At 36.1% G+C, this 72,089-nt stretch overlaps 1 long non-coding RNA gene across 1 annotated transcript; it reads right to left on the reverse strand.

The window, feature by feature from the left end:
* Positions 1–20,055: 20,055 nt before the first annotated feature.
* Positions 20,056–26,610, reverse strand: LOC128296359 (uncharacterized). Its single transcript, XR_008286943.1, has 2 exons — positions 26,538–26,610; positions 20,056–20,224 (listed from the first exon to the last, which is right to left on the reverse strand). It is a non-coding gene; the product is annotated as an uncharacterized LOC128296359 (long non-coding RNA).
* Between the last annotated feature and the right edge of the window lie 45,479 nt (positions 26,611–72,089).

A 72,089-nucleotide genomic window follows, 5' to 3' on the forward strand; every position in this document is an offset into this window, starting at 1 on the left:
GTGTTGGAGAAGTCCTGGGTTCAACTTGGGCTTTAGCTGAATTTTTTATTTAAGATAATAAAACCCTTGGTACTTGGAATTAACCCTTTTAAATAATTCAGATTAAAATGTGACACAAGATGAGCTTGTAGTCCAATGGTTGTGGCGTCATTAAGGTGGCAAGGGAGCTTGAGTTCGAGTCACTCTATGCATAAAGGAATATTTATTTTACTCCTTTGCTGTGTGAGTGGTGGAGTTTGAATAAAACACTGCAAGGGTGGTTGGAATTTGAACTGGTCAAGGAATAGATTATGGAGAAAATCAAGGAGAAGATTGGGGAGGAAATCATGGAGGGATTTTAGGAGGAAAAAGGGGAGTTTGAAGTGAGGTAAGACTGTGACGAATTTGCTTGGGAAGTACTCAAAAATTCGACTGGGGAGGGTGCCTTTCATTTTCGACTTTTGGTGATCATTTTTTTTTGGTTTTTTTTTCCTCTGAGACATCTTAGCCGTATACTTTCCTTGAGTGGCTGAATACATTTTGACTTGTTTTCATAACTCATTCATCTATTCTTTTGAGTATGACGATCAATTCTATTCTGCTTCTTTTTCTATTTTTGACTTCGGCATTTGTTCATCCATACTTCCCCTTTCGGTTAGCCCTCTAGTTGTAATATCTTTTCTTTTAAGTTCTTGTTAGATACCATTTTCTTCTTCCTTTTTGTCATTTCCTTCGATTTTTCTTTTTGTCATTTCCTTCGATTTTTGTCAAACGACTATTCTTTTTTCTCTTTCTTACTTTCGGCTTCTGCAATTGATTCTAAACAATCGGCTGAACATCTACCATCTTATCTCTCTGCACTTCTCTGATTCACATCCAATTGTTTCATTTATTGAATACTCATAGGTGAGTATCCGAATTGCACTTTCTTTCCTCTTTTAGGTTTCTCCCTTCTCTGGTTATTATCTTTTGTTTCTCCTTTTCACGCCAACTATATTATTTTTATATACTTTTCAGATTAAACTGATTCTCGACTCGTGTACGCTACTCCTTTTATTAGTATTTGGTTCTATGGTCTGGTAAGTGGTAGAGAATGGGGTATAAGGTTCTTGTTGTAATGATATCGTATGTCTGGTGTGAATCTAAAGAAGAAGGGGGTTTTTGTGTAGGTTGTGGCCATGGGTGATTGGTGCATTGTTTGTGAACTAAAGAGGTGATCACTTTTGTTGTTGGTAAGGGCATCACATTTTGGAATTCTGTTAGATTTTGTTAGTGTTATGAGTTAAGTTTCTAACCGGATATTATTAGTTTAATTTAGGTACAAGGTTACTTTGAGCACAGTTCACTTTTATAATTAGGTGTGTAACCGTATGCTATGTTTGATGATCGGCGGAAAAGCAAAAGTTTGTGTATGTGTATGTAGTTTTCAATAATCATTAAAAAGTCGAAAGTATGTGTTGTTTACACTGCTATGACTGTAGATCGGCAAAATGCCGAATAGTCGAAATTATAGCGTATGATGCCACACGAGTAAGAGATCACACGTGTGGTGAACCGAGCCCATGGACATGGACGTTAGACTGTAGAGGCCACCTCAAGCGCTCTCGTGGTCTTGGGCTGTTCTGGGCCTTGTTGGGCTAAATGGGTCGTGTAGGCCTAATAGGCTCGTGGACCCCACACAGATAAATGTATGTGATGTGGTAAGTGTTGTTTGGACTGTGATGTTCGCATAGCTGTGGCTGTTTCTGGGCTAAATGGGCCACACGAGTGTGTGGGCCCACTTGGGTCGAGTAATGGGCCTTAGGCCCACTTACACCGTTATGTTTGTTTAGGTTACTTAAGTCACTCGAGGCGATGGTGGACCATCTGTTGGGTTGTTAAGACCCCGATTTGTAAAATTACCAAAATGCCCTTGTAGTGTAAAATTATCGAAATCCCTTGTAGGGTAAAATGACTGTTTTGCCCTTATGGGTAAATGACCGACTTAGACTATGAATTTGACCGATTTGAATGTGATCGTATGACTATGTTTTAACTGACTTGATGGTGGTTGTACGACTGATATGCTTTTAATATATGCTCAAATGATTGTTACTGAGCATGACCCTTTTACATACATGTGTGATGACTGAGCATGACATACACGACATATTGCATGGGGTTGAGATATTGATACAGAGGAAGTTTTGATAGGATCGCACGGGTTGCACGAGACGACTGTGGTTCCAGAATTGATCTGTTAAGGTCGCATGGGTCGCACGAGAGAACTGTGGACCGATGGACGGCTTAGTACTGCTTAATCTGGTTATGGCTCTGTGCTTTGTTGATTATGGCTTTGTGAAAATCGTATTTACCAGTGGCTATGTGCCTGTCATATTTATTGATGACTCTGTGTCGATCATACTATAGCTACTAATAGCTTTGTGCCATCCTGCTGTATATCGGCAAAATGCTAAAAAGCCGAAATTATGGCATATGATGCCACACGAGCGAGCGATCGCACATATGGTGAACCGAGCCCATAGATATCGGCGTTAGACTATAGAGGCCACCACGAGCGCTCTCGTGGTCTAAGGCTGTTCTGGGCCTCATTGGGCTAAATGGGTCGTGTGGGCCCAATGGGCTCGTGGGCCCCATATGGATTAATGTATGTGATGTGGTAAGTGTTGTTTGGACTGTGATGTTCGCATAGCTGTGGCTGTTTCTAGGCTAAATGGGCCACACGAATGTGTGGGCCCACTTGGGCCGAGTAATGGGCTTTAGGCCCACTTACACCGTTATGTTTGTTTAGGTTACTTAAGTTGCTTGAGGCGACGGTGGACCATCTATTGGGTCGTTAAGACCCTAATTTGTAAAATTACCAAAATACCCTTGTAGTGTAAAATTAATGAAATACCTCTATAGGGTAAAATGACTGTTTTGCCCTTGTGGGTAAATGACTGACTTAGACTATGAATTTGACCGATTTGACTGTGATTGTATGAATGTGTTTTAACTAACTTGAAGGTGGTTGTACCACTGATATGCTTTTAATATGTGTTTAAATGATTGTTACTGAGCATGGCCGTTTTACATACACGTGTGATGACTGTGCATGACATACACGACATATTGCATGGGGTTGGGACATTGATCCGGAAGAAGTTCTGATAGGATCGCATGGGTCAGACGAGACGACTGTGGATCCAGAATTGATCTGTTAAGGTCGCATGGGTCGCACGAGACGACTGTGGACCGAGGGAGGGCTTAGTGCTGTTTAATCTGGTTATGGCTCTATGATATGTTGTTTATGGCTTTGCGCAAATCATATTTACTAGTGGCTATGTGCCTGTGATATTTATTGATGACTCTGTGTTGATCATACTACAGCTACTAATGGCTTTGTGCTGATTATATTACAGCTACTAGTGGCTTTATGCCATCCTGTTTAAAGCTTATAGCTATCATATTTATGGCTCTTAGCCATTACTGACAGCTTTGTTGCGATACTATTACTTTCAGCCCTACTGCGTTACTATTTCTAGCAGCTTTACTACGATATTGGTGTGCTGGTTGCGTGGGTCGATGTTATCCCTACATGGTGTGTTGGTTGGTAAGGGTGGTGCGTTGGCTGGATTGGGATGGGTTGCATAATTGCACTGTACCATTTCTGTTACTGACTCTGTTACTTTATTTGGTTTAGGCTCACATATATTGGGCCTCTGATTCTGTAGTGGGCTAAGGCCAATTGATGTTGATACTATTATGGGCTAAGGCCCAACTGTTATTGATATGGGCTAGGCCCATCTGACACTGTTTTGGGCTAGGCGCAACTATTACTGTAATGGACTCAAGCCCAGATTGCTTTTGAATACTGTTCATATGACTGACTGTTTTATATTAGGAAGGGATTACACAATGAGTTTTCGTAAACCTACCCCGTTTTTAACTGTACAAGTAGTCCCCAAAGTTACGCGGATCGGTGCTGCGAGGGACTCGGAGATGGCCACACGACTGCACCTACTGCTACGTTAAATTACTTACTCGTATTTTTTATTTTGGATTTCTGGTTTGTAATAAGACCATTTGTGGGATTTTCTTTTAATTGGGCTTTGATTACTCACTTTAAACTGCTAGTCTAGGAAAATATGAGTTTTTATTACAAATAATGTTTTCTAAAACACGCGTTTTGAACTTCATCGGTTTAAAAAGCTTCCGTGTTTTTAAATTAATTTAATATAACACTGATGGTTAATAAGTTAAACGCTTTGACGAGAACTTTTTTTAAATAATAATAAAAGTTTTTAAATTCAGTAACAGTTTTTTACTTTTAAGATCAATTTTCGAAAAAACAATTCAATGTGACACTGCCAGATTCGGCCATAACTTCTAGGCCGGGTTTGGGGTGTTACACAGGCCATGTGCCTCACACGGCCACCAGACACGCCTGTGTCACAGGCCGTGTGAAAATATGGCATACATACTGACTTGCTCTACATGGCTGAGGGCACGCCCGTGTTCCATGGCAGTAGGAAAATTGAGGAGGTTACTGACTTGGGTCACACGGCCAACCACACGCCCATGTGCTAGCCTGTGTGCCATACAAGGCCAATAGACACGCCTGTGTGTCGTAGGGTATACTACTTAATTTGAAAGGGTATCTCAGAGGACATACGACCGTGTAACATGACCGTGTGTCACACACGGCTGAGACACACGCCCATGTCTCTGCCTGTGTGGAAAAAAATAGGCCATTTGCAAAGCCAATTTGCCACCCTTTTTCTCATGCACACTAAGCCATCAAAATGGTATCATTTCAACACATATTTAGGAAAACAAAACATGCCAATTCTATACACATGTCATGCCATCTATTAACAGCCATTTCAGCTACTCAATTAAACAACCAAGACATATCTAAACAATAGATCAAAACCAACAAACCTTCATAACTTCTAAGTACGTTATCTCATCATCTATTTCATGCTTTAAGACATACCATTTCATCATATCAAAACCAAGTCACAATATACGATCATTCCAACCATAATACTCCAATTTACAGCACACCAAAGAACAACCATATAACCATATCAAACAAGTCATCATATAAGGCATTATATGCATCACATAAATTATATATCAAACACGTAACTTAAACCAACTTAAATGGCCAAATCCATACCAACATTTACAAGCTAGATCTCATGGCTAATATCATAACTCAAATATGCAAAAATGACACTAGCCTATTGTAACGCCCCGTACCCGAGACTGTTGCCGGAGTCGAACACGAGGTGTTAACGAACTTAATTCATTACTTAAACAGCTCATACAATTTATTTTAAAATTTCCAGACAAGCTGTCCAACTGCATCACAGTCGCTTTAAAAATCATATCTCGAGTTCCAAAACTTAAAATCCAATTACGTAAATTTTTCCTAAAACTAGACTCATATATCTATCTATTAATTTTTTTATAGAATTTTTGGTCAGGCCAATTAGTACATTTTATTAGTTAAAGTCTCCCCTGTTTCAGGGTTATACTACTCTGCCCTCTATGTATTACGAATCAGATATCTCCCTGTACAGAGCTTCAATGACTATGCCGTTTGTCTCTAATAAAACTAGACTCAATAAGGAATCTGTAAATATGAATCATGACTTCTAATTATCTATGTAATATTTATGGTGAATTTCCAAAGTCAGAACAGGGGATCCAGAAATCGCTCTGGCCCTGTTTCACAAAAATTTAAACATCTCATAAAATATAACTCATATACCTGTTTTGTTCCATCCATATGAAAATAGACTCATAATTATTCAATTCCATATTTTATTCATCATCTAATTATATCTCTACTATTTTTAATGATTTTTCAAACTCATGTCACTGCTGCTGTCTTAATCTATTTTATGGTAAATTTTACCTATTTCATGGTTTCCATGGATTAGCTAGTAATTTGACATACATAACACCAAATATGATCATGATTAGCCATTCCAATGGCTAATCATTACCAAGCATTTCCATACCACTCAATAACCATATCATAAGACCATATATATACAAAATGATTATAATGCTATACATGCCATACTCAAAATATACAAGCCATTATGCCAAGATGGTATACGGATAGTGTGAGCGTGCCTCCGACCGTTTCCGATTTCCGAGCTGACTTGTCAACACTACAAGGAATGAAAAGGAAGGAGTAAGCATAAATGCTTAGTAAGTTCACATGCAAATAGAAAGTAACATAACTATATAAGCAAACATAAAACATCATTTGCATAATCATCACCGAGACATTCATATCACATTTTCATTTATCATCTTACCATATTGTTGTTATATCGAGTTTTCAACCCGAGGGTTAAGTACATACCTGTTCAAAGTATCCATTTGACAACACTTACCAATACGTCCCTTTCATCTTGAGTATTCCTCCATTTGAGTAGAACTTTACCCGTTGAACACATCGGAATATAATTCGGATACATGGAAAGTTTGCACATAAGTGCCACATATGTAGCCAAGCTACCATGTAACCCGCCCATAAGCGAACTCGGACTCAACTCAACGAGCTCGGGCGTTCGCATCCATAAGTGAACTCAGACTCAACTCAACGAGCTCGGATGCCTAGTTACATCTCACGAACTCGGACTCAACTCAACGAGTTCGGACGCTCGCATCCATAAATGAACTCGGACTCAACTCAACGAGTTCGGATGCCCAAATATCCCAGTGACATGTCACTTGTATCCTAATCTATTCCTAAGGTTCAAACGGGCTTTTTCCCTCGATCTCACTTCTTTGCCGTCTTCCACGGAATATCGAAATCGATACTTCGGTGATAGTTCATACTTATCAAGTAATTCACATAATTACATATTATTCAACAATAACCACAAAGAATAATATTTCATGATAATAATCGGCATCATATCATATAGACAACATTAAATTGCTTAAAATGACAATTATGTTACTACATTTACATATGAACTTACCTCGTATGCGAAAATGGCTACTTTTACCATTTCGTCCACAACTTAGTATTTTCCACATTTTAGCCCGAATTTTAGTTTTCCTTGGTCTATCATTTAAAATATAGTCTAATTAGGACTCACATTATTCAAATTGACCCAAAATCATATTTTGAAAAAATTACAATTTTGCCCCTAAACTTTTGCATATTTACACTTTTGCCCCAAAGCTCGTAAATTAAACTTCAGCCTATTTTCTTATGTTTTATGACATGCTGATCATTTTTCCCTTCTATGCAAACATCAAATTCTCACTCTAACATGTACTTATGACTATTAGGTATTTTTACCGATTAAGCCCTTTTGCTAGTTTTCGCTTAAAACCGAGTAGCACAAGTTGTCTAACATAATTTAAAACCTCATATTCTATCATAAAACACCAAAATACACAAATTTCACCTATGGGTATTTTTCCAAATATAAACCCTAGGTTAAATTATTGCTAGCATAAGCTAAATCGAGCTACCTAACTCCAAAACGTAAAATCATTAAAAACGAGGCTAGAACGGACTTACAATCAAGCTTGGAAGCTTGAAAAACCCTAGCCACGGTTTCTCCTTTCTATATTCGGCCATGGGGTTGAAGATGAGCAAAATTGGCTTTTAATTTTGTATTTTAATTCATTTTACCCCTAAATGACCAAAATGCCCTTACTACTAAACTTTCCAAAAATTCCATCCATGTCCAATTTTTGTCCAAGACTTAGAAATTGGTAAAATTGCTATTTAAGACCTCCTAATTAATATTTCAAAACAATTTCATACTAGAAACTTCTAGAATGCAAGTTTTACAAATTATTCGATTTAGTCCCTAATTTCAATTTAAGCACTTTATGCATAAAATTTCTTCACGAAATTTTCACACAATCATGCAATCATATCATAGACCTCAAAATAATCATAAAATAATTATTTCTATCTCAGATTTTGTGGTCACGAAACCACTATTCTGACTAGGCCCAAAATCAGGATATTACAACTCTCCCCCCCTTTAGGGATTTTCGTCCTCGAAAATCTTACCAGAAAAGTGGTCTTCACTTTTAATCTCATATTCGGTGTCGAAGAACTTTCACTTAGGCTGTACCTCCAATACATCTCTTTAATTTCTCATATGATCTAAAAGCTTACAGTCTCAACTCTCAACTGTTCTTAAATTTTCAACCCTTCTCAGTTTCCCATGATATCATGACATAAAACTCGGATCTTAACTTGATTAATGGAGACCGGAATTCCAAGAAATCCAACAATCAAAGAGACCTAAAATTCCATGAATCTGATGAGTAGGACTTCATTCAATACAGATATGATTTATAGATCTCGCTAAACATTTAACAATAGGATACATCACATTTTTCCTCTTTCCGCCATAGAAATAATTCTAATATGGCCTCAAGAATAATCCTTCTCATTTCCATCCCAATATCAACACTGACAAGGATAATTTTGATAGATCCCAATGTTCGGCTTTAACCCCTTTAACAACTTCGATTTTATGTAACATCGAATGCTCTAAACTATCACATTACCTCACCGTCTTGAAACACATCACAATTCATACAACAAGACATTCTTGAAAGTCGAAGTCTTTACTCAATGTAGACTAGTCTAGTTCGACGCCTTGCTACCAATATTCTCATCTATCCAAACTTTGTCAACATGTAATAAACTTTTCAGCTTTCACAAGACGAAAACCTTATCATTCGTAGTGATTTTAACTAATATCCAACTCTTTCTAATAAATATACACTTCTCGTTCAGACTATTTACTCTTTTATTCGTACAAAAATGAAATTATATTATCAGACTTGAGAAAAATAATCCTGACATAATTGTCACATGAAATCTTTCAAATAAATAATTCACCATACCAACTGAAACTCGCGCTTTTATCACCTATTCCTTTACTGATGTCAAATCCTTACACAGAAATTAGAAATATCCCGATACTAAAATCACCACATTACCAAGATCAAATTAGAAGTATAGTCATATTTGACATGATTATCACGAATGAAGAACGATTTGAACATGAGTCATAATTGACAAATTATAGAACAAAGATAGCAAGAAAACCGAATAAAGAAATCCAAGATAGAGAAACCGGAATAAAGAAATCCGAATAAAGAGATCCGGGATAAAGAAACCCAAGATACGATACTATGCCGAGAATCGAAAACCAAACTCATAGAGAAAATACGGAATACCCGATAATTCTTCAAAGAAAGAAAGTCCAAAAGAAAACATCATTTAATCCCACTAGAATCAAATATAACAAGAAAATATATCTTCCCATACATATATATCGATGAAGCATCAAGTAGAAGAAACAGAATCATAATATCATATGTATTCTCTCATCAATTCTTATCGATTTAAATGAAATAGAATACACGATGAAATAGACCAATATAAATTATAAACCATCAGACTACCAATGCTTTCATCCAACACCGAATTAGAAGACATTCCCATATAACAAGAATTTCTTCGAAGATCAATAGCCATAGAAATATTTACGAGAACGAGTAAACACATAGAACATCTCAAAAGAGATCGCTAAATCATCCAATCATAATCATCACACTCGGATAGTTCACATTTCAAATATCATTTCCCCAACTAGTTCTGCCACAAATTTCATATTAAACCATTCACTAAAGAATGCCGATTCAATAAATTTCGATTTACACTTGTCTCGACCTTGCACCGAGTAATTCGATTTACCAAAGAGAATTCCTTCTCTAATTGGGATAGTGCATAACTCCAATAATCTTTACGTCAATCCGATACTTTACTGGCTCTGACTTTACTTATCAGCTCATTTTCAATCTCTGATCATACTTTTAATTATTATATCACTAAACTCTTTGGGTTCTCAACTGGAAACTTATTCAATACAAATCTCATGAAATTCCATTATAAGTACCACTTCGGTAAGGGGAGGGGTTGTAGGACCTCTGACTCAACTTTCTTATACATACACATATGACACAACTTCCATCATCATAGTAACATCATCAAAATCATGTCATTCATTCATGTTGGCTTACACCAATTTTCCTATTGTCCCATTTAGACAATATACTTATGCATACATTCTATGTTTTCTAGACAGCTTTACTTATCCATTCATTTAATTAAATTAATTCATGCTCATGACATCATATAAGACCAAACAAACATAGATATTTGCATCACAATCACAGCTTTCATTTTGTGCATCATCATGTACATATCATTACAATCATATAATTCAGTCCAACAATTTAACATAGATAAGTTCATTTCATTATAATCCTTTATCTCATAAAAAGTATATACCATTAACATTCATCAACATTCGACATCCAATCAAGACAAGGACATTTTCATTCGTATCATAATATTATGACCTTTATTCATACCTCTACTACTTTCTATTTATTCCGTTCATCTTATCAAGTAAGCCACATACACTACATCATATGAGCATGAAGCAAATATGGATATTTATCACATATGTATCATAAACTTTTATTCATACTTTTCTAAACCGAGACTTATCATAATCATAATTTCACTCAAATACCTTCACATAACATTGAACATGGTCAACAAGAGTTTGGGTTGGAGAGTACCTGTCTAAATAAGACGGTACTCATACGCGTCGGAAGACATCACACTATCACGCATCGCTGGCATGTATCGCTAAACTTTTACACATGCTAGGTTAGTCCGAGAACCGACTAAACTCGCTCTTATACCACTAAATGTAACACCCGTGCACGAGACCATTTCGAGTCGAACACGAGGTGTTAACGGACTTAATTCATTACTTAAACAGCTCATACAATTTATTTTAAAATTTCCGGACAAGCTGTCTAACGCATCACATCGCTTTAAAAATCATATCTCGAGTTCAAACTCAAAATCCAATTCCGTAAATTTTTCCGAAACTAGACTCATATATCTATCTAGTAATTTATTACGAATCAGATATCTCCTGTCATGAGCTTCAATGACTATGCCGTTTGTCTCTAATAAAACTACACTCAATAAGGAATCTTTAAATATAAATCATGACTTCTAATTATCTTTGTAATATTTATGGTGAATTTCCAAAGTCGAGCAGGGATCCAGAAATCGCTCGCCCTGTTTCACAAAAATTTAAACATCTCATAAAATATAACTCATATACTGTTTTGTTCCATCCATATGAAAATAGACTCATAATTATTCAATTCCATATTTTATTCATCATCTAATTATATCTCTACTATTTTAATGATTTTTCAAACTCATGTCACTCTTCTTTGTCTTAATCTATTTTATGGTAAATTTTACCTATTTCATGGTTTCCATGGATTAGCTAGTAATTTGACATACATAACACCAAATATGATCATGATTAGCCATTCCAATGGCTAATCATTACAAGCATTTCCATACCACTCAATAACCATATCATAAGACCATATATATACAAAATGATTATAATGCTATACATGCCATACTCAAAATATACAAGCCATTATGCCAAGATGGTATACGGATAGTGTGAGCGTGCCTCTGACCGTTTTCGATTTCCGAGTTAGCTTGTCAACACTACAAGGAATGAAAAGGAGGGAGTAAGCATAAATGCTTAGTAAGTTCACATGCAAATAGCAAGTAACATAACTATATAAGCAAACATAAAACATCATTTGCATAATCATCACCGAGACATTCATATCACAGTTTCATTTATCATCTTACCATATTGTTGTTATATCGAGTTTTCAACCCGAGGGTTAAGTACATACCTGTTCAAAGTATCCATTTGACAACACTTACCAATACGTCCCTTTCATCTTGAGTATTCCTCCATTTGAGTAGAACTTTACCCGTTGAACACATCGAATATAATTCGGATACATGGAAAGTTTGCACATAAGTGCCACATATGTAGCCAAGCTACCATGTAACCCGCCCATAAGCGAACTCGGACTCAACTCAACGAGCTCGGGCGTTCGATCCATAAGTGAACTCGAGACTCAACTCAACGAGCTCGGATGCCTAGTTACATCTCACGAACTCGGACTCAACTCAACGAGTTGGACGGCAGCATCCATAAATGAACTCGGACTCAACTCAACGAGTTCGGATGCCCAAATATCCCAAAGACATGTCACTTGTATCCTAATCTATTCCTAAGGTTCAAATGGGCTTTTTTCCTCGATCTCACATCTTTGCCGTCTTCCACGGAATATCGAAATCGATACTTCTGTGATAGTTCATACTCATCAAGTAATTCACATAATTACATATTATTCAACAATAACCACAAAGCATAATATTTCATGATAATAATCGGCATCATATCATATAGACAACATTAAATTGCTTAAAATGACAATTATGTTACTACATTTACATATGAACTTACCTCGTATGCGAAAATGGCTACTTTTACCATTTCGTCCACAACTTGGTATTTTCCACATTTTAGCCCGAATTTCAGTTTTCCTTGGTCTATCATTTAAAATATAGTCTAATTAGGACTCACATTATTCAAATTGACCCAAAATCTTATTTTGGAAAAATTACAATTTTTCCCCTAAACTTTTGCATATTTACACTTTTGCCCCAAAGCTCGTAAATTAAAATTCAGCCTATTTTCTTATGTTTTGTGACATGCTGATCATTTTTCCCTTCTATGGAAACATCAAATTCTCACTGTAACATGTACTTATGACTATTAGGTATTTTTACCAATTAAGCCCTTTTGCTAGTTTTCGCTTAAAACCGAGTAGCACAAGTTGTCTAACATAATTTAAAACCTCATATTCTATCATAAAACACCAAAATACACAAATTTCACCTATGGGTATTTTTCCAAATATAAACCCTAGGTTAAATTATTGCTAGCATAAGCTAAATCGAGCTACCGGACTCCAAAATGTAAAAATCATTAAAACGAGGCTAGAACGGACTTACAATCGAGCTTGGAAGCTTGAAAACCCTAGCCATGGTTTCTCCTTGCTATATTCTGCCATGGGGTTGAAGATGAGCAAAATTGGCTTTAATTTTGTATTTTAATTCATTTTACCCTAAATGACCAAAATGCCCTTACTACTAAACTTTCCAAAATTCCATCCATGTCCAATTTTTTCCAAGACTTAGAAATTGGTAAAATTGCTATTTAAGACCTCCTAATTAATATTTCAAAACAATTTCATACTAAAACTTCTAGAATGCAAGTTTTACAAATTATTCGATTTAGTCCCTAATTTCAATTTAAGCACTTTATGCATAAAATTTCTTCACGAAATTTTCACACAATCATGCAATCATATCATAGACCTTAAAATAATCATAAAATAATTATTTCTATCTCAGATTTTGTGGTCACGAAACCACTATTCTGACTAGGCCCAAAATCAGGATATTACACCTATACAAGCCATATACCATATATACAAAGCTTCAAAAGTACCAACGTGTGATCGATAGTGTGATGACGTTTTCCAACAATCCTCGAGTCTGAGCTAGCTTTGATACTCTATAAAAGATAGACAAATAACACAGCAGAGTCTTTAACTTGCAACTAGTAATTACCCGATCTCAAATCTATCTTTGAAAACATTTTAGCTCCTTTCAATTGGTCAAACAAATCGTCAATTCGCAGTAGAGGGTATTTGTTCTTGATAGTCACTTTATTTAGCTATCGGTAGTCAATCTGATCGTGCCATCTTTCTTTTTCACAAATAACATAGGAGCACCCCAAGGTGAAAAACTCGGTCTTGTAAATCCTCTATCGGTTAATTCTTGCAACTGAGCTTTAAATTCTTTTCACTCTATAAGGGCCATTCTGTAAGGAGCTATCGATATCAGCGTTGTTCCCAGCACTAACTCAATGCCAAACTCAACCTCTCAGATCAGTAGTAATCCCGGTAACTCTTCTGGAAACACATCCGGATATTCACACACAACCGTCACTAATTCAATCTTCTGTTCAGTCACTTTTGTATCAAGCACATAAGAAAAATAAGCTTCACAACCCTTTCTCACATATTTCTAAGCTAACATTAATGAAATCACTGCTGACAAACCATTCAAATCATCTGACTCAATTCGGATAATCTCATTACCTGACATCTCAGATTAATCATTTTTTGTTTGCAATTCACAATAACATCATGAAATATTAGCCAATCCATGCCCAAAATTATATCAAACTCGTCAAATGGTAACAACATCAAATCGACTAGAAAGCAATTATCTCGAATCATCAATGGATAATTCTTGCACACTTTATAAACCAAAACACACTTTATATCCTGACTCTACAGGCAATGTCTTACGGGATACTAAATTCACACATATATACGAATGACTTGATCCTGGATCTATCAATGCAATAACTTTAGTATCATAGAGAGTAAAAGTACCAGTAATAACTTCTTCGCGGGCACGAATAGCGTAGGCTCGTGTAGGTGCTCTAGCATCAAATCTCATAGTAGTTTCTCGTGTTGTACCTCTACCACCAGTCACATTTCCAACATTACGGGATGGTCTCCCTCTAACTATAGTGTTACTCGGCTTCGTGTTCTGAATGTTATCTTTTTTAGCTAACCCTAGGCAATCTTTAATAAAGTGATCTTGTGAGCCACAACTGTAACAAGTTATATTATTATTTTTCCCTCAACATTCTCCAAAATGCCATCTTCCACATTGTTGACACTCGAGCTTAACATCTTTTATGTTACCAACACTCGATACCGATGTGGCTTGAGCTTTAGGGTTGGTGTTTTGCTTTCTGTGATCTCTGTTCTGATATCTCACTGAAGTTGTTGATCAATTAAAATAGTCTCTAGATTTATTTGATGAGGAATGATAAGATTTACTCATTAATCACATTAATCTCTTTCTCGAATCTCTTCCCTTTGAATAAGCCTTTCTTTTTTCTTTGCTGAGATCCTCGGCTTTACAAGCCCTCTTAACCAGTACTACAAATTCTTTCAATTCAAGTATCCCGACTAACAGCTTTATATCTTCATTCAACCCATTAACAAATCATTTGCACATGATCTCCCCAGTAGACACATATTTCCAGGCATACTTGCTTAATCGTACAAATTCTCTTTCATACTCAGTGACAGTCATTCGACCCTGTTTCAATTCCAGAAACTCTTTATGTTTCTGATCGAGAAATTTTTGACTTATGTACTTTTTTAAAAACTTTGTCTGAAAGAATTCCCAGGTTACCCGTTCTCTAGGAACCACCGATGTCAACGTTTTCCACCGATGATATGCATTATCTCTAAGCAAATATCCTACACATTTGATACATTCTTCTAGAGTACAAGAAAATTCCTCGAATACTCTGATCGTATTCTCGAGCCAAAACTCAGCTCTCTCAGCATCATCATCAACTACAGCCCAAAACTATTCAGCCCCATGTTTACGAATATTATCAATAGGTGGCTTACTCAATCGAATCGACTCTATCACTTGTGGCACAATTGGGACTTGTTGAGGAACAAGTGGGGGTGGAGGTTGTTAAGTAGCCGGATTCGTTCGAATGAACTCCGTGAACCACTCACTCATCATTTGGAAGAAGGCTTGCTTAGCCTCTCCCCCTTAGCTACTAGAAATAGGCCTAGAATCGGCCGGCGATGCCCCTTAAGCGGGAGCGGGCGCATTACTTTCAACATCATCAGCTATTGCTCGATCGGAATCCATTTGCTATACGAAAAACACATTCTAACTGTCAGGAATCATCACACTATCGTAGTTTATATATATGGCATCTATAGCCAGATTCTCACTCGCTATGTTAGTCCTAGAATCGACTAAACTATAGCTCTGATACCAATAAAATGTAACACCCCTGACCCGTATCCGACACCGGAATAGGATTACGAAGCATTACCGGATAATACACATCATTAATATACATTTATACAATCATAATAAAAATCCATTCATCTTAATCATATTATCCCTTATAAGATCTTACAAGACCTTAAAACATGCTTAGAAGTGGTTTGGGACTAAACCGATAACATTTGTAAACTTTAAGAAACTTAGAAAATTTTTCAACATTTAAGGGTTGTGTGAAACGTCCATGTCATAGGCCGTGTGAAAACTGTAGGGTATACTGACTTAATTCGAAAGGGTACACCAAGGGACACACGGTCGTGTCTCTGCCCGTGTAGAAAAAAATAGGCCATTTGCAAATCCAATTTGCCACCCTTTTTCCCATGCACACTTAGCCATCAAAATGGTATAATTTCAACACATATATAGGCAACCAAAACATGCCAATTCCATACGCTTATCATGCCATCTATCCACAACTATTTCAACTACTCAATTCCACAACCAGGACATATCCAAACAATATATCAAAACTAACAAACCTTCATAACTTCTAAGTGCATTATCTCATAATCTATTTCATGCTTTAAGACATACCATTTCATCATCTCAAAACCAAGTCACAAGATACCATCATTCCAACCATAATATTCCAATTTACAACCATATAACCATACCAAACAAGTCATCATATAAGGCATTATATGCATCACATAAATTATATATCAAACATATAACTTAAGCCAACTTAAATGGTCGAATCCACACCAACATTTACAAGCCAGATCTCATGGCTAATATCATAACTCAAATATCCCAAAATGACACTAGCCTATACATGTCATATACCATATATACAAAGCTTCAAAAGTACCAATGCGTGATCGATAATGTGGTGACGTTTTCCGACAATCCCTGAGTGTGAGTTAGCTTTGATACTCTATAAAATATAAACAAATAACACAAAGTAAGCTTCATAGCTTAGTAAGTTTTTACTAAATATATACTTAACAGTTTATAATATACAAAATCATCAATTGATAAACACTTAGAAAGTCTCAAATCAACATTCGATTCTAATCCATGACCATTTATCATATATATATATAAATCCATCAAGCTTCATACACATAGTATCATCCTACTCTACTTATCTTTCTTTCATGCTACGGCTGCTTCTTTCATCCTAATGAGCTATCACATAGGTATCATACATATATGTACTTTCCCATATTTATTTATTTTATTTTCACCTCATTGTTCAATGCGTTAAACCATCTAGGAATCTTTCAATACTCAAAGAACTCGCACATTTAGTGCATAAATGATTAGCCAAAGCTATAACGATATCACACACTTACTGCTATCACATTAAACCAAAACTATCTCGGTGTCACACACTTAGTGCCACATATAGCCGAAGCTATTCCAATTCGCACACTAAGTGCTATCTATATAGTCGAAGCTATCTCAAAATGCACACTAAGTGCCAAACATAGTCGATTTGTTGTCGTACATAATCGTAGTCGCATATATACAATTTATACAATATTAAAGCATTAAAAACATAATTTGTAACAATGTTTACCACGTACAAACTTACCTCGGATACTAAAACGGCGAACTGAATTGTTTAGTCGATAACTTAGGTTTCCCCCGATTTAGATCCGGATTCCTCCTTTCTTGATCTAGATGTATTCAAAATTAACTTATTCAATCACATATTTACTCAGTTTAATCCACAAACACATATTTGGGCATTTTTATACTTTAGCCCCTAAAGTTTCACATTTATTCAATTTAGTCTCTATTTCATAAATACACAAAATTCAACAATTTCCATACACCCAAGCTAGTCGAATTTCTATAGGCTCCATAACAGCCCATATTTATTAATATTTCACACATTTAACCTCACATTTTCATCTTTTCATAAATTAGTCCTTTTTATGAAATTTCACTAAAAATCACTATACAAAAATATATATATTAAACACCAAGCGTTCATATTTCATCATCAAACATTCAAAAACACATGAATTCATCAATGGCAACTTTCAAAATCATCAACACTTTCAAAAATTGAGGCATGTGCCAGCTAGTACTCAAAGCAACCATCATAAAAACATAGAAATCATAAAAAAAAAAACGGATCAAAATTGTACCTTAATTGCTTGAATATACAAGGCTGAATGAAGAACCCTAGAATGACTTATTTTTCCTTCTTATTTTTGGTTATGGGTGATGAAAATAAAGATGATAATGCCTTTGATTTTGTTTATTATTTACATAATACATAGTTTACCATTTTACCCTTGTTTATTAAACCATTTAAACATCAAATATAAGACCATTTATGTCCATTCACACTACCAATGGTCTATTTAGAACATGAGGAATTCACATTTAATAAGCCATAACAAATAGACACCTTTATCATATAGAATGCAACTTTTGCATTTTACACGATTTAGTCATTTTTCTCAAATTGAGCTATTAAATGATAAAATTAGCTCACGAAATTTTCACACATATATATTCACATGTTATAAACACCAAAAATAATACTAAAATAATTTTACAACCTCAGATTTGTGGTTCTGAAACCACTATTTTGATTTAGCTAAAATCGAGCTGTTACATTTTATACAATTTTTAATGATTTTCCAAATTCAGGACAGGGGAACCTAAAATCATTTTGACCTTGTCTCAAAAAAATTCAAATATCTCATAAAATGAAATTCTTTTGCGTACACCATTTCTTCTATGTAAAACTAGACTCAATAGGCTTTAATTTCATATTTTATTCAACCTCTATTTTGATTTCCATAATTTTTGGTGATTTTTTAAAGTTATACTACTGCTCCTGTCCAAAACTGCTTTAATACTAATTTTACTCTTTCATGATTTTTTTGTATTAGCTTTCATTTAGACATACAAAACACCAAAGCATAACCATAACTAGTCATTCCAATAGCTAGTCATTATTGAATATTTACATCCCATTTATTAGCCAATTTAACCTATATATCAACAATAAAGACTTAAACATATCATTTCCTTACCTTCATATACATGCTCATAACATCATACTTTATCAAGTCCACACATACCCAATCGCCTTCAACATAACAACTTCCCACATGTATCATCTAGTCTAATTTAATTAACATACCATTATAAACCACATCACACAATGACATTGGCATAGGCATAGGCATATGAGTAATTAATATGCTTGCAACTCATTAGTTAATATAAGCCAATTTATGTGGCTACATACCAAATCAAATCCTTAATCATTACAAGCCAATACATTGAGCCATATCATAATGACACATTCACAAAATGACTAAGTTCCTATACATGCCATAGACTCAAGGGTTTACGTTCATTTACACTACATGATAGCTTGATAGTGTGATAGAATCTTCGGTGATGTAACACCCCGTACCCGAGACCGTTTCCGGAGTCGAACACGAGGTGTTAACGGACTTAATTCATTAATTAAACAGCTCATACAATTCATTTTAAAATTTCCAGACAAGCTGGCTAACTGCATCACAGTCGCTTTAAAAATCATATCTCGAGTTACGAAACTCAAATCCAATTCCGTAAATTTTTCCTGAAACTAGACTCATATATATATCTACTAATTTTTTCTAGAATTTTGGTTGGGCCAATTAGTACAGTTTATTAGTTAAAGTCTCCCTGTTTCAGGGTTCAACTACTCTGACCTCAGTGTATTACGAATCAGATATCTCCCTGTACAGAGCTTCAATGACTATGCCGTTTATCTCTAATAAAACTAGACTCAATAAGGAATCTGTACATATAAAGCATGACTTCTAATTATCTTTGTAAAATTTATGGTGAATTTCCAAATTCAGAACAAGGGATCCAGAAATCTCTCTGGCCCTGTTTCACAAAAATTTAAACATCTCATAAAATATAGCTCATATACCTGTTTTGCTTATTCCATATGAAAATAGACTCATCAAGCTTCGATTCCATAACTTATTCATTATTTAATTCCATTTCTACTATTTTTAGTGATTTTTTAAACTCACGTCACTGCTGCTGTCTGAATCTATTTTATGGTAAATTTTACCTATTTCATGGTTTCCATGGATTAGCTAGCAATTTGACATACATAATACCAAATATGATCATGATTAGCCATTCCAATGGGTAATCATTACCAAGCATTTCTATTTCCATACCACTCAATAACCATATCATAAGACCATACATATAAAATGATTATAATGCTATACATGCCATACTCAAAATATACAAGCCATTATGCCAAGATGGTATACGGATAGTGTGAGCGTGCCTCCGACCGTTTCCGATTTCCGAGCTGGCTTGTCAACACTACAAGGAATGAAAAGGAGGGAGTAAGCATAAATGCTTAGTAGGCTCACATGCAAATAGCAAGTAACATAACCATATAAGCAAACATAAAACATCATTTGCATAATCATCACCAAGACATTCATATCACCTTTTCATTTATCATCTTACCATATTGTTGTTATATCGAGTTTTCAACCCGAGGGTTAAGTACATACCTGTTCAAAGTATCCATTTCACAACACTTACCAATACGTCCCTTTCATCTTGAGTATTCCTCCATTTGAGTAGAACTTTACCCGTTGAACACATCGAATATAATTCGGATACATGGATAACTTGCACATAAGTGCCACATATGTAGCCAAGCTACCATGTAACCCGCCCATAAGTGAACTCGGACTCAACTCAACGAGCTCGGGCGTTCGCATCCATAAGTGAACTCGGACTCAACTCAACGAGTTCGGATGCCTAGTTACATCTCACGAACTCGGACTCAACTCAACGAGTTCAGACGCCGCATCCATAAGTGAACTCGCACTCAACTCAACGAGTTCGGATGCTCAACCATCCTAGTGACATGTCACTTGTATCCTAATCTATTCCTAAGGTTCAAACGGGCTTTTCCTCGAACTCACATCTTTGTCGTCTTCCACGGAATATCGAAATCGATACTTGGTGATAGTTCATACTCATCAAGTAATTCACATAATTACATATTATCAAACAATTATCACAAGTATAATATTTCATAATAATTATCATATCATTTAAAAACATTAAAGCATTTAAAATAATAACTATGTTACCAACATTTACATATGAACTTACCTCGTATGCTAAAATGGCTATTTTTACCATTTCGTCCACAACTTGGTATTTTCCCCATTTTAGCCCGAATTTCAGTTTTCCTTGCTCTATCATTTAAAATATAGTCTAATTAGGACTCACATTATTCAAATTGACCCAAAATCATATTTTGGAAAAATTACAATTTTGCCCCTAAACTTTTGCATATTTACACTTTTGCCCCAAAGCTCGTAAAATTAAAATTCAGCCTATTTTATTATGTTTTATGACATGCTGATCATTTTTCCCTTCTATGGCAACATCAAATTCTCACTCTAACATGTACTTATGACTATTAGGTATTTTTACCGATTAAGCCCTTTTGCTCGCTTTTCACTTAAAACCGAGTAGCACAAGTTGTCTAACATAATTTAAAACCTCATATTCTATCATAAAACACCAAAATACACAAATTTCACCTATGGGTATTTTTCCAAATATAAACCCTAGGTTAAATTATTGCTAGCATAAGCTAAATCGAGCTACGGACTCCAAAAACGTAAAAATCATTAAAACGAGGCTAGAACGGACTTACAATCGAGCTTGGAAGCTTGAAAACCCTAGCCATGGTTTCTCCTTGCTATATTCGGCCATGGGGTTGAAGATGAGCAAAATTGGCTTTTAATTGTGTATTTTAATTCATTTTACCCCTAAATGACCAAAATGCCCTTACTACTAAACTTTCCAAAAATTTCTTCCATGTCCTAACTTTTGTCCATAGACTTAGAAATTGGTAAAATTACTCTTTAAGGACCTCTATTTAATAATCTAATTCAATTTTATGCAAAATACTTCTAGAACACAAGTTTTGCAATTTATTCAATTTAGTCCCAAATTTCAAATTAAGCACTTTATGCATAAAATTTCTTCACGAAATTTTCACACAATCATGCAATCATATCATAGACCTTAAAATAATCATAAAATAATTATTTATATCTCGGATTTTGTGGTCACGAAACCACTATTCCGACTAGGCCCAAAATCGGGATATTACAACTCTTCCCTTCGTGATTTTCGTCCCAAAATCTTACCGTAAAAGTGGTCTTCACTTTTAATCTCATATTTGGTGTCAAGAACTTGCACTTAGACTGCACCTCCAATACATCTCTTCAATTTCTCATATGATCTAAAAGCTTACGCCTCAACTCTCAACTGTTCTTAAATTTTCAACCCTTCTTAATTTCCCATGATATCATGACATAAAACCCGGATCTCAACTTGATTTAATGGAGACCGAATTCCAAGAAATCCAACAATCAAAGAGACCGAAATTCCATGAATCGATGAGTAGGAATTCATTCAATACAGATGTGATTTATAGATCTCGCCAAACATTTAACAATAGGATACATCACATTTTCCTCTTTCCGCCATAGAAATAATTCGATATGGCCTCAAGAATAATCCTTCTCATTTCCATCCCAATATCAACATTGACAAGGATAATTTTGATAGATCCCAATGCTCGGCTTTAACCCCTTTAACAACTCCGATTTTATGTAACATCGGATGCTCTAAACTATCACATTACCTCACCGTCTTGAAACACATCACAATTCATACAACAATACATTACCGAAAGTCGAAGTCTTTGCTCAATGTAGACTAGTCTAGTTCAGACGCCTTGGTTACCAATATTCTCATCTATCCGAACTCTGTCAACATGTAATAAACTTTTAGCTTTCACAAGATGGAAACCTTATCATTCGTAGTGACTTAAACTAATATTCAACTCTTTCTAATAAATATAGACTTCTCGCTCAAACTATTTACTCTTTGATCTGTACAAAATGAAATTCTATTATCAAACTTGGGAAAAATAATCCCGACATAATTGTCACATGAAATCTTTCAAATAAATAATTTACCATACCGACTAAAACTCGCGCTTTTATCACCTATGCCTTTACCGATGTCAAATCCTTACATAGAAATTAGAAAAATCCCAATACTAAAATCACCACATTACCAAGATCAAATTAGAAGTATAGTCATATTTGACATGATTATCACGAAATGAAGAACGATACTTGAACATGAGTCATAATTGACAAATTATGGAACAAAGATAACAAGAAAACCGAATAAAGAAATCCAAGATAGAGAAACCCGAATAAAGAAATCCGAATAAAGAGATCCGTGATAAAGAAACCCAAGATACGATACTATGCCGAGAATCGAAAACCAAATTCATAGAGAAAATACGAATACCACGATAATTCTTCAAAGAAAGAAAGTCCAAAAGAAAACATCATTTAATCCCATGAAATCAAATATAACAAGATCAATATATCTTCCCATACATATATATCGATGAAGCATCAAGTAGAAGAAACAGAATCATAATATCATATGAATTCTCTCATCAATTCTTATCGATTTAAATGAAATAGAATACCCGATAAAATAGAGCAATATAAATTATAAACCAATCAGGACTACCAATGCTTTCATCCAACACCGAATTAGAAGACATTCCCATATAACAAGAATTTCTTCAAGATCAATAGCCATAGAAATATTTCGAGAACGGGTGAACACATAGAACATCTCAAAAGAGATCGCTAATCATCCGGTCATAATCATCACACTCGATAATTCACATTTGAAATATCATTTCCCCAACTAGTTCTCGTCACAAATTTTATATTAAACCATTCACTAAAAATGTCATTCGAATAAATTTCGATTTACACTTTTCTCGACCTTGCACTTGAGTAATTGATTTACCAAAGAGAATTCCTTCTCTAACTGGGACAAGGCATAATTCCAATAATCTTTATATCAATCGATACTTTCGCTCGACTTTACTTATCACTCATTTTCAATCTCGGATCATACTTATAATTATTCTATCATTGAACTCTTTGGGTTTTCAACAAGAAACTTATTCAATACAAATCTCATGAAATTCCATTATAAGTACCACTTTGGTAAGGGGGAGGGGTTGTAGGACCTCTGACTCGACTTTCTTATACATACACATATGACACAACTTCCATCATCATAGTAACATCATCATAATCATGTCATTCATTCATGTTGGCATACATTCTATGTTTTCTAGACAGCTTTACTTATCCATTCAATTAATTAAATTAATTCATGCTCATGACATTATATAAGGCCAAACAAACATAGATATTTGCATCACAATCACAACTTTCATTTCGTGCATCATCATGTACATATCATTACAATCATATAATTCAGTCCAACAATTTAACATAGATAAGTTCATTTCATTATAATCCTTTACCTCATAAAATTATATACCATTAACATTCATCAACATTCGACATCCAATCAAGACAAGGACATTTTCATTCGTATCATAATATTATGACCTTTATTCATACCTCTACTACTTTCTATTTATTCCGTTCATCTTATCAAGTAAGCCACATACACTACATCATATGAGCATTAAGCAAATATGAATATTTATCACAACATGAACTTTCATCTCACATATTATCACATATGTATCATAAACCATTATTCATACTTTTCTGAACCGAGACTTATCATAATCATAATTTTACTCAAATACCTTTACTTAACATTGAACATGGTTGGCGCAGCTCGGTTGGAGAGTACCTGCCTAAATAAGACGGTACTTATACGCGTCGGAAGACATCACACTATCACGCATCGCTGGCATGTATAGCTAAACTTTTACACATGCTAGGTTAGTCCGAGAACCGACTAAACCTGCTCTGATACCACTAAATGTAACACCCGCACCGAGACCATTTCCGAGTCGAACACGAGGTGTTAACGGACTTAATTCATTAATTAAACAGCTCATACAATTCATTTTAAAATTTCCAGACAAGCTGGCTAACTGCATCACAGTCGCTTTAAAAATCATATCTCGAGTTACGAAACTCGAAATCCAATTCCGTAAATTTTTCCTGAAACTAGACTCATATATATATCTACTAATTTTTTCTAGAATTTTGGTTGGGCCAATTAGTACAGTTTATTAGTTAAAGTCTCCCTGTTTCAGGGTTCAACTACTCTGACCTCAGTGTATTACGAATCAGATATCTCCTGTACAGAGCTTCAATGACTATGCCGTTTATCTCTAATAAAACTAGACTCAATAAGGAATCTGTACATATAAAGCATGACTTCTAATTATCTTTGTAAAATTTATGGTGAATTTCCAAATTCAGAACAGGGGATCCAGAAATCTCTCTGGCCCTGTTTCACAAAAATTTAAACATCTCATAAAATATAGCTCATATACCTGTTTCGCTTATTCCATATGAAAATAGACTCATCAAGCTTCGATTCCATAACTTATTCATTATTTAATTCCATTTCTACTATTTTTAGTGATTTTTTTAATCTCACGTCTCTGCTGCTGTCTGAATCTATTTTATAGTAAATTTTACCTATTTCATGGTTTCCATGGATTAGCTAGCAATTTGACATACATAATACCAAATATGATCATGATTAGCCATTCCAATGGGTAATCATTACCAAGCATTTCTATTTCCATACCACTCAATAACCATATCATAAGACCATACATATAAAATGATTATAATGCTATACATGCCATACTCAAAATATACAAGCCATTATGCCAAGATGGTATAAGGATAGTGTGAGCGTGCCTCCGACCGCTTCCGATTTCGAGCTGGCTTGTCAACACTACAAGGAATGAAAAGGAGGAGTAAGCATAAATGCTTAGTAAGCTCACATGCAAATAGCAAGTAACATAACCATATAAGCAAACATAAAACATCATTTGCATAATCATCACCAAGACATTCATATCACCTTTTCATTTATCATCTTACCATATTGTTGTTATATCGAGTTTTCAACCCGAGGGTTAAGTACATACCTGTTCAAAGTATCCATTTCACAACACTTATCAATACGTCCCTTTCATCTTGAGTATTCCTCCATTTGAGTAGAACTTTACCCGTTGAACACATCGGAATATAATTCGGATACATGGATAACTTGCACATAAGTGCCACATATGTAGCCAAGCTACCATGTAACCCGCCCATAAGTGAACTCGGACTCAACTCAACAAGCTCGGGCGTTCGCATCCATAAGTGAACTCGGACTCAACTCAACGAGTTCGGATGCCTAGTTACATCTCACGAACTCGGACTCAACTCAACGAGTTCAGACGCTCGCATCCATAAGTGAACTCAGACTCAACTCAACGAGTTCGGATGCTCAACCATCCTAGTGACATGTCACTTGTATCCTAATCTATTCCTAAGGTTCAAACGGGCTTTTTCCTCGAACTCACATCTTTGCCGTCTTCCACGGAATATCAAAATCGATACTTCGGTGATAGTTCATACTCATCAAGTAATTCACATAATTACATATTATCAAACAATTATCACAAGTATAATATTTCATAATAATTATCATATCATTTAAAAAACATTAAAACATTTAAAATAATAACTATGTTACCAACATTTACATATGAACTTACCTCGTATGCGAAAATGGCTATTTTTACCATTTCGTCCACAACTTGGTATTTTCCCTATTTTAGCCCGAATTTCAGTTTTCCTTGCTCTATCATTTAAAATATAGTCTAATTAGGACTCACATTATTCAAATTGACCCAAAATCATATTTTGGAAAAATTACAATTTTGCCCCTAAACTTTTGCATATTTACACTTTTGCCCCAAAGCTCGTAAATTAAAATTCAGCCTATTTTCTTATGTTTTATGACATGCTGATCATTTTTCCTTCTATGGCAACATCAAATTCTCACTCTAACATGTACTTATGACTATTAGGTATTTTTACCGATTAAGCCCTTTTGCTCGTTTTCACTTAAAACCGAGTAGCACAAGTTGTCTAACATAATTTAAAACCTCATATTCTATCATAAAACACCAAAATACACAAATTTCACCTATGGGTATTTTTCCAAATATAAACCCTAGGTTAAATTATTGCTAGCATAAGCTAAATCGAGCTAAGGGACTCCAAAACGTAAAAATCATTAAAACGAGGCTAGAAACGAACTTACAATCGAGCTTGGAAGTTTGAAAACCCTAGCCATGGTTTCTCCTTGATATATTCGGCCATGGGGTTGAAGATGAGCAAAATTGGCTTTTAATTGTGTATTTTAATTCATTTTACCCTAAATGACCAAAATGCCCTTACTACTAAACTTTCCAAAAATTCCTTCCATGTCCTAATTTTTGTCCATAGACTTAGAAATTGGTAAAATTACTCTTTAAGGACCTCTATTTAATAATCTAATTCAATTTTATGCAAAATACTTCTAGAACACAAGTTTTGCAATTTATTCAATTTAGTCCCAAATTTCAAATTAAGCACTTTATGCATAAAATTTCTTCACGAAATTTTCACACAATCATGCAATCATATCATAGACCTTAAAATAATCATAAAATAATTATTTATATCTCGGATTTTGTGGTCACGAAACCACTATTCCGACTAGGCCCAAAATCAGGATATTACAGGTGATCTCCAACTCGAGCTAGCATACAACACTATAAGATATGGGAAGGGAAAGGGAGTAAGCTACAAAGCTTAGTAAGTTCGCATGCAAGTAATAAGCTACAATAGTCATATATTTGTCATACAACAAACATAACATAACACAAAATAAACATCATTAAATCTTCATAGGCATAACTTACTCAATCACAATGGTTACCCCCTTCAATTTATAAGCATAATTTAATACATCTTAACATTTGCCAAACGATCGTAACCTCTTCAATATAACATACCATAATAATCATTAATAAATCATTTCAAGCCTCATAGTAACATGAACATTAATTATGCGTATTCATATTTTTAAGCTCAAAGCTTAACATATTTCAATGATTTAAACTCTGAACTTCACATACTTTCATAACCATTTTAATAGGCAATTATGCAAATCTTTCACTTTTTTACAATTATCCAATGGATCACAAATCAAGTGAACTAAACATCTTACCTCTCAATTTGATATGGCTTAAAAGCCTAACACATGATTCTCAACTGAATTTACCATGAATTTACACATCATCAACATAAATACTTATTCACAAGTTTAACTTAAGGTCACTTTCATATGATCATGAACTCATAATATCACGAAGCTAATGCTTATAAACTTTACGTACATACCTGTACGAACTCGTAACATAGTCATATTTTTCACATATTTGACATAATCTTTGAATTACCCATTGAACCACTTGGAAAACTAAAGGATACACGGGAAACCTCATGCACAAAGTAAGATGCCAATTCCATATCCCAAATATGGTCTTACATGGGATCACATATCGATGCCGATAGCCCAGCTATAGTCTTACACGATGTCTCATATCGATGCCATGTCCCAGACATGGTCTTACACAAAATCACATATCAATGTCATATCCCAAATATGGTCTTACACGAAATCACACATAACCTTAATGTCTTGACATTTGTATCCTATCTATTCCTAAGGTTTAACCGGGACTTCTTCGTTATCTTGGCTTTATCGAACTTACTCATAATATCAACCATATAAATCATATAATATTAAAGTAATTTAAAACATAAATATAGCATTGCATTATTCACATACAAACTTACCTTAATACCAAAAATGGTGAAAAGGACCTAACCGTCAAATACTTATTTTTCCCTCGTTCTAGGCCCGAATCTCATTTTTCTTGATCTATAATATCAAATTTAGCTCAATTATTAGTCACATTATTCAATGTGTTCCAAAAATCATATTATGGAAAAATTACATTTTTACCCCTAAAGTTTGACATTTTCATTTTTGCCCCTAAGCTCGAAAAATGAAATTTATTCAATTTCTTCGATTACCAAGCCTAGTCGAACCTCTTTTATACTTATAGAAGTCCACATTTTTCATTAAATCACACTTTTATGATATATTTTATAACTTTTACAAATTAGTCCTTTTAGGCATTTTCACCAAAAATCACTTAGTAAAAGTCATTTCTATAACCATAAACATGCATTTTCTACCATTAAACACAAAAATACACATATATTCATCATGGGTCAAAACCTTAGACTTTAAATATATCTCAAATTAGTTGTAGAAATAGATAGATCTCGTTACGAGGATTTCAAAAACATGAAAAACAGTAAAAACGGGGCTAGAACGGACTTATAATCTAGATTGGAAGCTTGAAAAACCCTTTACATGGTTTCCCCTTGTGAAATTCAGCTATGGGGTTGAAGATGGACAAAAATTGGCTTTTAATTTTGTTTTTAGTTCATTTTAATAACTAAATGACCAAAATGCCCCTAACTTATAAATATTCTATTTCACCTATTTTGTGTCCATTTTTGTCCAACAAATTAACCAATGGTCTAATTACCATTTAAGGACCTCCAATTTAAAATTTCATAGCAATTAGACACCTCTAGCTTCTAGAACTCAAGTTTTGCACTTTTTACGTTTTAGTTCTTTTAACTAAATTGAGTGCCCAAACGTCAAAATTTTCGAAAGAAATTTTCATGAATCATTCTGTGAAACTGTAGGCCATAAAAATATAATAAAAATAAAATTTTCCTCATCAGATTTGTGGTCCCGAAGCCACTGTTTCGACTAGGCTCAAAATCTAGTTGTTACAAGCTATCACTTTAGTACTTGGATGAGCGAAAATAGCTTTCAAAGGAATCTTTCTACAGATCCCTCTTTCGTATGAATTCCTCTTCACACAAACACTTAAAATTTTTCCAGAATGGCTATACACAAAAACTTTTCACTGGCGGATACTTACCATTTGAACTCACAATGAGCGGATTCCCATATTGATGTTGATACTATCAGTCTACTAAATGAATCATATTATAGTTTAAAGCCCAATACATGCTCATACTAACAATCAACTATCTAGATCATACAAAAGAAATCCATACATCTTTGTTACCAATCATAATATCATCTAAGAAATCTAACAACTTAGATACACTTGAAGCCCATAATGAGTCATGATACTATTCACATATCATTGATACCAGATAACTCAAATTTCAGTCTTACATAGCACATAAGAACTTAGACCAATGAACAATTATACTCTTCATATCTACGAACACGCCTGATTTATAATCTAACAAATTACATTGGAGGATTCCCTCTTTGAACATGCAGATACATAATTCCTTAAAGGAAAATGTCTTTATACTCATTGAATTATATCATAAAACTAATCAAACCAAAATAAATTCAGACGTGTTGTATCCTTATCATAGACTTATCTATTAGAGAACTCTCAAAACTTGTCCAAAACTTACCACAAGGTTGGATAACCAGATTCTACCACACAAGCATCACCAAATATGCCAATGAGACGATAAAGAATTGGCCATTAAGGTCATACAAAATACGACATACAGACTTAGCAGATCACACCACATAAGCAATATATAAAATCACGTATTTACTGTCCCGACGAACTTTCATAGAAGGTGCCGTAGGTTACTCCTTCATGGAGTTATACATATCTTCATATCGTGATTTGCCAGTCCAATTCTTCATATTATTGAAGGCATCACCATGAATATTCATTTTTCCATATCATGCCATGGGCCTCAACCACATGGAATTACACATCCTCATGTTGTGATCTACCAATCCAATATTCGTCTAATAGAGGCATCACCATGAGTATTTTCATATCACATCATGTCATGGATCTTAGCCACATCGTCAGGCACTTATTTTCATATTGTGATCCACCAATTTGGTTAGAAATATAGTTGCCTTACCAAAGGTATCATAGAGGAATGTTTTACTTATTATCCACTTGCCTAGATTTGTTCACACACCAGAATAATTCATACTTTACCATGTCGGACTTTACCTACACACTTACCACTCAACTTTTTATTCAGACAGTACTTCTAACTTATCAACATCGCATATGTAGTAACCACTATAATTTACGCACTTACCATTTGTATGAGGTTTTGACTTTATATTTATGTTTTTACCTAAAACAATTCATAAGCAAGAGCCAAAATAGAGACTCGTATGATACTCACTTTAACTATAGCTTGAACTCCCAACTCGAACACATTTCTCAAACAAGCAGTAACAATTGCTAAAAGAACATAAATTCACCATTAAAACCCATTTACATACAAATTGTTAACATCTCAATCATAGACAACCCTAATGCATGGCCTTGTTTTAATAACCTACTATTCATAAGCTTCTTAACAACCTTATTCTTTCAAAAATTTAACATGCAAAGATCATAGACTGTCTAGGAGGTGGAACATTCACTTATTAATTCTAAATCCCTAGCTTATAGATAAGAAAACATATAAGTTCTAAGAGGATGAACCAGAGAGTAGATATTAAAGGAAGAAAACCAATCCAAACTAATCATTCTCACAATATATATTTAGTTTCCCTATGGTGGGTCTCAATAAGTACCAATTGAATCTAGAGTTTTTCCTTCATAATTGCCTATAGGTTCTAAGAGGAACATAAATGAGAATCCTATAGATTTGATATTTGACCAGTCAATTCAATTGGCTCCTAACCAAATCACTCTACAAAACCCAATTAGCATGGTGCTCAAGAAACTGGACGCACTATACATTTGGCGATAACTCATACCAGACTCACTCTTTACTGATCATATCCTTTTCTTAATTAGTAGAATAACCTGTGACAAAATCCTTAATCATTTCTATGGCGAATAACACGTTAGAAGACTGTTAATTAGCAGATTACACTATGCCAACATAGATAACTTCACAACTATATGCCTTGAGGGTGTGACAATCGTAGTGGTGACAAGTAGGCGACGAGTTTGGACCCAGAGGCCATGGGGTAGGTACCTCAGTAGAGACCTCTCTTTTCCATTACACCACATCCCAAGGGGAAATATTCCCTTCCTGGGTGTTAGGGGGATTCAACTTCCCAACTACGCCTATGATTTCAGCCTTGTCCAAGGCGAATGTCGAGCAAGCGACCATTCTGATGATATCCTCCTCACTTTTTATCTATTTGAAATTGGGTTCCAACTACCCTTACATCATTTCTTTTGCTCTACCTTAAAGAGTATGGGGTCACGTCGAGGCAACTCGTCAGCTTATTTATGTAGACCTTGGTGGCCTACTTTATCGACTATAATATAAAATGCGATCCACCCATCCTCAACATTTAGCAATTGATTTACCAATTGAAGGTGACTTCTTGTAGGTCCTTTGGTGGGTTGGCGTACTTCAGTAATTGCCATGGGCGTGAGCCCATTATAAAAAACTAGGCCTCCAACCTTCACCTCAACAAAAATAAATCTATTCGGGTGAGGTGTAGTCTAAGAAGTGGATTTGGGTTTCCAACCTAATGGTCTATTCCTCCTGATTTAATTTGCGCCCGTAGACAACAGCTAGACAATGAGGCTGCCAAAAATCAATTAAATTGTTTAAAGTTGGGCCACACTCTCGTGTTGGAGAGTCTTATTACTGTTAGAAATGTATTTTCTTTCTGTCTAGAGAACTATAGCCTAAATGGCTACATGCCCTCAGATTTTGGAATTAAAACTATCTTCTAGGTCTAAACTGTTGGATCTGGTGCCCTAAGTGTAGTACTTTCGTCTAAGTACAATTGTAACTTTTTTAAACAGATTAGTTAATAAAAATTTTCAAAAATGACATTAATACTTTATATAATTGTCCTCACATGGTTTTTACATGCAAAGAAAAATGGAAGCAAATGTTGTGCATTGGTTGTCAAAATGTTTAACTAATACCAATCAATATTACGTGGTCTGATCGTAATACAAAAAGACAACTTGTATTAGTTAGTCTAATCGAAAATGAGCAAACCAATTAAAAGGCTCATATGTCATCTATCAAGTCTAATAGGGGGATGCCTTGTCTTTGGCATTGGAGTGGATGACTCCTAGAAGATAGAGATATATATCTGATAGAATAGATATTGAATCCATTTATGGATTTATTCACTTGTGATGTTCATTGTGTGGCATACCTAACTCCCGAGTGGATGCCAGACTATATATGCGTGACTCTTACACTTTGATGTAAGTAACGACTAAGTTCAAATAAATAAGGAATTGAAAGTTGGTGCATACGACTTCTCTAGTATGTAATGTCAGTTACAATAGTGGAATTCATATCACGAGACATGGGTAAATGATATCCTCCCATTGACATTACATGGCTGATGAAAAACAAACGTGGCCACGGGTTGTCTGTCTCTATGATGGATGACTTGATCACTATTTGGTAGTGATTGACTTTTCATGAAGGAAGATATAATGGTTACCATGAGATAAAATAGGATCATATTGGGAGAACATATATTATCTGAAAGAGATCAAGAGTATTCTATTAGGGCAACACATTTATGACAAAGTCATTGGACGAGCACTAAGTAGTTGCTTTTGTAATGGCATGTCATTGGGGAGAGCTCAGTCACGATACTATAATGGAATGATTTCATGACTAAATGAGTTTATAATTAATACAAGAAAAGATGAAACTCAATTATAAGTCATTTGAACCTTAACTACAAATGTCCAATCAGTCCTTCCTCTAGCTCGTTCAGACCAGAAATGAATTGCATGTTTGAATAGAAATGAATGAAATGAATTGGAAAAGATAAATTAGAAACATTCAAGAATGATTATGGTTTTCTCCAAAATGGAGAAATGGAATCATTTGTAAATGAATGTTGGCTTCAAAAAATGGAAATGGAAATGAAAAATGAAAATAGTCCATTTGCAATCCTATATGAATTACTTAAAAATTGATCAGAACAATGAGGTTTTTGGACTGTTTTGAAGCCCAAAAATGAAAATAAACCATTCAGCCATAGTGGAAATGTTGAGTTGTGAAATATTTAACATAGTCTCAAAATTTTACTAGTGGCAAAATCGACAAAATTTTACCAGGGTAAAATTGTTTAAATTTTGTTGGGGGTAAAATAGGGATGATAAAATTGTTTTATATTAAAGTTTATTTTAGGAAATAGAAAAATAGAATTGGTTTAGATCATATTATAGAGTATTGGGTCAACAAGGCCCAGGAAGTACTCGTAATTGGACTCGATGTAAGAGAGGCCCAAAAATCACTAATGGACATGAAGGGGGTTGCAAACCTAGAACCAATAGGATGTGCTGTCCATTTTAGTCATATTCTAAGTAGGATGTTGTTTTTCTATTTGAAATAAACTAGTACAACTCAACAAGGGTTCTACCTTCTCTTCCTATAAATAGATGGCACTGATGGAGCTATTAAGACAACTTTGATAGATTGTTATTCTACAGAAAAATAGAGAGAATTTATTCTCAACTTTCATAGTACCCTACGAGCCCTAAAAAGCTTCGCACTTTAGTCATGCTTATCGACAATCTCGATTCCAGAATGGCTTCAATCTTTTTTTAGTCTACACGAACCCCTTTAACTAAAATAATGTTCCTTAAAAATGCATTTTCTTGTAGCCAAAACTCACACTTACTATACTTTGAGAACAACTGCTTCTTTCACAGAATCTACAATAAAGCTTGTAGATAGGTGTCGTGTTCTTCCTTACTTCGTGATTACACTAGGATGTTATCAATGAACAAAACCACACACCTATCCATGTAGTCATGAAATACTCGGTTCATTAGGTCCATGAAAGTAGCAGGTGCATTTGTCAATGCAAAGGGCATCACCAAAAACTCATAGTGCCCATACCTCACCCTGAAAGTAGTCTTCAGTACATTGGATTCTTTCACCTTGAGTTTGTAATAACCAAATCGCAAGTCAATCATTGAGAACATAGTAGCACCTCACAGTTGTTGAAATAAGTCATCGATTCACTACAACGGGTACTTGTTTTTATTAGTCAGCTTATTCAACTACTATAGTTTATGCAAATCATCATGCTTCGATCCTTCTTCTTTAAAAAAATACTAGAGAACCGCAAGGTGATATAATTGGTCGAATGAAAACTTTAAACAGTAGCTTCTGAATTCGTATCTTCAACTCCTTAAGTTACTTGGGTGCTAACCGCCTCCGGAGTACCAACATCCAGACTATGAATACTACAACTAAAGATATGGAATTGAGGGGATACCCACAAGTATACAGGTCAAGTTGTGATATACTTTTTACAATAAAGTAGGTGAGTACTTTGAGGATCGTACCCAAGGGAGGCAAGTAATAAATTAACATTAACCTAAACGCAAATAAATCTAATTATTACTTTAAATAAATTATACTATGACTAAACATAAGGGAATTTTTTTTGGCTTCTTATAATAAGAAAAATAACAATAGCAAAAATAAAGTGAACTTTAGATGAATGAATTCTAACTTAATCAAATCTAAGCATTGGTATTTAGCTAGCTTCGATGATTATAACTAATTCCTATTTCTGGTTTCTACTCAACCTACTAGTCATTACCCTATCAGGATCTCTCGATCTTCCACTAAACTAATAAGTAGACAAGAACTACTTATCTCTTAACCTCATAGTCTAAACCAGTTTGGGGCTAAGGTGCTCACAGATAAGCCATACTAATTTTGGGTTAATGCCCACCTTCTTCTCCATAATAATTGATCCTCTAAGGAAACCCTACATAGTAATCAGTTAATCACACCTCTACTTGCTAATCCCCCATAAGAGAATTCGTTCCTCATGGAATCAATAAAAATAATAAACTTGATATCGAATATATGCATAAATAATAAGAGAAAAATAAAGCTTAGAAAATCCTATTTTGTATTTAGTAATTGAAACATAGAAAATTGCATCTACAAATCAAGTTCTCCAAATAACACAGAAAGAACTAGAAAACAAACCTAAAGCCGAAAAAAAAGGAAAAGAAACTTAAAACTAAAAGTACTTAGAAAATCTCAAAGTCTAAAATTTTTCCTCAATAAGTGTTCTAAGAGCCTATTTATAGAGTTAGGGTTGTCGCCATCCACAACCTAGGTCAGTTTTCATTCTCGTGTTAACTTTTTATTGTTCAAACTAAAGCTCCCCTGGCTCGTAAGTGTTTCTTGCACAAAGTCGATGTTGTGACACCCTAGTTCTTGTGTCGCTACATCGAAGGCAGTATGCTTAGGTTCAGGGTAACTTTAGGGGTTTGTCACGACATCCAGTGATTGTGTCACAAAACCAAAGGCAGTCTCGAGATTCTTGTAGTCTGCCCCTTATTTTGTGACATCAAACTTCCTGTGTTGCAACATGGTGACCAGTATGGAGTTTCTATGCCCTTGAATGGTCTCCTGCACACTCACTAAGTACATTAGCTCACTTTTAGGCCTCATTCGGCCTTTAAGGTCAATAAAAGACTCAAAATACATTTTTTATTTGATTTAAAATAAACTAAGATAACACAACTAAAATAATGGTAACAGTTGCCCTTTCTGCCCCACCAATTGATCCCATTCCAAAATAATTGCCTTTTCACGTTCCTAGGGGTTCACTGAAATTAACATCCCCAGATGGCGAAGTAAATACCATCTTTCCTTAGTGTGATCAAGTTAACGTGAATAGGCATCCTTATTCTCCTAACGATGTAACAAATAAATGGGAGGAATATATGCCCGGAGAGGTCAAGGAGTGTGTGTTTCCCTCTGGACCCTCATTATGGTCACTTCAAGTGTCTGTCGAGGAAAGTGAGGTTATTAGTTGGGGTAAATGATGTGCTACTGATGAAGAAGAAACTAAGAGAAATGAGTTCATAGGTACACTTGAAGCTATTGAGTGAGCACTAGATAAGGTCTACGAGTTTTATAAGGAAATGGAATGGATGAGTAAAGAGATAGAAATATGTCTTGTTGAATGGAAAGAGAGGGGAAACAGATGAACGAGGAAGTTAACTTTCTAAATATAGAGAAACTGGCATTAGAAGAGAACATAAAGGAGTTGAGGAAGAAGCATAGTGCAGAAATAGCAGATATTAAAAAGCAGCAGAGCGAACCATTATTGAGCTACCAAGCAGAGATGGTAAAGAATCTTTAAGATTATTTTCTGAAGTTGAAATCGAACATCTTATTGTATGCTTAGGTTTTTTTCGAGCATTTCAATGTTCAGCGCGTAGACATTGACGCTTTAAGTCACCTTACTGATGCCAAGTTAGGTTTCAACATTTTTCCCCTTCTGGAGCAAAATGGGAGGAGTTTGCAAAAGATTGGAAATAGTTAGGGAGACTTTTCTTATCTAATGAACTTGCTGACGCTAGTATTGTTTGTGTTAAAGAGGCAGCTGAGGATGGGGACGATGAAGAAGAAGACACTGCTGCTACCATGGATGGTACAAACCAAAACAACTAGTTTTAATATGTCGACCTATATTTGATGTGTTTTAGTCTATAATTTGAATTGAATTGTGTTAGATTGATTGATCTCTACTTTTGAATCACTCACTGTGTGTTTAGTTTATTTTCTATCAATCTATTATTTGCATGACGTTCAACTGTTGTGATCAGATTTAATTTAATAAAGACACACCTATAATAAGAATTTCAAAAAATTTAGATACGCTAACTAATAAAACATTATCAAAGATTGAGTGCTTGTATTTGACAGCATAAAGATATATATAATTATGCGAGTTATATTTCCATGATTATGCTTGTTTGCCACTCTGTACAATGATAATGTGTGAGCAATATTGGTTGTTATACAAGCTCCGGGAAATGATATTCTTAAATTACTAACACTAAGATTCTAAAAATCTTTGAAGTTTGAAGGTTGTGATCTTAAATCGGCAAACCTTAAAGGGGAGTCGCGATCTTAAATCGCTAACTCTATGGTTTTGAAAATCTTTGAAGTTTGAAGGTTACAATCTTAAATTAGAAAACCATAAAGAAGAGCCACGATCTTAAATAGCTAGCTCTAATATTCTTAAAATCTTTGAAGTTTAAAGGTTGCAATCTTAAATAAGCGAACCTTAAAAGGCAGTCGCGATTTTAAATCACTAGTCCTAAGATTCTGAAAATATTTGAAGGTTAAAGGTTGCAATCTTAAATCGACGAACCTTAAAAGGATGTCACGATCTTAAATCGCTAGCTTTAAGATTTTGAAAATCTTTGAAGTTTGAAGGTTGTGATTTGAAATCTCAAAACCTTAAAGGGGAGTCATGATCTTAAATCGCTAGCTCTAAGATTATGAAAATCTTTGAAGATTGAATGTTGCAATATGAAATTGGTGAACCTTAAAGGGGAGTCGCAATCTTAAATTGCTAGCTCTAAGATTCTAAAAAATTTTGAAGTTAAAAAGTTGGCAATTTTTTAACAACACAAAATTATTGCTTTCAGTGAAAAGAAGCTTAATAAGATCAAATCATGCTTACACATAGTATTTCTTTATGTGATGTGTGTTCCATGCGTGAGGAAGGACAGAGACGTCCATTTTTGCAATCTTATAAGCACCGAAATCTATCTTTTCTACTATCTTGTATGGTCCTTCCCAATTGGAAGTCATTTTTCTTGTTGAGATGTTGGCAGACTATCTTCGGTGTTTTGTAGGACTAGGTCACTGACCTAGAATTGTTTGCTCTTCACCTTAGTGTTGTAGTACCGTGTGACCTGTTGAGCTCAAATGACATTCTTTGTAATATCCCTAAACCAAGTCTAGTAATTTCGGGTATATTTTTTGAGTTCCGAGTGCGAATTTAGGAATTTATCAGTTAATATAAATTTTAATTTAATTTAGAAGGTCAATTTCATCTAAAATCAATTAAACAATAAAAGGAAATATAAAAATATTTTTGAAAAATTAATTTTAAAGTAATTAAATAATTATTAGTGAAAATAATTAATTTGGGTCAAAAATTTTAAAATAATTTTTATTAGGGTTAATTTGAGTTAATTTTAAATATTAATTAAATTGGATATAATTGTAAAATAAGGAAAATTTTGGAATATTTATTTGGCAAATAAACCTTTAAATTGGGAATTTTGGAGGAAAGGATCAATTGGTAAAGTAAGGGAAATGTGGGAGTGGCCATTGGGAAAATTTCCCAATTTTTAAATTTCTGGTCAGTTGTTTCAATTTTAAACACAATGCATCTAGCCTACTTTTCACACCATTTACATCATATTAAATAGCTATAAAATTTTTTTTCTTTGCATGCTTTTAAAGATCTATCATCAGAGAATAGATTCAACAAATTTCCTTCTCAAAATACTCTCTTTTCTCCCTAAATTATTCAAAAAAGTAGCTAAAACTATTCTAGAATTTCTCAAGATTCTTGAATCAAGATTTTCAATCAAAGGATTTAGAATGAATCAAAGGTAATTATTATTTCTAAAATTATTTTTATGATGATTAGAAGCATATTTACATGATTTGAGTGACAATTGCATGATTTTTTTATCAATGTCATATTCTTCAAAAGCTTAAGGTGCTTTAATGGTAGATCTTGAATTTTGAGACGAAATCAACAAATCAATATATGTTCCAACTCAAAATGAATGTACTAGAAGGTTTTTTTTATCTTATTTATCAAGATTAAACATGTTTTGTAAGGTAATTTAAAAAATTAAAATTTTATCAACTTCATGAATCAATTTTCTGGATTTTTGTGAAATTGATTTAAATGAGAAATTGATGCTTAGTATATGTTTATTTAGTATAGTGTTGATGTTTGGGAGTGATTACGAGGGCTGGAGTAATATATTTTGTGAAAAATAAAGTTTTCAACTAGATGATACAAATCCGGTAAGGTAACTTTGAGTGAGAATTTTGTGTAGCATAGTTGATAAAAATTTGTGTTTATTATATCTTTTAAAAGGTGGTAATATCTATTTTGTAACACCCCTTACGCATCTTCGACACCGAAACGAGGTACGAGACATTGCCGGACTTAAACACAAGTAAGCATACATTTTTGAGTCATAAAATTTCGTCCAAATTAAAACTTTTTGAAATCAAGCATAAAGTCCCTAACACGAGCCTATGAGGCCCAAAACATGCTTTGGAAGTGATTCGGGACTAAATCGAGAACTTTAGAAAATTTTACAACACTTAGAAAATTTTTGCCTAAACAGAGGTCACACGCCTGTGTGGCTTGGGACACGCTCGTGTTGGCAGGCCGTGTGGTCACACAAGCCTGTATCCCTAACTCGTGTAACTCTCTGTTTGTCACCTAAGAACAAATTGAAGTCACACAGCCAAGACACAAGCCCGTGTCCCGAGGCCATATCCTTCACACTGCTAAGACATACGGCCGGGTCTCATGCCCGTGTGCTTAATACCGAGCATTCTGTTTTGCAGCAATTTAGGTGCAGGGGATACTCGGTCGGATCACACGCCCATGGGGCTGACCATATGTCACACACGGCCTAGATACATGCCCGTGTGTCTACCCGTATGGACAATAATATGGCTATTTACCAAGCCATTTGCCACCCTTATTCACACATACACTCATCACATGGCACAAATTCAAGCATTTAAGAGCAACAAAACAATCACAACCAAGATAATAACATGTCATTCTCATACCATTATTAATCATGCTTAAAACATTAACCTTTCCACATTGAATTATGCAAGATTCCATATTCACAAATGACATTAATATAAATATACTCATAACCAACATTAGCCAACTTCCAAGGCTATTTACAAAGTGAGCCATGAATCTTTACAAACCAATACATATGACCCAAAAGCCCGAGATGCCATAAACTTAAAATACTTGAATTCATCAATACCCAAAATGATAGCTTGATAGTGTGATAGGATCTTCAGCAATCGCCAACTCGAGCTAGCTTAATAACCCTATAAGATATGGGAATATAAGGGGGGTAAGCTATATAGCTTAGTAAGTCCGTACGAAAATAATAAGCAATTCTTATTAATCTTTTATTAACTCCAACAATTTAAACACAAGATAGTACAAATTGCTATGAATTTCATAGTTATAACTTATTCAGTCATATTATTTGCTCTATAAATTCACAAGCATAATTTAACATGTCTTGACATTAGCCTAACAACCATAATCTCTCCATTACAACAAATTTCCACAATCAACCAATCATTTCAAACCTCATAATAAACATACACATTAATTACAGGTATTCACATTTCAAGCATATATTTTAACATCTTTCAATTGTTTAAAGCTCATATTTTCCCATACTTCCATAGTCATTTTAATAGGCAATTATGCCAATCTTTCCTTTTCTCATATTCGATAAATCACAATTTGTGTGAAATAAATATGCTATATCATACTCAATTTGGCTTGAAGCCAATCACATGATCTTCAACAGAATTTACCATAAATTTCATACATCACAAGTATAGACCAATAATCACAAGGTTTTCACAAAAATATTCTCATGAAAACCATGAATTCACAATATCATGAAGTCAATGCTTATAAACTTTATGTACATACTTGTACTAATTCGTAATACTTACATGCTCTTTCTCTTCTTTGACATGCCCATTAGATTACCCGTTAAACCACTTGGAATATAAAAGGATACTCGAGAATCTCGTACACACAATACCGTAACAATGCCATATCCCATATATGGTCTTACATGTAATCTCGTATCGATGCCAATAGCCCAGCTATGGTCTTAAACAAAGTCTCATATCAATACCATATCCAAAATATGGTCTTACACGTAATCTCAGTAACCCTAATGTTATGACATTTGTATCTTATTTATTCCTAAGTTCAACCCGGACTTTCACTGTATCGAATCGCTGTCAGTTATTTCCGTAGTATTGTACTCAATAAAATTAACATTTCATTTCATTAATATAACATTTACCACAATTATATCAATTCAGCATCTATACATATATAATTTAATGCTTATTAGATATACGAACTTACCTCGACATAAAAATGGCGAAAACGACCTAACCGTCAAATACTCGTTTTTTCCCGCTCTAATTTTGAATCTCGGTTTTGTTGATCTATAATATCAAATTTAACTTATTTAATCATTACACTATTCAAGTCAAGCCAAAATCACATTATGGAAAAATTACATTTTTACCCTTAAAGTTTGACATTTTTTACATTTTAGCCCCAGGCTCACAAAATGAAATGTACTCAATTTCTTCAACACCCATGCCTAGCCGAATCTTATACATGCTTATAGCAGCCCACAATTTTCTTTTATTCTCATTTTAACACCTATTTCACAACTTTTTACAATTAGGTCCTTTTAGGCATTTTCATCAAAAATCACTTAGCAAAAGTCGTTTATCATACACCAAACATACATTTCCTACCATTATACATCAAAATACACAAATACCCATCATGGGTAAAATTTTAGACCTTGATTATTTCTTAAATTGGTGGTAGAAATAGATAGATCATGTTATGAGGATTTCAAAAACATAAAAATCATTAAAAATGAGGCTAGAATGGACTTACAATCGAGCTTGGAAGCTTGAAAAACCCTATCCATGGTTTCTTCTTGGTACATTCGGCCATGGGGTAGAAGATGAGAAAAATTGGCTTTTAATTTGGCTTTTTAATTCATTTAATTACCAAATTACTAAAATGCCCTTAATGAAAAACTTTAGAAACATACCTAACCATGTCCATTTTTGTCCAAAAACTTAACCAATGGTCTAATTACCATTTAAGGACCTCCAATTTAAAATTTCATTGTAATTAGACACCTCTGGCATGTAGAACTCAACTTTTTCACTTTTTACAATTTAGTCCTTTTAACTAAATTAAGTGCCCAAACGTCAAAATTGTAGACCATAAAAATATAATAAGAAAAACTTCTACGTCAGCTTTGTGGTCCCAAAACCACTGTTCTGACTAGGCCTAAAATCGAGCTGTTACAACTCCCCCTTAGGGATTTTTGTCCCCAAAACTCTTACCAGAAAAGAGACTAGGGTAACATTCTTGTAGTTTCCTCTACCTCATCAAAGAGTCCTCTTCGAGGGAAATACTTCCATAAGCACTCTATCATTGATTTGGAATCCAATATCTTAAATTTTCAAATCTGTAACCACTTATGTCAGTCTAAAGTTTCTTTCAACTTTCATGAATCACTTTCACCTTTTTCCTCAGAATCACAAGTCAATTCCAACTCGTATATCTCTTTCCAATCACCTTTGAACTCTGAAACACAATGTCAGAGCATATCATTAAAGATCTGAATTACTCTCTCAGGCTTACCGTCAATCTAAAGATGAACTACATTACCAAGATACAACTGCGTACTGAGATTATATTCCCGATCATCAGGATATCTTCTTCAAATAATTGCATATTTATTACTCCCTGAATGAACAAACAAGCTACTATTGGGTTTCGTACAACATTTTCCGCATAAGCTCTGGATAATTCATTGCACGAATTCTATCTTGGAGTAATAATAATAGAAATCAAAATCAAAAGTCGTCTCACTCTGTACTCATTTAGTTTACCACTCACTATCAAATTTCTAAGGTTCTAAATCTTGCAAAGAAAACATCGCTTGAGCTTTTTAATTTAGCTATATTCAAACTTCCATCAAATAAGATTAATAATGTAACCAATACTCATCAAATGAACAAAGGTTTTCCATTCAAGCATTTGCAACTATATTTACTTCCCCAAAGGTTAATCGATAACTAGTCACAATCTTTCAATAGTTCAAGCCATCAACATTGTCTAAATTTTAGATTTTTTTTTCTATAACATTAGATACTTTATACTCTTGGAATCAAGAAGCATATTTCATCGAACAAACAATGTCATCAATTTCTCTGCACAGACATACTAATGGCCAACTCTAAGTCACTCGTCGAACAATTCTTTTAATGAAATTTTATCCATCCGAAAGCACAAACTGTCACTTTACATTCTTGTATTAAAATATATTCCAATCAGTTTGATAGTGCATCACTGAAAAATCGCAGATTCTTTACATCAGTTCAAACAAAACCCAGAACCAGTACTTCGGTTAATAACACCTTTGACTGTTTTCAACTTTGCTAACATGCATCAGACCATTCAAACTTTCACAAATGTGAAAACTTTATCAATTGGAATAGCTTTAACTCATAACGACATTATTCGATTAGAATAAATCTAATAAGTATATCTTTGTATCATACTTTCTAGAATATGAATTCTTCCTTCAAACTGTCCATCTATTCACCAAAGAATGTACAAGATTATATTTGCTTACCTGAGGATAAAGTTAAATACATATAACTCAAATTACCTTTCAATTGACCGACTTGCTGAGATAAAAACAACTGAGTCGTTCTCAACTATCAAATAATAACTTATTAAAATACTCCTTTCTTCATGCTGTTAAACAACTCAAACATACAATCTTTTATAATTCCCTTAACATGCTAATTAAAGATCTTTACAATTGCATTAGCTCAAGAAAACAAAATATCCTGATTGAACTCATTGACCTTAATCAAACTTACCTGAGAAAAGAAAACCGTCACACAATTTGAGCTTGAACTTCCACTATCTATACCTTTTCCGATGTCAATTCCTTTCACGAAAATTAGAGAAATCCTGATACCAGAATTACCACGTTCCTATGATTGAACCAGAATTACACCCATAATAGACATAGCTATCACAAGCCAAAAGAATACACTTTAAAGATGAGTCATGATTGATAATTTATAAAATAAGGATGATAAGAAAATTGAGATAAAGAAATCCAAGATGCAATACCATATTGGAAGTCTAAGAACATAACTCATAAAAAATTAATAAAGATCTTGATGATTCCTTAGAGAAAACCAGAAGAAAAACAATTCTTACACGCTGTGGAATTAATTGTAACAGAGATAATATATTTTCCAAATATATATATTTAAAACAAAACAGCATTCAGTAGAAACAAAAGAATAGCCTCACATAAACTTTTATTCCAAACATAATAGAATAGAATCCCAAATAGAGAGATAAGATATGCTGATCACCAACCAACCAGACCAACAATGCTTTCATCTAACATTATAATTAGCCAGCATTTTCATACGATAAGAATTTCATTAAAAAATGAGTAATCACATATATCTCTGAGAATAAATGAATATATATAATATCCAAAAGATATCATCATAATCTATTCGGTTACAACTATTACATTCAGACATCTTTACGATTCAAATGTAATTTCTTTTACTAATTCTGTCATCCTTAATCCCGTATTATTCCATTCACTAACGAAAATCAATCCGAAAGAAATTCCAGCAAAAACATACTTTAGACATCATACCTGAATAAGTCAATTAGTCAAGATTAACTTTTTCTTTAACCGTGACATTGTGAAATCTGAATTATCTTTAGAATAACCTAACATCTTTTCCAAAACTGTATTCACTTGCCAAACTATTTTCAACTTTGACCATATTATTAGTTATTCCTCCACTAAACTCTTTAGTCTCTCACTTGTGAGCTTATTCAACATAAATCTCATGAAATTTCGTTATAAAATACCACATTGGTAAGGGGGTGAGGTCGTAAAGCCTCTAACTCGACTCTCATATATACACACATGTGACTTAACATTCATCATCATTATAATATCATCACAGTTATACAATTTACTTCAAGCAAATTAACATACATATTTAAGCTACACAAACTTTTCGATTATCTTATTCAAACAAATGCACATATATTTATATACATTCCATAAATTTTGAGTAAATTTACTTATCGCATTCACTTAATCAAACAAGTTAGGCACATAACATCATATGAATGCCAAACAAACATGGATGCTATCACAATATAAACTTTCATTTCACCATAATCCATTGGAACACAACGTTCAACTGAAACAATGACATTTTACCCATATTTCTCAACTTATGGTTATTTCATTTTGTACATCATCACATACATATCATGAACTCTTATTCATACCTTTCCAAGTTTCAACTTATCACAAACACATTTTAAAATATCTTAGTATCACTTTCAGCGTTTTCGAAAGTAGCTCGGTTGGAAAGCATCTGTATCTCAACAAAATAATTTTATTAGAGTCGAGAGATATCACATTATCACAGATTATATATGACATGTATAGCTAGACTCTCACACATCCTAGGTTAGTCCGAGAATTGACTAAACCATAGCTCTGATTCCACTAAATGTAACACTCCTTACCCGTGTTCGACGCTGAAACACGGTACGAGGTATTATCGGACTTAAACACAAGCAAACATAATTTTCGAGTCATAAAATTTTGTCCAAAATTAAACTTTTTGAAATCGAGCATAAAGTCTCTAACACGAGTTTACGAGGCCCAAAACATGCTTTGGAAGTGATTCGGGACTAAATCAAGAACTTTAGAAAATTTTACAACACTTAGAAAATTTTTGCCTAAACAGAGGTCACAAGCCCGTGTGGGCAAGCCGTATGGTCACACACACCTGTATCCCTAACCCGTGTAACTCTCTGTTGTCACCCAAGAACAAATTGAAGTCACACAGCCAAGACTCACTCCCGTGTCCTGAGGCTGTGTCCTTCACACGGCTAAGACATGCAGTCGTGTCTCATGCCCATGTGCTCGATACCGAGTATTCTGTTTTGCAACAATTTAGGTGCAGAGGACACACGACCAGATCACATGCCCATGGGGCTGACCATGTGTCACACACAGCCTAGACACACGCCTGTGTGTCTACCGGTGTGGATAATAATAAGGCTATTTACTAAGCCATTTGCCACCCTTATTCACACATACAATCATCACATGGCACAAATTCAAGCATGTAAGAGCAACCAAACAATCACAACCAAGACAATAACATGTCATTCTAATACCATTATTAATCATGCTTAAAACATCAACCTTTCCACATCAAATTATGCAAGATTCCACATTCACAAAGGACATTAACATAAATATACTCTGAACCAAAATTAGCCAACTTCCAAGGCTATATAAAAAATGAGCCATGAATCTTTACAAACCAATACATATGACCCAAAATGATAGCTTGATAGTGTGATAGGATCTCCAGCCATCTACAACTCGAGCTAGCTTAATAACCCTATAAGATATGGGAATATAAGGGGGGTAAACTATATAGCTTAGTAAGTCCATATGAAAATAATAAGCAACTCTTATTAATCTTTTATAAAGTCTAACAATTTCAACACAAGATAGTACAAATTGCTATGAATTTAACAGTTATAACTTATTCAGTCATATTATTTGCTCTATAAATTCACAAGCATAATTTAACATGTCTTGACATTAGCCTAACAACCATTACAACAAATTGCCATAACCAACCAATCATTTCAAACCTCATAATAAAAATACTCATTAATTACGAGTATCCACATTTCAAGCATATATTTTAACATCTTTCAATTTTTAAAGCTCATATCTTCCCATACTTCCATAGTCATTTTAATAGGTTATGCTAATCTTTCCTTATCTCATATTCAATAAATCATAATTTGTGTGAAATAAATATTCTATATCGTATCTCAATTTGGCTTGAAAGTCAATCACATGATCTTCAATAGAATTTACCATAAATTTCATACATCACAAGTATAGACCAATAATCACAATGTTTTCACAAAAACATTCTCATGGAAACCATGAATTGACAATATCATGAATTCAATGCTTATATACTTTATGTACATACCTGTACTAATTCGTAATACTTACATGCTCTTTATCTTCTTTGACATACCCATTAGATTACCCATTGAAGCCCTTGGAATACTAAAAGACACTCAGGAATCTTGTACAGACAATATCGTACCTGTAACAGCCTAATAAATGGGCTAGTCGGAACAGTGGTTTCGGGGCTACAAATTCGACGTAAGAAAATTTAATTTTATTAGATTTTTATGGTCTACAATTTTATGGAACTATTCTGTGAAAATCTCATTCGAAAAGTTTGACGTCTGGGCATTCAATTTGGTCAAATGGACTAAATTGTAAAAAAGTGCAAAAGTTGAGTTCTACATGCTAGAGGTGTCTAATTTTATGAAATTTTAAATTGGATATTCTTAAATGGTAATTAGACCAATGGTTAAGTTGTTGGAAAAAAATGGAGATGAATTGGTAATATTTCAAATTTATGCATTAAGGGCATTTTGATCATTTGGTAAATAAAAGAATAAAAAGGGAAAATAAAGTCAAATTTTGTGTCCATCTTCTTCTCCTTGGCTAAAATTCTCATGCTCACCATAGCTAGGGTTTCTTCAACTTTCAACCTTGATTGTAAGTACATCCTAGTCCCGTTTTTAATGCTCTTTACATTTTTGAAGTCCTCGTAACCCAATTTGCCTATTTCTACCACTATTTTGAATAGGGTTCATGTTTAAAAATATACCCATGATGGATATTTGTGTATTTTGATGTTTAATGGTATAAAATGCATGTTAGATGTTAGATAAACGACTTTTGCTAAGTGATTTTTGGTAAAAATGTCAAAAAGGACTTATTTGTAAAGGTTATGAAAATGTGTGTAAATGTGTGAATAAAAGGAAAATGTGGGCTGCTACAAGCATGTATAAGGTTTGACTAGGCTTGGGTATTAAATAAATTGAGTACATTTCATTTTACGAGCCTAGGGACTAAAATGTAAATATGTCAAAGTTTAAGGGCAAAAATGTAAATTTTTCCATAAGTTGATTTTTGGAAAGCATTGAGTAATGTGATAATTAAATAAGTTAAATTTGCTATTTTAGATCAAGAAAAATGAAGTTTGGACCTTGATCGGGGGAAAAACAAGGTTATTGACAAATAGGTCCAATTCCTATTATTTTGTATCGAGGTAAGTTTGTGTGTAAATAATGCAATGTTGTATTATGTATTTAATGTTTAATATTGTATAAATTGTTCGATTGTTTCTATGATAATATTCAACAAAGTTTCGACGATGAGAAAATCCCTGTTGAACCTCAGGAATAGTTTTGGATATAAGTGACATGTCACTAGGAAACCATGTGTTATGTGATTTATGTTAATCCAGGTGCTGGTCATGTACGTCCTACCGGTGGCTGGGTAGTCCAGCATGTGTTACAAATACCTGGCAGCTTGTGTGAGCAGCTCGTGTAGCTACATCTTGACTGACAGCTTGTGTAAGCATGTTTGTGATCAGCTCGTGTGTAAGCCCTATGTGTTATAAGATATGAGGTAGCATTGGCTACATATGTGACACTTCTGTGTGAGACTTTCTGTGTATCCGATAGTATTCCAAGTGTTCAACGGGTAATTCGAAGACTATGTCAAAGATGACAAACTATGTGACTATGTTACAAATTTGTATAGGTATGTGCATAAGTTTATCAGCATTGATTTCATGATATGGTGAGTTCATGGTTTCCATAAGAATGTTTTTGTGAAAGCCTTGTGATTATTGGTCTATACTTATGATGTACGAAACACATGGTAAATTCGGTTGGCAAATGTGTAATTGGCTTTCGGGCTAAAATTGAGTTATGACATAGTAAGTTTTATTCGCACAAAATGTGATCTATCGGATATGAGAAAAAGAAAATATTGGCATAAATGCCTATTAAAACGATTATAGAAGTGTGAGGAGATATAAGTTTTAAACATGTGAAATATATTAAATATGTGCTTGAGAGATGAACACTAATGAGTAATGTGCATGTTTATTATAGGGTTCAAAACGATTGGTTGATTATGGATATTTGTGTTAATGGAGAGATTACTGTTGTTAGGCTAATGTCAAGATATGTTAAACTATATTTGCAAATTGATAGAGCAAACTAGGTGATTGAATAAATTATAATTGTGAGAACTATAACAATTTATATTACCTTGTTTTTATATTGTTAAACTTGGTAAATGATTCGTAAGAGTTGCTTATTATTTACATGCAAACTGTAACACCCCGAACCGGAGACCATCGCCGGTGTCGGACACGAGGGGTTAACAAGCCAAGTTCACATATTTTGCCCACCAATTTCCACTTTTTCAGTCAAGTTGAAAAACTGCGCCACCGTCGCTTTAAAAATCATATCTCGAGTTTCAAAACTCGAAACTGGTTTTGTAAATTTTCCTGAATTTAGACTCATATATCCATCCATGGATTTATTTCTAGAATTTTGGTCGGGCCAATTGGTACAGTTTATTAGTTAAAGTCACCCATGTTACGTGGATCGATCGCTCGACCTTCGCGTTATAACTTGAATATCTATCATGCAGGGCTTTAATATCGTGCCGTTTGTTTCCAACGAACATCCTTATATCATCATTCAGCCCATCCTCGGCGTTTACACATAATGGCTTTGACGAAATGCATTCTCGCAAGATACCGCTAAGCCTCACAAATTTTCGTTCGTGAGTCGATGAATCGACATAGAACCTTGCTTAAGGTCAAGGAATTCCCTTCGCTTTTGGTCGATGAATCTCGATCGATATACTTTTTTCGAACTCGGTTTGAAAGAATTCCCAAGTCACTTGCTCTCTAGGTACCAAAGAAGTCGAGTACTCCACCAATAGTAGGCGGACTCACGTAGCAAGGAGATGGTACACTTTAAGCACTCATCGGTGTACAGATAGCTCATCGAGCACCGGATAGTGTTATCCAACCAAAATTCAGCTCGCTTCGGCATCATCATCATCCGTAGCCTTAAATTCAGTGGCCCCATGTTTTCTAATCCTATCGATCGGGGCTTACTTGACCTTATTTGGTCACCAACGGAGGTATTGTAGGTGCGGGGTTGCATTTGTCGGAATGGAGGTTGTGGAACAGTAGTGTTAGTTCGAATGTATTGATTAAACCATTCGCTCATCACACTATAAAAGGCTTGCCTAGCCTCATCATTCGGATTGTTGGCCATAGGTTGAGAGTCCGCCGCGCGTCCCCTTGCGCTGAACAGCGCCACACTCTCCACATCATCAGCTATCGCTTCGGTTGGGATCGGATCCATTGCTATAAACAAACACAAAGTCAAATTGTCGAAATCACCACACTATCGATTCATCATTTAATGGCATGTATAGCTAGACCCCAAACACATCACGGTAGTCCTAGAATCGACTAAACCGTGGCTCGATACCAATAAAATTGTAACAGCCCGAACCCGAGACCATCGCCGTGTCGGACACGAGGGGTTAACAAGCCAAGTTCACATATTTTGCCCACTAATTTCCACTTTTCCAGTCAGGCTGGAAAACTGCGTCACCGTCTCCTTAAAAATCATATCTCGAGTTTCAAAACTCGAAACTGGTTTTGTAAATTTTCCTGAATTTAGACTCATATATCCATCCATGGATTTATTTCTAGAATTTTGGTCGGGCCAATTGGTACAGTTTATTAGTTAAAGTCACCCATGTTACAGGGATCGACTGCTCTGACCTTCGCGCGTTATAACTTGAATATCTATCTGTACAGGGCTTTAATACTGGTGCCGTTTGTTTCTAATGAAACTAGACTCAAAATTGAATCTGTACATATAAGTCATGACTCCTAATTATTTCTGGATAATTTATAGTAAATTTTTAAAGTTGCGACAGGGGACCCAGAAACCGTTCTGGCCATGTCTCACAATAGCTTTAATATCTCTTAACATGTAACCCCTATGACCATTTCGTTTCTTCCATATGAAAATAGACTCATCAAGGTTCATTTAAATAGCTTATTCACTAATTAATAACATTCCTACAAATTTTGGTGATTTTTCACATTCACGTCACTGCAGCTGGCAGCATCTGTTTTTAAGGTAGGTCTTACCTATTTTGTAGTCTCCATGAACCAACTAGTCTTGCCATACATAGGTTCATATATGATCATTTTAACCATACCAATGGCTGATCATGTGACCAACATTCCCATTTCCAATCCATAATCACATCATGACACCATATATATACATACAAACCACAAATAGTCTAAGTTCATGCTTCCTTTTTACGAGCCATTTTCGCATGGCCGTATACATATACATCACCACATTTTAAACCAACAAGGGTAGTCCTATACATGCCATTTCAAAGTTCAACCAAAATTTATACCAAAATAGAGGCGTTGATAGTGTGGATGACTTCGACTTTATTGATCCCGAATCCGATTGCTATCGGCGAAATCTATAAAACAGAGAGCCAAAGCAACGGGTAAGCATTTTATGCTTAGTAAGTCTCAAGGAATATAATCAGCTTTAATTAAAGCAATACATTCACATAACCAAATGCATCATTCCATTAATACACATTCACATAGTCATTCTTACTTCACACTTCATCATTATATACTTTCACAAAGTATCGATCAATTCAATAGCTGAAATTCGTTAGTCGATTGAGCGAATGTTGCTCAAACATGTCGACTTTCCAATGCACATATAAACGTACCTTATTCTTTGGGCTTTTCGAGCGTACTAATTGAATTTATTACAGCAACCAACACTCACCTCCAGCCCAAGATTCTTCGGAATATAACCGGATATAACCACGTGCACAAATGCCTTCGGGTCTTAGCCCGGATAGAATGACTCGCACGAATGCCTTCGGGTCTTAGCCCGGATGTAGCCACTAGCACAATTGCCTTCGGGTCTTAACCCGGATATAATTTCCAGCATAATTGTCTTCGGGGCTTAGCCCGGATATCATTCAATTTCTCATGCACACATACATCAATAATCATTGGACATACATATTTCATTTTCGTTACTAAGGCTCAAACACAATTATAATCACTAGCACAATCGCCTTCGGGACTTAGCCCGGGTATCATTCGAATACTCATACACACATAAATCAATAATCAATACATTCATATTTCATTCCACATAATTCAAGTAAGATCACTTCTTGAGGACTTACCTCGGATGTTGTCGAACGGCTTTTACTGACTATTCGATCACTTTTTCCTTCCCTTGTCCAATTGTGGCCCTCTTAGCTCTTGAGCTAATTCAAACAAATTCAATTTATTAAAACCTCATTGTGCTAGCTTATGGCGAATATGACAAGGAGTTTAAATGGTCATATGGCCACTCTTTAGCTTGAATACACAATGGTCATGCACATTTTATACTACATCAAGCAATTCAATACAATTCATTCGAGCATCAAGGAAAAGCTAAGGCCATCAATAGGCTACCTAAGGCCGAATATACATGTCCATGTTGAGGCCAATTATGCACTTAATACCACACAAAAACAGCATGCATTTTACTAGTTAATGCTTTGCATATTGTAGCTCAAAACTTATAATATAGCATCAAGCACTCATATGTGTGCTAGGCGAATGTGCTTACAATTTCACAATTATTCTTCAACATCTTCTTCTTTAAACAAACATATTCATCACTTACTTCATAACCAAAACATCATGTGCAAACATATATATACATATATGAGCATGGCGAATTTCAAGGTGTCCATAGCCATCCAAAACACAAATTTTAACTAACATGCAAGAAGCATGAACCATGCTCATGAATGCATCATGGCGAATATGACAATCATGCCCTTTTCAACTTCAATCATGATTAAACAAAAGAAAACTCAAAATCTTACTCAAGAGTAGACAATCCATCATTGCATGCATCATCATCAAGCTTCACACTTAGCATGCAATGGCTTTATCACCATAACAACTTTGGCCAAATACCATTTCCATGGCATAACAAAGATTTGAGCCATGGCTAACATGCACATCAAGTTAGCAACCAAAACATGCATGAAACTCCCAACACAACCTCATACATACCTTAATCTTGATGCAATTTAGCCAAATCTCCTTCTAGATCTCTTCTAAACCAAGCATGAAGCAAAAATCCTCCCCCTTTTTCCTTAGTATTTTCGGCCAAGAAGTGAAAATGGATGAACAAAATTTCTCCTCTCTTTTCCTCTACTCACGGCAACAAGGGCATCCAAGCTCATCTTTCTCTTTTTTTTTCATTTTTTATGCTTATTTTATTATAATACTTCCTACATAACTCACTAGCCAAACATGTTGGAAACATGTTTTCCTTGCCCATCATACCCACCTTGGCCGCCATTATAGTCAAATTTGGGGAATTTGACATGCAAGGACAACATTTCCTAGTGTGCATCAATAGGCCACTTCAACATTTGCCTATCTCATTTCTAAGTTTTCACACAAGTCCTTTCTAGTGAAATTCACCTTTATAACACTAAATCAATCATCATAAAATGTCATACATGAGCACACACATATTATAGGTATCAAAATAAATTTTTAATTATTTTTTATGCCTCGGTTTTGTGGTCCCGAAACCACATTCCGACTAGGGTCAATTTTGGGCTGTCACAACTCTCCCCCACTTAAGAAATTTTCGTCCCCGAAAATCTTACCGGTAAATAGGTTTGGATATCGCTCTTTCATAGAGTTCTCGGTCTCCCAAGTAGCTTCTTCTATCCCGTGCTTGAGCCATAACACTTTCACTAGCGGAACCCGCTTGTTTCGCAACTCTTTCACTTCTCGTGATAGGATACGAATCGGTTCTTCCTCATAACTCATATTAGCTTGAATTTCAATTTCGATGGACTAATCACGTCGCGATGGATCGATCTATAGCGTCAAGCATCGAAACATGAAAGACATCGTGAACCTTTTTGAGTTCGGGGCAAAATCAAACGGTATGCCACCGGACCGACTCGCCGGATATCTCATATGGCCCAATGAACCTCGGGCTCACTTGCCCTTACTACCGAATCGAGTATCTTTTCCAAGGCGATACCTTGAGAAACACTTTATCACCCACGATACTCGATATCCTTACGCTTCAGATCCGCTGACGACTTATGACGATCGGAGGCTATCTTCGACTTTCAAGGATTACTTTCACTTCTGCTCAAAGATCTCTAATCAAATCCACCGAAAATCTTGCTTTCACCAAGCTCATCCAAAACAATGGTGTACGGCATTTACGACCGTACAAAGCCTCGTAGGGTGCCATCTTAATACTTGATTGAAAGTTTGTTGTTGTAAGCGAATTCAATCAACGGCAAATACCGCTCCCATGAACCACTAAACTCGAGGACGCAACATCTTAACATATCCTCAAGTATCTGAATTATCCGCCGGATTGACCATCGGTTTGGGGTGAAAGGCGGTCTGAAATGCAACTTGGTACCCAAAGCTTCTTGCAACTTTTTCCAAAATCGCGAGGTAAATCTCGGATCTCTATCCACACGATGGAAATAGGCACCCGTGTAATCTCACAATCGAAACGTACAATTCGGCTAATTTGTCCATTGAAAAATCCGTGCGTCGGGGACAAAGTGAGCGAGACTTAGTCAATCGATCTACCACGACCCAAACCGCATCCTTCTTACTTGCGACAATGGCAATCCGGATACAAAGTCCATTGTGACTCGATCCCATTTCCACTCGGGTATCGTGATTGGTCAAGTAATCCTCAAGGCACTTGATGTTCCGCTTTCACTTGTTGACATATTAAACATCTCAAACAAAGTCGGAGATGTCTCGCTTCATACCATGCCACCAAAACCGACGTTTCAAATCATTGTACATCTTCGTACTCCCGTGGATTGCCATTCGGCTACAATGGGCTTCATTCAGAATTATCGAAATGAGTTCAATTCTTTGGAACACACAGATGACTTTTGAACCTCAAACAATCGTCATCATCGATTTGAAATTCCAAGTCCTTGTTCGCACACACTCAAATTTCGCTTTGCAGCCAACTCATCGCCGACCTTCCGAGCTTCTCGAATTTGATGTATCAACAATGGTTTGGCTTTTAATTCAGCTACTAACACACTATCGGATCGGACGCACAAGTGCACGCTCATCGCTCAGAAGCGAATAATGATTTACGACTCAAGGCATCCGCAACCACATTCGCCTTTCCGGGTGATAGTCAATGACCACTCGTAATCCTTTAACAGCTCGAGCCAACGCCTTTGTCGCAGATTTAAGTCTCTTTGGGTCATCAAATATTTGAGACTTTTGTGATCCGAGTACACATGGCACCTTTCACCAAATAAGTAATGTCGCCAAATCTTTAAGGCGAACACGATGGCGCCAATTCGAGATCATGAGTCGGATAATTTTTCTCATGTGGCTTTAATTGCCTCGACGCATAGGCCACAACTCGACCTTCTTGTATCAATACACAACCTAACCCAAGTAGGGAGGCGTCGCTATAGATGACAAACTCTTTGCGGACTCGGGTTGCACTAGAATTGGGGCTTCACCAAATAAGTTTTCATTGATCGAAACTTTTTGGCATTTCTCCGTCCATTCGAACTTAACATCCTTTTGGAGTAGCTTCGTCATCGGCGTGGCTATCGTTGAGAAACCTTTACAAATCGTTTGTAATAACCTAAAAGCCCCAAAAAGTCTCAACCTCAAGAATATTTCTGAGGCTTCCAATTAAGTATGGCTGAAATTTTATTCGTCGACTCGAATACCGTCGCAGATACCACATGACCCAAGAAGCTAACCTCTCTTAACCGTAACTCACACTTGTTGAACTTAGCATATAATTGCTTATCCCGTAAAATTTGCAAAGACTAACCGCAGGTGTTTAGCATGTTCGGTCTCATTTCTTGAATAGACCAAGATGTCATCAATGAACACGACTACGAATTGATCCAAATATGGTCTCAAGATCCGATTCATTAAATCCATAAATACCGCGAGGGCATTAGTGAGCCCAAACGGCATCACTAGGAACTCATAGTGACCATATCTCGCTCAAGGCGCCTTGGGTACGCCCAAATCTCGGATTCGCAATTGATAATAGCCCGATCTCAAATCTATTTTTGAGAACACCGAGGCTCCTTCAGTTGATCGAACAAGTCATCGATACGTGGTAACGGATATTTGTTCTTTATCGCCGCTTTATTAAGTCGACGATAGTCGATGCACAACCGCATGGTTCCATCCTTCTTTTCACGAACAACACCGGCGCACCCAAGGCGAAAAACTCGGCGAGCAAAACCTCTATCCACCAATTCTTGCAACCGAGCTTTCAACTCCTTTAATTCGTTGGTGCCATACGATACAAAGCTATCGAAATTGGAGTGGTACCAGTACCAATTCGATGCCAAATTCTATTTCTCGAACAGTGGTAAACCCAAGAACTCTTCTGGAAAACATCCGGTATTCACAAACCACGCACAGATTCGGGTTTTTTTCCGATTCCTTGTCATCGAAAGCACGTCGCAAGGTACGCCGCACCCTTTTCTTACATATTTCGGGCCAACATCGCGATATTACAACCGAAACCCTTTAAGTCCGTAGACTCAACCCGAATTATCTTGTTATTCGCGCCCTCAAATCGATAGTCTTGCTCTTGCAATTTACAACCGCATCGTGCATGGTCAACCAATCCAAACCAAGAATAACGTCGAACTCATCGAACGGCAAAAGCATCAAGTCCGCGGAAAACAAGAACCTCGGAACACTAGGGACTTTTCTTGCACACTTTGTTGACAAGCACGTAATGACCCAAGGGTTTGACACCGAATTACAAACTCAAGAGACTCAATAGGCAAAGTCTTCTTTGGATGCTAAGGTTTCACATATATATGAATGAGTAGAACCGTGGTCAATCAAAGCAATCACATTTGTATTGAAAAGAGTGAAAGTACCGTAATGATATCCGGAGAGGCAAGATCCTCGGCGTGCGCCAGATGGCATAAGTCCTAGTGTCACGGGTTGCGCATGGGAGCCCGCAACCATGACACATCTGTGTGAACTATCAAGAAGGAAGGAGGTTATTTGGCCCAATCGCATCGGGCCATTGCTTGAAGAGATTGAAGGCCCATCTACAAGTTAGACAAATATGGAAACATGATCTTACAAGATATTATTTTATAAGATTACATATCTTAGATAAGATATGTAATCTTAGAAGATATGATTTTATATTTGGTGGTAGGTGCCTTTAATCTTAGCCATTGATGTACTTAATTTTGTACTGTTGGATTTGGAGAGGCTCAACTATAAATAAGAGACCTCTTCCTCATTGTAAATCACTTGAGTTTTGGGCAATAAGAATTCTTGAGAGCATTCACTCAAATCTCTCTCTTGTGTTCTTATTTTCTTTGGCTTGTTCTTGTTTCGTTCTTCTTTCATCTTGTTTGGCTTTAAGGTGCTTTCGCTTAAGTTGTGTTTTGGGAAGAATTCGTTGAATCCTTCTTTTGTAGAAGTTAATGACTTAGGCGTTTTGGAGTAAGAAATCGCCTAAGGCCGCACGGATTGTGAGGCAAGAAACCTAAGTCCGTGATGCTTGGTACCAGAGCTTGCTTCAAAGCACTTTTGAGATATGTCGAAAGAAGTTGTTGATCGAATGAGCCAATGGAGACCCGTGGGAGGGCTAGAAAGGCTAGTCGATCGAGGGATATGTTTGTCGAGCTTGGAGATTCGAGTGGTCAATCTCGAGGAGTCCGTTGGTGACATGAAGGAGACACTCAAGAGGTCCTAACCCGTATGGAGGAACCGAGGGAAGATAGCAAGGAGTTTGTGTTGGACTCCCTCGGATCCACTTCGGACAAACCGGCGGGGAGGATGAAGCTCTTGAGGCCCTATTGATCGCCATGAAAGAAGAGATTGCTGAGCTTAAGGGGAGCTCGAATCTGTAAGGCGCCTCAGGAAGTGGGATGTTGGCTTCGGACCAAGCAACGTCATGTGGATGTTCCAAAACCCGAGAAGTTCAAGGGAGTTAGGTCCATGAGAAGTGGATAACTTCTTGTGGGAATTGGAGCAATATTTTCGAGCAATTGGCATTGAGGATGATGCCACCAAGGTAAACACCGCTTCCATTTACTTTTCCGATGTTGCTCTCTTGTGGTGGAGACGAGGTCCACGGATGAGAAACGTGGAGGAACGACCATTGGAACTTGGGAGGAGTTCCAAAGAGAGTTGAAGAAGCGCTTTATCCACAACATGCCGAAAAGGAGGCTCGTGCTAAGTTGCGTCGGCCACGCAACAAGGCAATCGCTCGAGATTATGTTCGAATTCAATGAGTTGATGCTTCAGATCTCGACTTGAATGAGAAAGAAGCATTCTATTGGTTCGAGGATGGTTTAAAATGTGGGCAAAGCAAGAGTTGCGTCGCCTAGATATCACCGAATTGACCAAGCTATGGCAAAGGCGTAAAATTTCTATGATGTTGGGGGAAGAAAGTTTGATAATAACGATTCTTCCAAACCCAAGTCGGGACCAAAAGACAATGGTGGGGGAAACAAGGATCAAAGGGAAAAGAGCGACGAAGGCCCAAAGTCTAGTCAAGGTAAGCCTTGGGATAGAAAAGGACCAATGAAGTGCTTTCTCTGCCAAGGCCCACATAGAATAAGTGTCTGTCCAAAAAGAGCCGCTTTTCATGCTATGGAGGCACGCAAGGAGGCCGAAGATGACACCAAAAGCCTCAATTCGATATTAGGAGGTGTCGAAGAGAAGTCAAGCAATGGGCTGATGTTTGTGGACATCATCGTAGCTGGCAAAAGATTGAATGCACTTGTTGATACGGGTGCATCCGATTTATTCATGTCTAAAGAAATGGCAAAGGAACTGGCCTTAGAATCGAGGAAGATTCGGACGAATCAAAACGGTGAATTCGTAAAGCATTCCCATAACGGGGTGGCAAAAGGGTGGAACTCAAACTTGGCGAGTGGATCGCAAAGCGACCATTAAGGTAATCCCACTTGATGATTACGATTTTGTAGTTGGATTAAGTTTACTTGATAGGCTTAATGCGGATATTCACCCTTCCGAGAACTACATGACAATCTCCGATGCAAATCAACGATATATGGTGAGAATGAAAAGAAGGGAAGCATGGAGGAAAAACCTTATCGGCAATCCAATTTGCCAAAGGAGTCCGTCGAAATGAAGTCTCCTACCTAGCTACCTTGAGAGACAATATGGATGATAAATTTGAGGGGGAAATTCCAAAGGAAGTGGAACGGTTGCTAAAGTCATTTCAAGATGTAATGCCCATGGAGTTGCCCAAAAGATTGCCACCAAAGAGGGAGGTGGACCACAAGATTGAGTTGTTGCCCAACATCGAACCGCCAAAGAAGGGCACCATATCGAATGGCTCCACCGGAACTAGAGGAATTATGAAGCGATTGATAGAGCTTTTAGATGTCGGGTTCATTAGACCATCTAAAGCCCCATTTGGTGCACCTGTTATTTCAAAAGAAGCATGATGGATCTTTGAGAATGTGCATCGACTACAGGGCCCTAAACAAAATCACTATAAAAACAGTATCCCATTCCTCTTATTGCAGATTTGTTCGATCAACTTGGTAGCGAGATGGTTTACTAAGTTGGATTTGCGATCGGGTACCACCAAGTGAGAATAGCCAAGGGATGAGCCCAAGACACTGTGTAACTAGATATGGGTCCTTTGAGTTCTTGGTGATGCCGCTTTGGGTTGACAAATGCTCCTACCACATTCTCAGTACCCTAATGAATAAGGTATTACAACCTTTCTTGGATCGTTTTGTGGTTGTTTATCTTGACGATATTGTGGTGTATAGTAAGACGCCGAAGAACATGTGGGACACTTGGGAAAGTGTTCCAAACTCTACGAGAAAATGAGCTATATGTCAAAAAGGAGAAATGTTCCTTTGCCCAACGAGAGGTGCCATTTCTAGGCCATATTGTGGGAGGTGGCACGATTCGAATGGATGAAAGTAAAGTTCAAGCAATTGCCGATTGGGAGCCACCAACCAAGGTAATGGAGTTGCGGTCTTTCCTTGGATTAGCAAATTACTACCGTCGCTTCATTGAAGGCTATTCCAAGATCACTGCACCCTTGACGGACCTGTTGAAAAAGGGCAAAGTGTGGGATTGGGACCCTCAGTGTAAGAAAGCCTTCAACCAAGTGAAGCAAGCGATGACGAGTGAGCTTGTACTCGCATTGCCAAATTTTTCAAAGGCGTATGAGGTACGCATGATGCTTCAGTATGCGATTGGAGGGTGTTGATGCAAGATGGGCATCCGATTGCTTTCGAGAGTCGAAAGCTTAACGAGACGTAACGAAGATACACGGTCCAAGAAAAGAGATGACGGCGGTGGTGCATTGTTTACGCATTATGGAGACACTATTTGCCGGGTTCCGTGTTTGTGGTATTCATCGATAATGTTGCAAATAGCTATTTCTTAACCCAGAAAAAGTTGTCCCCCAAGCAGGCTCGTTGGCAGGTTTTCCTAGCAGAGTTTGATTTTACCATGGAATACAAGCCGGGGAGTGCCAACATTGTGGCCGATGCACTTAGCCGAAAAATGGAATTTGCAACGATAAGCCAACCCGAGAGTCCCTTATTAGAGCGCATTCAAGAAGGACTGTCCCATGATCCCACGGCCAAAAATCTGATGGAGCTTGATAGAGATGGAAAGACAAGGCGATTTTGGCTCGAGGGAGAATTACTATACACTCATGGGCGACGTCTATATGTGCCTCAACATGGGAATTTACGAAAAGAAGTCATGAAGGAATGTCATGATTCAAAATGGGCTGGCCATCCCGGAGTACACCGCACCTTGGCTCTATTGGAGGATCGATTTTATTGGCCTCACATGGGTGATGATGTGGAGACCTATGTGAAAACTTGTTTAATATGCCAACAAGATAAGGTTGAGTTGAAAGCCCCTGCTGGTTTGTTACAACCGTTGCCCATTCCGGAGCGCCCATGGGAGAGTTTGTCCATGGATTTTATCACAGGCTTGCCTAAATCTGATGGATTTGCGAGTATTTTTGTTGTGGTGGATAGGTTTTCGAAGTATGCAACTTTCATCCCCGCAACCAAGGAGTGTCCTGCTGAGGAGGCAGCTCGCTTATTCCTTAAACATGTGGTGAAGTATTGGGGAGTACCACAATCTATCATCAGTGATCGAGATGGGCGATTCACGGGTCGATTTTGGACGAGTTGTTCAAGTTAATGGGCTCTGACCTAAACTTTTCCACTAGCATGCATCCACAAACCGATGGGCAAACCGAACGAGTGAATGCATTGTTGGAGACGATATCTTGACACTATGTAAGTGCAACACAAAAGGATTGGCCAAAGTTGTTGGATGTGGCCCGCCATACAATTTACAACAAAGTGGGGCAACGAACCAGAGTCCGTTTGAGATAGTGACGGGGCAACAGCCGCTTACACCCAACGCAATTGCAACTCGTTATGCAGGACCGAATCCAGCAGCTTATCGATTTGCAAGGGATTGGCAAGAGCAAAACGATCTAGCTAGAGCTTGTCTACATAAGGCAAGTAAGCGCAACAAGAAATGGGCGGACCAAAATCGAAGGGACGTGCAATTTCAGGTTGGTGACCCAGTTCTTGCCAAACTACACCTGATTCTGCGACATGATGGGTTACACAAAGGACTCGTTCGGCGGTATGAGGGGCCATTTCGAATTGTGAAGAAGGTAGGCAAGGTGGCCTACAAGCTTGAGTTGCCTGAAAAGCTTAAAGTTCATCCAGTATTCCATGTGAGTATGCTTAAGCCATTCCATGAAGATGGAGGAGACCCAAATCAAGCAAGTCCGAACGAGCACCAATGGGGTAAAAGTCGCCTATGATCGAGAGGTCGAGAACATTGAAGCGGATCGTGTGGTCGACGTAGTACTACCGCCATGGCCAGGCAATACTTAGTCCGATGGAAGGATTCCGGATAGTGAGATGAGTTGGGAACTCTTTGAAGCCTTGTGGCAATTCCAAGACAAGATAGATCGATATCATAAGAAGACGCGACGAGGCGCCGCTAGATTTGGTGGGGAGAATGTCACGGGTTGCGCATGGGAGCCCGCAACCATGACACATCTGTGTGAACTATCAAGAAGGAAGGAGGTTATTTGGCCCAATCGCATCGCCATTGCTTGAAGAGATTGAAGGCCCATCTACAAGTTAGACAAATATGGAAACATGATCTTACAAGATATTATTTTATAAGATTACATATCTTAGATAAGATATGTAATCTTAGAAGATATGATTTTATATTTGGTGGTAGGTGCCTTTAATCTTAGCCATTGATGTACTTAATTTTGTACTGTTGGATTTGGAGAGGCTCAACTATAAATAAGAGACCTCTTCCTCATTGTAAATCACTTGAGTTTTGAGCAATAAGAATTCTTGAGAGCATTCACTCAAATCTCTCTCTGTGTTCTTATTTTCTTTGGCTTGTTCTTGTTTCGTTCTTCTTTCATCTTGTTTGGCTTTAAGGTGCTTTCGCTTAAGTTGTGTTTTGGGAAGAATTCGTTGAATCCTTCTTTTGTAGAAGTTAATGACTTAGGCGTTTTTGGAGTAAGAAACGCCTAAGGCCGCACGGATTGTGAGGCAAGAAACCTAAGTCCGTGACACTAGCAGGAGCACGAGCCTCAGATCTGATGGTAGCATCTCTAGATCCTCTCTGACCGCCACTGACATTGCCCATATTTCTAGGTGGCCTACCTCGAGCAGTGGTAGCACCCGGGTTTCCACTCTGACTTACATTCTGTTCATGCATCCTCGGGCAATCCTTCATAAAGTGGTCGGCTGATCCACACTTATAGCAGGAGAGATCACGAAACCAACAGCTCCCCGAATGCCATTTGCCACAATGTAGACACTTCGCCTCTCTCTACGATCATTTCCACCATCAGCGATCAAGTGACTCGTGTGGTCACAGGGGTCGATCGCGTCCTCGTCTAGAAAAGCCCGACACGCCTCTAGACCGGCTCACATCATCTCAAATCTCTTCGATGCTTGTTGAAGAGACTTTCCGAGGACCTCTTCGAATTCTCCGCCTCCCACATCAGCTTTTTGTTTCTCCTTTCTAAGCTCTTCGGCTTTACAAGCTCGCTCAACAAGTACTACGAACTCTCGTATCTCGAGAATGCCAACGAACATCCTTATATCATCATTCAGCCCATCCTCGAAGCGTTTACACATAATGGCTTCGGACGAAATGCATTCTCGCGCGTACCGGCTAAGCCTCACAAATTTTCGTTCGTAGTCGGTAACTGACATAGAACCTTGCTTAAGGTCAAGGAATTCCTTCGCTTTTGGTCGATGAATCTCGATCGATATACTTTTTCTAACTCGGTTTGAAAGAATTCCCAAGTCACTTGCTCTCTAGGTACCACAGAAGTCAGAGTACTCCACCAATAGTAGGCGGACTCACGTAGCAAGGAGATGGTACACTTTAAGCACTCATCGGGTGTACAGGATAGCTCATCGAGCACCCGGATAGTGTTATCCAACCAAAATTCAGCTCGCTTCGCATCATCATCATCCGTAGCCTTAAATTCAGTGGCCCCATGTTTTCAATCCTATCGATCGGGGCTTACTTGACCCTATTTGGTCACCACCGAGGTATTGTAGGTGCGGGGTTGCATTTGTCGGGATTGGAGGTTGTGGAATGTACCGTGTTAGTTCGAATGTATTGATTAAACCATTCGCTCATCACACTATAAAAGGCTTGCCTAGCCTCATCATTCGGATTGCTGGCCATAGGTTGAGAGTCCGCGGCGCTGTCCCTTGCGCGAACAGCGCCACACTCTCCACATCATCAGCTATCGCTTTCGGTTGGGATCGGATCCATTGCTATAAACAAACACAAAGTCAAATTGTCAGAAATCACCACACTATCGATTCATCATTTAATGGCATGTATAGCTAGACCCCAAACACATCACGGTAGTCCTAGAATCGACTAAACCGTGGCTCTGATACCAATAAAATTGTAACACCCCGAACCCGAGACCATCGCCGGTGTCGGACACGAGGGGTTAACAAGCCAAGTTCACATATTTTGCCCACCAATTTCCACTTTTCCAGTCAGGCTGGAAAACTGCGTCACCGTCGCCTTAAAAATCATATCTCGAGTTTCAAAACTCGGAAACTGGTTTTGTAAATTTTCCCTGAATTTAGACTCATATATCCATCCATGGATTTATTTCTAGAATTTTTGGTCGGGCCAATTGGTACAGTTTATTAGTTAAAGTCACCCATGTTACAGGGATCGACTGCTCTGACCTTCGCGCGTTATAACTTGAATATCTATCTGTACAGGGCTTTAATACTGGTGCCGTTTGTTTCTAATGAAACTAGACTCAAAATGGAATCTGTACATATAAGGCATGACTCCTAATTCTTTCTGGATAATTTATAGTAAATTTTTAAAGTTGCGACAGGGGACCCAGAAACCGTTCTGGCCCTGTCTCACAATAGCTTTAATATCTCTTAACATGTAACCCCTATGACCATTTCGTTTCTTCCATATGAAAATAGACTCATCAAGGTTCATTTACATAGCTTATTCACTAATTAATACCATTCCTACAAATTTTGGTGAATTTTCACATTCACGTCACTGCAGCTGGCAGCATCTGTTTTAAGGTAGGTCTTACCTATTTTGTAGTCTCCATGAACCAACTAGTCTTGCCATACATAGGTTCATATATGATCATTTTAACCATACCAATGGCTGATCATGTGACCAACATTCCCATTTCCAATCCATAATCACATCATGACACCATATATATACATACAAACCACAAATAGTCTAAGTTCATGCTTCCTTTTTACGAGCCATTTTCGCATGGCAGTATACATATACATCACCACATTTTTAAACCAACAAGGGTAGTCCTATACATGCCATTTCAAAGTTCAACCAAAATTTATACCAAAATAGAGGCGTTGATAGTGTGGATGACTTCGACTTTATTGATCCCGAATCCGATTGCTATCGAGCGAAATCTATAAAACAGAGAGCCAAAGCAACGGGGTAAGCATTTTTATGCTTAGTAAGTCTCAAGGAATATAATCAGCTTTAATTAAAGCAATACATTCACATAACCAAATGCATCATTCCATTAATACACATTCACATAGTCATTCTTACTTCACACTTCATCATTATATACTTTCACAAAGTATCGATCAATTCAATAGCTGAAATTGTTAGTCGATTGAGCGAATGTTGCTCAAACATGTCGACTTTCCAATGCACATATAAACGTATTCTTATTCTTTGGGCTTTTCGAGCGCACTAATTGAATTTATTACAGCAACCAACACTCACCTCCAGCCCAAGATTCTTCGAATATAACCGGATATAACCACGCACAAATGCCTTCGGTCTTAGCCCGGATAGAATGACTCGCACGAATGCCTTCGGGTCTTAGCCCGGATGTAGCCACTAGCACAATTGCCTTCGGGTCTTAACCCGGATATAATTTCCAGCATAATTGTCTTCGGGGCTTAGCCCGGATATCATTCAATTTCTCATGCACACATACATCAATAATCATTGGACATACATATTTCATTTTCGTTACTAAGGCTCAAACACAATTATAATCACTAGCACAATCGCCTTGGGACTTAGCCCGTATCATTCAATACTCATACACACATAAATCAATAATCAATACATTCATATTTCATTCCACATAATTCAAGTAAGATCACTTCTTGAGGACTTACCTCGGATGTTGTCGAACGGCTTTTACGGCTATTCGATCACTTTTTCCTTCCCCTTGTCCAATTGTGGCCCTCTTAGCTCTTGAGCTAATTCAAACAAATTCAATTTATTAAAACCTCATTGTGCTAGCTTATGGCCGAATATGACAAGGAGTTTAAATGGTCATATGGCCACTCTTTAGCTTGAATACACAATGGTCATGCACATTTTATACTACATCAAGCAATTCAATACAATTCATTCGAGCATCAAGGAAAAGCTAAGGCCATCAATAGGCTACCTAAGGCCAATATACATGTCCATGTTGAGGCCAATTATGCACTTAATACCACACAAAACAGCATGCATTTTACTAGTTAATGCTTTGCATATTGTAGCTCAAAACTTATAATATAGCATCAAGCACTCATATGTGTGCTAGGCCGAATGTGCTTACAATTTCACAATTATTCTTCAACATCTTCTTCTTTAAACAAACATATTCATCACTTACTTCATAACCAAAACATCATGTGCAAACATATATATACATATATGAGCATGGCCGAATTTCAAGGTGTCCATAGCCATCCAAAACACAAATTTTAACTAACATGCAAGAAGCATGAACCATGCTCATGAATGCATCATGGCCGAATATGACAATCATGCCCCTTTTCAACTTCAATCATGATTAAACAAAAAGAAAACTCAAAATCTTACTCAAGAGTAGACAATCCATCATTGCATGCATCATCATCAAGCTTCACACTTAGCATGCAATGGCTTTATCACCATAACAACTTTGGCCAAATACCATTTCCATGGCATAACAAAGATTTGAGCCATGGCTAACATGCACATCAAGTTAGCAACCAAAACATGCATGAAACTCCCAACACAACCTCATACATACCTTAATCTTGATGCAATTTAGCCAAATCTCCTTCTAGATCTCTTCTAAACCAAGCATGAAGCAAAAATCCTCCCCTTTTCCTTAGTATTTTCGGCCAAGAAGTGAAAATGGATGAACAAAATTTCTCCTCTCTTTTCCTCTACTCACGGCAACAAGGGGCATCCAAGCTCATCTTTCTTTTTTTTTCATTTTTTATGCTTATTTTTATTATAATACTTCCTACATAACTCACTAGCCAAACATGTTGGAAACATGTTTTCCTTGCCCATCATACCCACCTTGGTCGGCCATTATAGTCAAATTTGGGGAATTTGACATGCAAGGACAACATTTCCTAGTGTGCATCAATAGGCCACTTCAACATTTGCCTATCTCATTTCTAAGTTTTCTCACACAAGTCCTTTCTAGTGAAATTCACCTTTATAACACTAAATCAATCATCATAAAATGTCATACATGAGCACACACATATTATAGGTATCAAAATAAATTTTTAATTATTTTTTTATGCCTCGGTTTTGTGGTCCCAAAACCACATTCCGACTAGGGTCAATTTTGGGCTGTCACACAAACTTACTAAGCTATATAGCTTACCCCCTCCCTTTCCCATGTTTTATAGTACTGTGAAGCTAGCTCGAGTTGGAGATCACCAGAGATCCTATCACACTATCAAGCTATCATTTTGGGTATTGATAAATTTAAGTATTTTGAGTTATGGCATGTATAGGGACTTGGACATTCTATTATATGTGTCATTGCATTTTGACCAAAAGTATTGGCTTGTAATTGTCAGGGCTTGTCTTGTTATTTGGCCATGTAAGTTGGCTTATATTGGCAACGTAGTTGTAAGCCTAAGTATTTTCATATTTGTGTCAATGTTTATGGGATATGATCATGGGTTCTTGGAGAATGTGATTTATGGCATGAAAAATGTTGTGTATGATAAATGTTGATATGGTACTGATATGTGATGGCCATAATTGTGAATGGTTCATGGTTCATTTTGTCTATAGCCTTGGAAGTTGGCTAATGTTCGTTATGAGTATATTTGCATTAATGTAATTTGCGAATGTGGAAACTTGCATAATTTGATGTGGAAAGGTTGATGTTTTAAGCATTTTTGAAAATGGTATGAGAATGACATGTTATTGTCTTGGTTGTAATTATTTGGTCGCTCTTCATGTTTGAGTTTGTACCATGTGATGTTGAGTAAATAAGTGCAAGTGAGGGTGGAAAAATAGCTTGGTAAATAGCCTTGTTTTGTCCACACGGGTAGACACACAGGCATGTGTCTGGGCCTTGTGTGACACACGGTCAGCCCCATGGGCGTGTGATCCGGCCGTGTGCCCCCTGCACCTAAATTGTTGCAAAACAGAATGCTCAGTATTGAGCTCACAGGCAGAGGCACGGGCGTGTGTCTTGGCCGTGTGACTTCAATTTGTTCTTAGGTGACAAACAGAGAGTTACACAGGTTAGGGACATAGGTGTGTTTGACTACACTGCCTACCCACACGGGCGTGTCCTAAGCCACACAGGCGTGTGACCCCTGTTTTAACAAAAAATTTCTAAGTATTGTAAAATATTCTAAAATTCACGGTTCAATACCGAACCACTTCCTACGTATGTTTTGGGCCTCTTAGGCTCGCTATAGGGACGATATGATTGATTGTTAAAACTTTTTAATTTGGATGGGTATTTACGTCTCGGTTTTGTATGTTTTCTTGTGTTTAAGTCTGGTAATGCCCCGTACACTGTTCCGGCGTCGAATACAGGTAAGGGGTGTTCTAGTACCATTGCCATACACTAGATATGGTCTTACATGTAATCTCGTATTGATGCCAATAGCCTAGTTATGGTCTTACACGAGTCTCCTATCGATGCCATATCCCAGATATGGTCTTACACGTAATCTCAGTAACCCTAATGTCGTGACATTTGTATTCTATCTATTCCTAAGGTTCAACTGGGACTTTCGCTGTATCGAATCGCTGTCGGTCGTTTCCATAGTATCGTACTCAATAAAATTCACATTTCATTTCATTAATATAGTATTTACCACAATTATATCAATTAAGCATCTATACATATATAATTTAATGCTTATTAGACATACGAACTTACCTCGACATAAAAATGACAAAAAGGACCTAACTGTCAAATACTTGTTTTTCCCCCTTTCTAATTTTGAATATCGTTTTTCTTGATCTATAATATCACATTTAACATATTTAATCATTACACTATTCAAATCAGTCCAAAATCACATTATGGCAAAAATTACATTTTTACCCCTAAAGTTTGACATTTTTACATTTTAGTCCCTAGGATTGTAAAATGAAATTTACTCAATTTCTTTGACACCCATGCCTAGCCAAACCTTATACATGCTTATAGCAGCCCAAATTTGTCTTTTATTCACATTTTAACACCCATTTCAGAACTTTTTACAAATAGGTCCTTTTAAGCATTTTCATAGAAAATCACTTAGCAAAAGTCACTTATCATACACCAAACATACATTTCCTACCATTAGACGTCAAAATACATAAATATCCATTAGGGGTAAAATTTTAGACCTTGATTATTTCTTAAATTAGTGGTAGAAATAGATAGATCATGTTATGAGGATTTTAAAAACATAAAAATCATTAAAAATGGGGCTAGAACGGACTTAAAATCGAGCTTGGAAGCTTGAAAAACCCTAGCCATGTTTCTTATTGGTACATTAGGCCATGGGGTAGAAGATGAGCAAAAATTGGCTTTTAATTTGGCTTTTTAATTCATTTAATTACCAAATTACTAAAATACCCTTAATGAATAACTTTAGAGAAACATACCTAACCGTGTCTATTTTTGTCCAAAAACTTAACCAATGGTCTAATTGCCAATTAAGGACCTCCAATTTAAAATTTCATAGCAATTAGACACCTCTAGCATGTAGAACTCAACTTTTGTACTTTTTACAATTTAGTCCTTTTGACTAAATTGAGTGCCCAAACGTCAAAATTTTTTAACGAAATTTTCACAAAATCATTCCATAAAATTGTAGACCATAAAAATATAATAAAAATAAATATTTCTATGTTAGATTTGTGGTCCCAAAACCACTGTTCCGATTAAACCCAAAATTGGGCTATTACATATTTTATCTCTGTTTAAGCTTTGAATCTTGAAAAGGATTGAGCTAATCAAAATTGAAACTTGGATTTGCTTAGTTTATCACTTAGTTGTTGTTGAGTTAGTTGTTTGGTGAGTGTTATTAAAAGGCGATTTGGTAAATTGACCCTCACTTATGCTTAATTGAATGATTAATTACTGATTGCAAATATTTAATTGAGTTTTGTTTGGTTAATTTTGCAAGATTATTTATATATGTTTAAGTGATGAAATTTTTGTTTAGTGTTGGTAAGTAAGCATCTAGTGATTTTATGTACTTGATTTGATTGATTATAATGTTGAGCTAAGTAAGCATGTTAGAGTTTTTGGATCATGGTATGTTGATATTTCAATTAATAAATGAACATTGATAATAGGTAATTGGTATGCTAGATTGAATTTGATGTTAAAATGGCTATGTTACATGATTCACATATGCATTTTGGCACTTTAAATTGAGCACATTATTGACTGAAATTATGTTATGATTGATTGATTATATTAGCATTATAGCATGGTGGATCCATTGGATATAGTTGGCATGCCATAGAATTTGTGAGTACTGACCATATTGATATGTTATTTGTGAGCAATGAGGCTCTAGGTGGACTGATTTGAAGTAGATAAGGGAGTGTTGAGCTTGTGTTTCCACTCAATGGGACTGATTTGAGGTGATATAAGGGAGGTATGGCCTCGACCTGCTCAATCCAAGACTGATTCTGATTCTAATTGGGAGTAAGAAGATCTGTTTATCCAATGTATGATCACCCCATTAAGCCATGATTGTATATGCCAATATAAATGTATGAAATGTTATAAGCTAAACTGATGATTATATGCCATGATTAATTTTGATTTTTGATACATAGTTGAGCATATGACATTGAATTGTTATGGATTGATATTGAGATTCAAAATTTGTATTTGATTGGTTTGCATTTAAGCATGATTTGGGTGCTAATTTACTTCTTTTTTTATTAACATTCACTGAGCTTTTTAATATTACACCCTCACGATCATGCAATTAACCGACGTAATTGAGGAGTTGAGGAGCCGAGCAAGAGAGTTCCAAGAGATTAAGGCTCGTTAGGGATTTAGTTACACATTCTAGAGATGTTAATCAGGCATTATGGAACTTCTGGGACTTAGTTTAATTTTGGTTGTAATTGACCTTGGACATTGGACATTTTTTATTTTGGATGGTTTTATAATATCATATATACATGTTCGAGTTTGATTATTGGATAATTTATGGTGTATTGTTGTCTGATAACACAGTGATTGATAACACGGTGTGTGAGGCATGATGTTTACACTAACCATTGTTTAAATGATGCTTCCATGGAGTGGTTTACTAGTGACTAAGGTACGCCACTTGTTTGAATTAACAGGTGAGTGATATGCATGAAATTGAATATTTAATTCTATTTAATTGAAGCTTAATTGATGTTAATAAATTCAATTGAAGGTGTATGAATATGTATGATATTTAATTTTAGTTAAATCGGGTTTAATTGGCCATTAAAATATTGAAAATCGAGTTTAAAACTGATTTTTTCTCATAAAAAACTGCAATGGACTGTTGGGCGTTTGAATTCTGGTCTTTTTA

Source organism: Gossypium arboreum, chromosome 8 (genome assembly GCF_025698485.1).
Source record: "Gossypium arboreum isolate Shixiya-1 chromosome 8, ASM2569848v2, whole genome shotgun sequence".
Taxonomy (NCBI): Eukaryota; Viridiplantae; Streptophyta; class Magnoliopsida; order Malvales; family Malvaceae; genus Gossypium; species Gossypium arboreum.